Source organism: Mobula birostris, chromosome 13 (assembly GCF_030028105.1).
Source record: "Mobula birostris isolate sMobBir1 chromosome 13, sMobBir1.hap1, whole genome shotgun sequence".
Taxonomy (NCBI): Eukaryota; Metazoa; Chordata; class Chondrichthyes; order Myliobatiformes; family Myliobatidae; genus Mobula; species Mobula birostris.
The window spans coordinates 107,260,515-107,332,121 of record NC_092382.1 but is presented as its reverse complement, the minus strand read 5'-3'; the positions used below and the strand labels follow the sequence as shown (position 1 = coordinate 107,332,121).

At 48.3% G+C, this 71,607-nt stretch overlaps 2 protein-coding genes across 4 annotated transcripts; one reads left to right on the top strand and one right to left on the bottom strand.

Annotated features, from left to right (window-relative positions):
• The first annotated feature begins 12,970 nt into the window (after positions 1-12,970).
• LOC140207289 (uncharacterized) lies at positions 12,971-50,183 on the top strand. Of its 3 annotated transcripts, XM_072275769.1 has the most exons (11): positions 12,971-13,014; positions 17,203-17,291; positions 17,823-17,894; positions 19,075-19,194; positions 30,616-30,732; positions 38,636-38,788; positions 44,818-44,934; positions 46,033-46,404; positions 47,183-47,325; positions 48,890-48,954; positions 49,304-50,183. In XM_072275769.1, the coding sequence occupies exons 2-11, from the start codon at positions 17,225-17,227 to the stop codon at positions 49,500-49,502; spliced, it is 1,425 nt and encodes a 474-aa protein (XP_072131870.1). In that variant the 5' UTR covers positions 12,971-13,014; positions 17,203-17,224; the 3' UTR covers positions 49,503-50,183. The 3 variants fall into 3 exon arrangements, with proteins under 3 accessions (XP_072131870.1, XP_072131872.1, XP_072131871.1); XM_072275771.1 differs by lacking the exons at positions 12,971-13,014; positions 48,890-48,954 and having other exon boundaries at positions 17,050-17,291; positions 49,304-49,447; XM_072275770.1 differs by lacking the exons at positions 12,971-13,014; positions 19,075-19,194 and having other exon boundaries at positions 17,057-17,291.
• Positions 50,184-59,635: 9,452 nt separating this feature from the next.
• LOC140207794 (C-type lectin domain family 12 member B-like) lies at positions 59,636-63,116 on the bottom strand. Its single transcript, XM_072276357.1, has 3 exons — positions 62,980-63,116; positions 62,228-62,292; positions 59,636-61,193 (listed from the first exon to the last, which is right to left on the bottom strand). Exons 1-3 carry the CDS (start codon positions 63,064-63,066, stop codon positions 61,004-61,006), a joined length of 342 nt encoding a protein of 113 aa, XP_072132458.1. The 5' UTR covers positions 63,067-63,116; the 3' UTR covers positions 59,636-61,003.
• Positions 63,117-71,607: the final 8,491 nt, after the last annotated feature.

The following is a 71,607-nucleotide window of genomic DNA, read 5'->3' as shown; positions in this document are numbered from 1 at the left end:
AGCCTTTAGGCTTGCTTTTACAACACTCTTAGCCCTTATACAATTATGTTGAAAAGTGGCCCTTTTTGATTTTTGCCCTGGATTTGCCGGCCTGCCACTTTTACTTTTAACCTTACTACTTTTTGCTTCTGTCCTCATTTTGCACCCCTCTGTCTCTCTGTACTTGTTCCCATCCCCCTGCCACATTAGTTTAAATCCTCCTGAACAACAGTAGCAAACGCTCCCCCTCGGACATTGGTTCCAGTCCAGCCCAGGTATAGACCGTCCTGTTTGTTCCGGACCCACCTACTGAAGAACTGGTTCCAATCTCCAGAAATTTGAATCCCTCCCCTTTGAAACATTTTTGAAACCACGTATTCATCTGATATGTCCTCCTATTTCTACTCTGACTATCACGTGGCACTGCTGGTAATCCAGAGATTATTACCTTTGTGATCTTACTTTTTAGTTTATCTCCTAACTCCCTAAATTCACCTTGTAGGACCTCATCGCGTTTTTTTTTTTCTATATTGCTGGTACAGCACGACCAATGGCTGTTCACCTTCCCACTCCAGAATGTCGTACAGCCGCACAGAGACATCCTGTCCCTTTCACCAGGGAGGCAGCATACCCTTCTGGAGTCTCGTTTGCGGCCGCAGAAACGCCTGTCTATTCCCCTTACAATAGAATCCCCTATCACTACAGCCCTCCCACTCCTTTTCCTTCCCTGATCTGGATGATGGGCTGGTAAATTGGATGAGTAAATATGCAGATGATAATAAGATAGGTGGAGATTTGGATAATGAAGTAGGTTTTCAAAGCTTGCAGTGACATTTAGACCACTTAGAAGAGTGGGGTGAACGATGGTAGATGGACTTTAATGCTGAGAAATGCGAGGCCCTACATTTTGGTAGGACTATTCTAAATAGGACATACATGGTAAATGGTAGCGCATTGCAGAATGCAGTAGAACAGAGGAACTAGTAGTAATGGTGCATGTTCCCTGAAGGTAGAATCTCATGTGGATAGGGTGGTGAAGAATGCTGTTGGCATGCTGGCCTTTATAAATCACAGCATTGTGTATAGCAGTTGGGATGTAATGGCGAAATTGTATAAGGTTTTGGTGAGCCCAAATTTGGGGTATTGTGCACAGTTCTGTTCACCGAATTACAGGAACAAAATCAATAAAACTGAGAGAGTACAGAGGAGATTTACAAAAATGTTGCCTGGGTTTCATCTCCTGATTTATATAGAAAGGTTGAAGAAGTTAGGTCTTTGTTCATTGGAGCGTAGAAGGTTGAGTGGGGACTTGATAGAGGTATTTAAAGTTATGAGGGGGGTAAATAGAGTTGACGTGGGTAGGCTTCTTCCATTGAGAGTGGGGGAGATTCAAACAGGAGGACGTGAGATCAGAGTTAAAGGGCAAAAGTTTAGCGATTACATGAGGGGGAACTTCTTTACTCAGAGAGTCGTAACTGTGTAGAACGAGCTTCCAGGAGAAATGGTTGAGGCAGGTTCGATGTGGTCATTTAAAGTTAAATTTGATAGATATATGGACAGGAAAGGAATGGAGGGTTATGGGCTGTGTGCAGGTAGGCGGGACGAGGTGAGAGTAAGAGTTCGGCACGGACTGGAAGTGCCGAGATGGTTTGTTTCTGTGCTGTAATTGTTAAATGGGTATATAGTGATATGACCGTCCCAGTTTCTGCTAAGACGTCGCATCGGCGGAACACCAGGACGCCGGCATCGGCCACCCTAGGGTGACGGAATAATTTTCCACACTTGGAAGGACCCCTCTTTCCGCTCGGGTTCTTTTTTTTTTTTGTTTTCGGGAAACCCTGCTGAAATAGTGTCCGTCTAGTAATGCGTTCCTGACTGGGAAGGGGTTCGGATACTAAAGAGGATTCCCATCCTCGTCGTCAAATGTCGCCGAGACAGAATACTCGGACACGGAAAGAGAGAGCCGTAGAATTTTTTTTATTTGTCACATGATATCATGGGGAGCCCAGCACCTAAAAGTGGGAACCTGGAGCTCCCTCAAACATGAAAACTCAGTCAATGTATACATGAATCGTACGTGACAAGTGAAATTTAGGTGGATTTTTTTTTTTTACTGCAGTAAAGGTCACGTGCCTCAGGACATTGGATGACCAGATAATTCCTTATTTGAACCTTTGTCTGGCATTTTCAGAGAACGCTACCGAATAGCGAAGTAGCAATAATATGTGCCTGAGCAGCAACACATTTTGTTTAAGTGTTACTTCTCAGAAAATGTATCAGGCCAGCTGGTTCAACCACAGATACTTACAAGTTCTCTGAACAAAGAAGTCCAGATGCAGTTATTTTTATATATCGGTTGCGAGGCACAGTTCAGTCACACAGACCACGGTAGTTACAGATAAATTACTGCAGACTTCTAATTCACATTTTAAAACAAATAATTTGCTCCCTCAATGTCCATTACAATGTGAGGCCTTGATATTTTCTACTACAAGAATATAGGGCTGTGCATTTTGGAAGAAGAAATAATCGGGCAGATTTTTATTTAGATGGCGAGAACATTCAAAATTCGGAACTGCAAAGGGACCTGGGTGTCCTCGTGCAGGATACCCTGACGGTTAACCACCAGGTTGGATCGGCAGTGAGGAAAGCTTATGCTATGTTAGCATTTATTTCAATAAGAATAGTGTGTAAGAGTAAGGAGGTGTTGATGAGGCTGTATTGCGCACTGGTAAGACCTCAATTTGAATACTGTGTGCAGTTTTAGACCCCTTATCTTAGAAGGGATGTTATGATGTAGGAGAGAGTTCAGAGAAGATTTACGAGGATGATTCCTGAAATGCAGGGGCTAACACATGAGGAGCTTTTGTCGGCTCTTGAACTGTATTCATTAGAATATAGAAGTATGAGAGGGGATCTCATAGAAACATTTCGAAAGTTGGCAGAGTTGGACAGAGGAGATGTGGAAAAGTTGTTTCGCTTGGTGGGAGAGTCCAGGACAAAAGGTCACAGTCTTAGAATTAGAGGGTACCCATTTAAAACAGAGATGAGGAGAAAGGTTTTCAGTAAGAGGGTTGTGGACCTATGCAATTCGGTGCCACAAACAGCTGTGGAGGCCCGATCACGGAGGGTGTTTAAAGAGGAGATTAAACGGTATCTAATTAGTCGGGGTATCAAGGGATATGGGAGGAATACCTGAAATTGGAACAAGATGGGAGAAAAATTTGGCTCATGTTAGAGTGACGGAGCAGATTTAATGGTCCGAATGGCCTACTTCAGCTCCCTTGTCCTGTGTTTTCTGTCCTAACCCCCTGTAGTCTTTTTTTTTTCAGGAACTCCTCCGTTTTACTACCTATTTCGTTGGTACCAGTATGTACCACGACCTCTGGCTGTTCTCTCTCCCACTTCAAGTTATCATGAACGCAATCAGAAACATCCCGGACCCTGGACGATCAGGTAGAAACCATAAAAGCCATAGAAACTACAGCACAGAAACAGACCTTTTGGCCCTTCTTGGCAGTGCCGAAACATTTTCTGCCTCGTCCCACTGACCTGCACACTCACCATCGCCCTCCATACACCAAGCATCCATGTATCTGTCCAATTTATTCTTAAATGTTAAAAAATTAACCCGCATTTACCAATTCGTCTGGCAGCTCATTCCACACTGCCAACGCTCTCTGTGTGAAGAAGATCCCACTAATATTCCCTTTAAACTTTCCCCCACTCTCCCAAAACCCATGTCCTCTTTTTTTTTTTCCTCCCCTTGCCTCGCTGGAAACTGCCTGCTTGCATTCACTCAATCTATACGCATCATAATTTTACATATCTCTATCAAATCTTCCCACATTCTTCTACGCTCCAGGGAATAAAGTCCTAACCTATTCAAACTTTCTTTGTAAATGAGTTTCTCAAGTCCCTGCAACATCCTTGCAAACCTTCTCTGCCCTCATTCAACCTTACAAATATCCTTGCTGTAATTTGGTGACCAAAACTGAACACAATACTCCAGATTCGGCCTCACCAATGCCTTACACAACCTCATCATAACATTCCAGCTCTTATACTCATTATTTTGATTAATAAAGGCCAATGTACCAATAGCTCTTTTTATGACCCTATGTACCTGTGACACCACTTTCAGGGAATTTTGTATCTGTATTCCCAGATCCCTCTATTCTACTGCACTCCTCAGTGCCTTACCATTTACCCTGTATGTTCTACCTTGGTCTGTCCTTCCAAAGTGCAATACCTCACACTCGTCTGCATTAAACTCCATTTGCCATTTTTCAGCCCATTTTTCCAGCTGGTCCAAGTCCCTCTGCAGGCTCTGAAAACCTTCCTCACTGTCTACTACACCTCCAATCTTTGTATCATCAGCAAATTTGCTGATCCAATCTACCACATTATCATCCAGATCATTGATACAGATGACAAATAACAATGGACCCAGCACTGATCCCTGTGGCACACCACTAGTCACAGGCCTCCACTCAGAGAAGCAATTCTCTACCACCACTCTCTGGCTTCTTCCATTGAGTCAATGTCTAATCCAATTTACCACCTCTCCAAGTATACATAGTGACTGAATCTTCCTAACTAACCTCCCATGCGGAACCTTGTCAAAGGCCTTATTGAAATCCATGTAGACAATATCCACTGCCTTCCCTTCATCCACTTTCCTGGTAACCTCCTCGAAAAACTCAAGTAGATTGCTCAAACATGACCTACCACGCACAAAGCAATGTTAACTCTCCCTCATAAATCCCTTGTCTATCCAAATGTTTGTAGATTCTGTCTCTTATTACTCCCTCCAACAACTTACACACTACCGCCGTCAAACTTACCGGCCTATAATTTCCCGGAATACATTTCGATCCTTTTTTAAACAACGGAACAGCATGAGCCACTCTCCAATCCTCCGGCACCTCACCTGTAGACAGCGACATTTTAAATATTTCTGCCAGGGCCCCTGCAATTTCAACACTAGTCTCCTTCAAGGTCCGAGGGAACACCTTGTCAGGTCCTGGGGATTTATCTACTTTAATTTGCCTCATGATAGCAAGCACCTCCTCCTTTTCAATCTGTACAGTTTCCATGGTCTCACTACTTGATTCCCTCAATTCCATAGACTTCATGCCAATTTCCCTGGTAAATACAGACGCAAAAAAAAAAAAAAAAAAGAGGGACCCAGAACCGCTCACAGTACTCCAAGTGAAGCCTCATCAGTGCTTTATAAAGTGTCAACGCTATATCCTTGCTTTCATATTCTAATCCTCCTGACAAGAATGCTGACATTGTATTTGCCTTCCTCGCCCCCGACGCCACCTGTAAATTAAACTTCAGGTTATCCTGCATGAGGTTTCCCAATTCCCTTTGCGCCTCAGATGTTTGAATTTCCTCTCCATTTATATATTAGTCTATGTCTTTATTTCCTGTACCAAAGTACACGACCATACACATCCCGGCACTGTGAAAGACCCGCCGCTTCTTTGCCCATTCGCTCAATCTCCCTGAACCCTTCTGTAGCCTCGCTGTTTCCCCAACCCGACCTGTAGATCGGTGACGTCACTGCCGATCTGCAGTGACTGAGGTTTCCGATGAGGATGTCCATCATCCAGTGACAGAGGGAGGTACACAGGCCCAACACCTGGAGCTTGAGGAGTAGAAATGAGGGGATGATTCTGCTGAACGCCGAGCTTTTGTCAGTCAGCAGCATCCTGACGTTGGTGTTGTGATGTCCAGGTGGTCCAGTGTCCAGGGGAGAGCAAATGAGATTGCATTCGCTGTAGACCTTTTGTGCAGATGGCCAAATTACAGCGGGTCCACGTCCTTGCTGCAGGAGGAGTTGTCTCTGGGTTGACCAGCCTATCTACACACTTAATCACAGTAGCTGTGAGTGTCACTGGGCGATTGTTGTTGAGGCAGCTCACTTCACTCTTCTCGGGCACTGGTGAGATTGTCGCCCTTTTGAAGCAGGCTGGGAGGTCCGACTGCAGCCGAGAGAGACTGAAGATGTCCGCGGACACTCCACCCGCCGCTGCAGCTGTCCCCATTTACGTCACTGTATCCCTCACCTGCAGCACTCTCCGTCTCCCTCAACCCCTTCAAAATATACCACCCTGCCCTTCCCGCATCAACTCCCTCGCTGATAGTTGATATGCATTTTCTCGTCTATGTCTCTCAGTGGACGGACAAGCACAAAAAATTCACCCTGCATCAGTTTCAATCGCCATTGTTTGAAGTTTGAGTTCTTCCTGATGAGTTTTAACACGAATAAACTCAACACAGTGGCATTGAAACCCCTGCGCCAACTAGAGTTTTGCCGGTGAATTGCAGAGCGAAGCAAAGCCACCAGCGCACAAGTATAAATGCCCACAGAAGCGTAGGCCACTTGCGTAGGCTTCGGTGTAAGCTAGTACGCACAAGGATAAATGGGTCTCTGCGGAGAGAGCTGCACTCGGTGTCTCACCACGAGAGTGTGTAATGACACGGTGCAGAGGGAGCAATACTGTGTGTCTGAACCCGGGAGTGTGTGATGGGACGGTGTGGAAGGAGCTTCACTCAGTGTCTGACCCCGAGAATGTGTGGTGGGACTGTGTGGAGGGAACTTCACGCTGTGTCTAACCCAGGGAGTGTATGACTGGACGGTGCAGAGGGAGAATCACTCTGCGCTTGACTCCGGAAGTGTGTGATGGGCCAATGGTTATGGAAATTAACTCTGTTCCTGGCCACAGGAGTCTGCAATTGGATGGTCTCGAAAGAACTTCATGTTGTGTCTGATCACGGGAGTGAGCGATGGGACGCTGTGCAGGGAGATGCCCTCTGTTTCTGTCCCCGGATGTGTGTGCTGGGACGGTGTGGAGAGAGCTTCGATCTGTGACTGACCGCGGGAGTGTGTGATTGGACAGTGTGGAGAGAGCGTCACTCTGTTGCTGACCACAGGTGTGTGAGATGGGACGGAATGGAGGGAGATTCACTCTGTGCCAGACCCCGAATGCGTGTCATGTGACAGTGTGCAGAGAATTCACTCTGTATCTGACTCAGGAGTGTGTGATGGGATTATGTGTTGGGAGCTTCACTGTGTATCTGACCCCGGGAGTTCCTGACGGGACAGTGTGCGGGGGGCATCACCCTGGGTCTCACTGCGGGAAAGTGTGACGGGATGGTGAGAGGGAGGTCTCTCTTTGTCTGACACCGGGAAGAATTAATGCGAAGGTGCAGAGCGAGATTCACTTAGTGTCTGATCTCGGAAGTGTGTGATGAAAGGGTTTGGAGGGATTCCCACACTGTGTCTGACCCCAGGAGTGTATGATGGGACGGTGTGGAGGGAGATCACTATGTGTCTGACCCCGGCAGTGTGTGATGGGACGGTGTGGAGGGAGATTCACTCTGTTTCTGACCCTGGGAGTGTGTGATGGGACTGTGTGGAGGGAGCTAAACTGGTTGTCATACCCTGGGAGAGTGTGGAGAGAGCTTCACTCTGTGCCTGACGCTGGGAGTGTGTGATGGGACGGTTGGAGGGAGCTAAATTGTGTGTCTGACCCCGGGAGTGTGTGAAGGGTCAGTGTGGAAGGAGCTTCACTGTGTTTCGGAGCCGGGGATTGTATGACGTGACGGTGTGCAGGGAGCATCACGCTGTGTATCATCTTAGGAGTGTGTTATGAGACGGAGTGGACTGAGCTTTACTCTGTGTTCTACCCCGCGAGTGTGTGATAGGATAGAGTTTCTCTCTGTGTCTGACCACGGGTGTGTGTGATGGGACATTGTAGGAGGAGCTTCACCATCTGTCTAACCCCGAGAGTGTGTCCTGAGACAGTATGGAGGGAGATCACTCTTTTCATGACCAAGGAGTGTCTGATGGGACAGTGTGGAGGGACCTTCATTCTGTGTCTAACCCCTTTTTTTCCGAAACAAAATATCTTCGTTACACATTCAGTGTCTATATATACAAACAGAGACTAGCACAATTACATCTCTACAAAAAGACAATACACATTAAACCAAAATGTTTCCATCTCTACCAATGATGGCAATTACACTCCAAGGAGCCCAACAGTCCCGGAACGCCTCCAATACCGTCGTGGACAGCGCGTGTTCCTTCTCAATATTTAGCCGAGAGCGAGCATAACCCCTAAACATTGCCAGTCAGTCTAACCGGGCTGATCCTCCAGCCAACCGTTTCCAGTCACAGGAGCAAGTTGACAAGGACATCCTCATCCCTCCATCCCCCCCGCACTTCTTACTGGATGACCATATATAAATAGGGTGGGGCTAAAATTCAACCGGAATGCGAGAAGCAGCCCACACAGATACGGAAAAAGGGGCTGCAGCCTCAGACACTCCATGTACATGTGGTGCACCGTCTCCTCAAGATCGCAGAAATGACATGCGGCCGGGAGATCCGTGTAGAAACTGAAGAATTTATTACAAAGCAACGATGTATACAGCAGCCTCCACCCCAGATCCCCAAGGTGCATGGGATGAACTCCCTTGTGAAGGGATTTTCACTGGGGACACCCCTCACCTCCAGGTGGAAAGACCGATCGCCAAGGCGTGTTAGGACTGTGGACAAGGGCTAGGAAGTGGAAGGTGTGGATTAGTAGCCTATCGAGATACTTCCAACTTGCATCCCAGAAAGGGATTGTGGGTGCCGAGGAGAGACGGCTCATGTTCTGTCTACTCGGCTCACGGATAAGAATGCGGGGACTGTGTCTGACCCCAGGTGTGTCAACTCGGACGGTGTGGAGCGCGATTCGCACTGTGTCAGACCATGTGTTTTTGTGAATGGATGGTGTGGAGGGGGCTTCACTCTATGTCTTAACCGAGGAGTCTGTGCTGGGACGGTGTAGAGGGAGTTTCACTCTGTGTCTGACCCCGGGAGTGTGTGATGGGAGGCTGTGGATGGACCTTCACAGTGACTGTGACCCCGAGAGAGTCTGATGGGACTGTATGATGGGATATTGACTCTATATCTGACCAAGGATGTGTAATGTGACTGTGCTGGGGTTCCGAGATCTCATATATCCAGATAATCATATAACAATTGCAGCACGGAAACAGGCCATCTCGGCCCTTCCAGTCCGTGCCGAACGCTTACATCACCTAGTCCCACCGACCTGCACGTGCCCCATAAGCCTACATTCCTCTCCTGTCCAGATAGTTGTAAAATTTAACTTTAAATTACAACATCGAAACTTTCTCAACCACTTCAGCTGCAAGCTCGTTCCACACAGCTGCAACTCTCTGAGTAAAGAAGTTCCCCCTCAAGTTACCACTAAACATTTGCCCTTTAACTCTCAACTCATGTCCTCTTGTTTGAATCCAGCTCCCCCCCCCACTCCCAACGGAAAAAGTCTATCCACGTCACTCTATCTATCCCTCTCATAATTTTAAATACCTCTATCAAGTCCCCCCTCAAACTTCTACGTTCCAAAGAATAAAGATATAACTTGTGCAACCTATCTCTATAACTTAGGTGCTGAAACCCAGGTAACATTCTAGTAAATCTTCTCTGTGCTCTCTCTATTTGATTGACATCTTTCCTATAATTCGGTGACTAAACCTGTACATAACACATAGAACGTAGAATAGTACACCACAGTGCAGGCCCTTCGGCCCATAATGTTGTGCAGACCCTCAAACCCTGCCTCCCATATCAGCCCCCACCTTAAATTCCTCCATATACAATACTCCAACTTTGGCCTCACCATTGCCTTGTAAAATTTCTACATTACATCTCAACTCGTATACTCAATGCTCTGATTTATAAAGGCCAGCATACCAAAAGCTTTCTTCACCACCTTATCCACATGAGATTCCACCTTTAGGGAACTATGCACCATTATTCCTAGATCCCTCTGTTCCACTGCATTCTTCAACGCCCTACCATTTACCATGTATGTCCTTCTTTGTTTAGTCCTACCAAAATGTAGCACCTCACATTTATCAGCATTAAACTCCATCTGCTATCTTTCAGCCCACTCTTCTGAATGGCCAAAAAATCTCTCTGAAAGCTTTGAAAACCTACTTCATTATCGACAACTCCACCTATCTTAGTATCATCTGCATACTTATCCAATTTAACACCCCGTCATCCAGATCATTAATTTATATGACAAATAACATTGGACCCAGTACAGATCCCTCAAGCGCACAACTATTCACCGGCCTCCAAATTGACAAACAGCTATCCACCACCACTCTCTGGCGTCCAGCCACTGCTGAATCGATTTTACTACTTCAATATTAATAGCTAATGATTGAACCTTCCGTGTGGAACCTTGTCAAAGGCCTTAGTGAAGTCCATATAGACAACATCCACCGCTTTACATTCGTCAACATTCCTAGTAACCTCTTCAAAAAAAATCAATACGATTTGTCAAACATGAATTTCCACTCACAAATCCAGGTTGACTGTTCCTAATCAGACCCTGTCTATACAGATAATTATATCTACCATCACTAAGAATACTTTCCGTCAATTTACCCACCACTGACGTCAAACTCACAGGGCGATAAAATCTAGCCTTATTCTTAGACTCCTTTTTAAACAATGGAACAACATGGGCAATACGCCAATCCTCCGGAACCATCCCCGTCTCGACTGACATTTCACTTATAACGAATTTCTCTCTCTCTCTCTCTCTCTCTCTCTCTCTCTCTCTCTCTCTCTCTCTCTCTCTCTCTTTCTCTATCTCTGTCTCTGTCTCTCTCTCTCTCTCACACACACACACACACACACACACACACACACACTGACACTTTCTCATTCACTCACACACAGCCGCTCCAGCACATTGTCACCCATACCACCCTCCTCTTCGCCAACAACCCCCTAATACCAAAGCCCCTCCTTCTACTTTCGCCTCCGCCCTTAGTGACTGTGGAGAATGCAACCTATCCCGGTAGTGCAGCGGCGTCGCCTTTACTGGAACCGTCCCGGTCATATTTCAGTGTGAACAGGAGAGTGAGGGAAGAGAAAGCGGGTCGGGGAACAGGACGAGAAGGTCCAGTGAGATAGACAGACTTAGGGAGAGAGGGGTTAGAGCGTGGGAGAGAGTTGCGAAATTGAAGCTGGTTACATACATTCATGAGAGATAGATAGTCATAGTCATAGTCATACTTTATTGATCCCAGGGGGAAATTGGTTTTCGTTGCAGTTTCACCATAAATAATGAATAGTAATATAACTTTAAATAGTTAAATAGCAATATTTAAATTATGCCAATACACTATGAAATATATCCAGGACCAGCCTATCGGCACAGGATGTCTGGCCCTCCAAGGGAGGAGTTGTAAGGTTTGATGGCCACAGGCAGGAATGACTTCCTATGACGCTCTGTGTTGCATCTCAGTGGAATGAGTCTCTGGCTGAATGTACTCCCGTTCCCACCCAGTACATTATGTAGTGGATGGGAGTCACTGACCAAGATGGCATGCAACTTAGACAGCATCCTCTTTTCGGACACCACCGTGAGAGAGTCCAGTTCCATCCCCACAACATCACTGGCCTTACGAATAAGTTTGTTGATTCTGTTGGTGTCTGCTACCCTCAGCCTGCTGCCCCAGCACACAACAGCAAACATGATAGCACTGGCCACCACAGACTCGTAGAACATCCTCAGCATCGTTCGACAGATGTTAAAGGACCTCAGTCTCCTCAGGAAATACAGACGGCTCTGACCCTTCTTGTAGACAGCCTCAGTGTTCTTTGACCAGTCCAGTTTATTGTCAATTCGTATCCCCAGGTATTTGTGTTCCTCCAAAATGTCCACACTGACCCCCTGGATGGAAACAGGGGTCACCGGTACCTTAGCTCTCCTCAGGTCTACCACCAGCTCCTTAGTCTTTTTCACATTAAGCTGCAGATAATTCTGCACACACCATATGACAAAGTTTCCTATAGTAGTCCTGTACTCGATCTCATCTCCCTTGCTGATGCATCCAACTACGGCAGAGTCATCCGAAAATTCCTGAAATGACAAGACTCTGCGCAGTAGTTGAAGTCCGAGGTGTAAATGGTGAAGAGAAAGGGAGACAAGACAGTTCCCTGTGGAGCCCCAGTGCTGCTGATCAATCTGTCGGACACACAGTGTTGCAAGCACACTTACTGTGGTCTGCCAGTCAGGTAATCAAGAATCCATGACACCAGGGAAGCATCCACATGCATCGCTGTCAACTTCTCCCCCAGCAGAGCTGGACGGATGGTGTTGAACGCACTGGAGAAGTGAAAAAAAAAACATGACCCTCACAGTGCTCTCTGGCTTGTCCAGGTGGGCGTAGACATGGTTCAGCAGGTAGACAATGGCATCCTCAACTCCTAGTCGGGGCTGGTAGGTGAACTGGAGGGGATCTAAGTGTGGCTGACCATAGGCCGGAGCAGCTCCAGAACAAGTCTCTCCAGGGTCTTCATGATGTGGGAGGTCAATGCCACCGGTCTGTAGTCATTGAAGCCGCTGGGGCGCGGCGTCTTTGGCACAGGGACGAGGCAGGACGTCTTCCACAGTACACGAACCCTCCGGAGCCTCAGGCTCAGGTTGAATACATGGTGAAGTACTCCACATAGCTGAGGGGCACAGGCTTTGAGCACCCTGGTACTGACACCATCCGGTCCTGCAGCCTTGCTTGGGTTGAGACGTTTCAGCTGTCTTCTCACCTGTTCAGCCGTGAAGCCCAGCGTGGTGGTTTTGTGTCGGGGAGGGGTATAGTCATAAGAGCAGGGTTGGGGACTGTGAGGAGGGGTAGGAGGGGAGAGTGGTTTGATGTAGGCCCAGTCAGTGTAGCCACACGCTTGCAAGACTTCTCTGAACTACTGACCGCCCCTGACTTATTTTCTAATTGGAGATGAGAGTCAAGCCGTTGATTACGATCAGCGTGCGTTGGTTTCCCGTAAACTTCAATAACCGCATGTAAATTTTCTTTGTTCAACACTGCATGGTCTATAAAAGGGCAATCTGTTTTTAGCGACTCCTTCCAGTGTAAAGTTGGTGCAGATTTGATAGAGCAAGAGCGAGAGAGAGAGAGAGAGAGACTGTGAGCAGTTATTAATTTTACTCGCGGGGGGTGTCTCGCTTGCTTCGGTGGGTGTTGGGTATTTATCCTGGGGCCGTGGTTTCTCGCGCACAGAGGGTCTGAATCTCCAGCCATGAGCAGAGCAATGGGAATGGCAGGGGACGATGTTCAAAGCTGGAACCAACTGCTGGTGGGGCGCTGTCGAACCGGAGAGTAGGGGTCTGCATAAGTGACACATATCGCTCCGTCTTTCACTCCTTCTTCACTCATTGCATACTTCAATAATCCTCTTCTTCCACTCGGTTCTCCCTCCCTTCTCTTTCTATCTCCTTCTCACGTCCCTTTCCTACATCCCTCCGTCCTGTCACCCGTTTCTCCCTCTCCGACCTCCCAAACTTCGCTCATTCTCTCCTCCCCCTCTTTGTCGCTACTCTCATAACTGCTGCCCCCGGCATTCTCATTTCTTGAGAACACCAGCTCTCAGACCCTCAATCTCCCTCCTGCCCGGCACTTCCTCCCCCTGCTCTCGGCTTCTCTCTTTATCATCTCTTCTTCTGGTGTTTGCTGGTGCAGGTCTTAACCCCTGTCAACAGCAAGACTTACATGAATGTGAATTTAACACAAACGGACGCATGGTCTCCTTCCCGAGTTGAGTGGGGCAGCAAGACGGAGGGAGGGGGCTTTATTCTGTGTCCGACCCCGGGAGTCCTTCATGGGACGATGTGGAGAGAGCTTCACTCTTTGTTTGATCCCAGGAATGTGTGATGGGCCGGTGTAGAGGGAGCTTCACTCTGTGTCTGTCAATAGACAATAGGTGCAGGAGTAGGCCGTTCCTCCCTTCGAACCAGCACCGCCATTCACTGTGATCATGGCTGATCATCCACAACCATTATCTAGTTCCTGCCTTCTCCCCATATCCCTTGACTCCGCTACCTTTAAGAGTTCTATTAAAGTCCACAACTCTCTGGGTGAAAAATTGTTTCTTCAACTCCGTTCTAAGTAGCCAATCCGTTGTTCTTAAAGTGTGGCCTCTGTTTCTGGAAAAATGTTTCCTGCCCTTAGCGTGTCAAATCCCTTAATGATCTTATGTTTAAATCAGATCCCCTAACATCTGTTTGAATTCGAGTGCATACAAGCCCAGTCGCTCCAATCTTTCAATATATGACACTCCCGCCATCCCGCGAATTAATCTCGTGGACATCCGCTGCACTCCTGTAATAGCAAGAATGTCCTTCCTCAAAATTGTAGAGCAAAACTGCACACAATACTCCAGGTGTGGTCTCACCAGGGCCATGTACAAATGCAGAAGGACCTCTTTGCTCTTATACACAATTCTCTTTGTTATGAAAGCCAACATTGCATAAGCTTTCTTCACTGCCTGCTGTACCTGCATGCTTACTTTCAGTAACTGATGAGCAAGGATACCTAAAACTCGTTGTACTTCCCCTCTTCCTAACTTCACACCATTCAGATAGCAATCTGCTTTCCTGTTCTTGACACCAAAGTGGATAACCTCGCATTTATCCACGTAAACTGCATCTGCTATGCATTTGCCCAACCACCCAACTCGTCTAAGTCACCCTGCAATCTCATAACATCCTCCTCACATTTCCAACTGCCACCCAGCTTTGTGTCATCTGCAAATATGCTGAATGTTACTTTTAATCCCTTCATCTAAATCATTAATGCATAATGTAAATAGGTGCGCTTCCAGCACAGAGCCTTGCGATACCACACACGTCACTACCTTTTATTCGGAAAGGGAACACAAAATAATCTGCAGATACTGGGGTCAAAACAACAGTCACAACAGTCACAACAGTCACTCGTCACTGCCTGCTATTCGGAAAGGGACGGATAATTCCTACTCGTTGTTTCCTGTCTGCCAACCAATTTTCTATCAATGTCAATACCCTACCCCCAATAACATGTGCTCCAATTGTGCCCACTAATCTCCTATGTGGGACCTTATCAAAGGCTTTCTGAATGTTCAGGTACACTGCATCCATTGGCTCTCCCTTGTCTATTTTCATAGATACATCCTCGAAAGATTCCAGAAGATTAGGCAAACATGATTTGCCCTTCGTAAATCCATGCTGACCCAGACCGATACTGTTCCTGCTATCCAAATGTGCAGCTATTTCATCTTTTATAATTGACTCCAGCATCTTCCCTACTACTGATGTCAGGCTAAATGGTCTATAATTCCCTGTTTCTTCTCTCCCTCCTTTCTTAAATAGTTGGATAACATTAGCTACCCTCCCGACGTCAGGAACTGATCTTGAATCGAGAGAATGTTGGAAAATGATTACCAATGTATCCACGATTTCTAGAGCCATTCCTTAAGTACCCTGGGATACAGACCATCAGGCACTGGTGATTTTTCAGCCTTCAGTCCCAGCAGTCTATCCAACAGCTTTTTCTGCCAAATGTGAATTTCCTTCAGTTCCTCCGTTACTCTAGGTCCTCTGGCCACTATTACGTCTGGGGGATTGTTTTTGTCTTCCCAAGGGAAGACAGGTCTAAAGTACCTGTTAAGCTCGTCTGCCATTTCTTTGTTTCCCATAGTAACTTAAACTGTCCCTGTCTTCAAGGGCCCAACTTTGGTCTGAACCATTTTTTTTCCTCTCCACACACCTAAAGAAGTTTTAATTCCTCCTTTATATTATTTGCTCGCTTACCTTCGTACATAATCTTTTCTCCCTGTATTGACTTTTTAGTTATTTTCTGTTGCTCTTTAAAAGTTTCCCAATTCTTAGCCTTCCCGCTCATCTTCGCTGTGTTACACTTCTTCTCTTTTATTTTTATACTGACACCCGGTGTGTGTGATGGGACTGTGTGGAGGGAGCTTCAGTCTGTGTGTGACCCCGGGTCACACGTGTGTTGGAGCCGTGCGGGAAGTGGTATTCTCCGTGCCTGACTCCGAGAATGTTTGTTCTACCGATGCCGAGGCTCTCTCTCTCTCTCTCTCTCTGTCTCTCTCTCTCTCTCTCTCTGTCTCTCTCTCTCTGTCTCTCTCTGTCTCTCTCTCTCTCTCTCTCTCTCTCTCTCTCTCTCTGTCTCTCTCTCTCTCTCTCTCTCTCTCTCTCTCTCTCTCTCTCTCTCTCACACACACACACATACACACACACACACACACAGTCGGTCCAGCACATCCCCACGCACACCAGCACTCTCTTCGCCAGCTCCCTCCACCCCGCCTCATTTGCAAACCCCACTTCTCCTGTCGTCTCCGCCCTTACTTACCGTGGAGAATGTCACCGATCCCAGCTGGTCAGCAGCCGGCACCTTTCCTGGAGTCGACCTTGTCACATTTACATGAGGTTGAAGCTCAGTTTGAGCTGGACGGAGTGGGAGAAAGAAAGTGGGAACACATTGGGGTAAGGAGGGTGGGGGTCAGAAAGAGAAGTCTCAGTGAGGGTAGCAGTGCGATAGAAAGGCTTAGGGAGGGAGGGTGGCGAGAGAGCGAGGGAGCGGTAGAGTGCTGCGAAATTGAAGCGTGTTTCATACATTCATGCGAGATAGATAGGGAGATAGTAGTTTGATGTAGGCCGAGTCAGTGTGGGCATACGCTTTCAAGACTTCTCTGAAAAAACTGATAATCGCCGACTTATTTTCTAATTGGAGTAGAGCGACAAATCGTAGATTCCGCGGGTGTGGGGAGGAATGGTCCAGCCAGACAATAGGACTCTGCATGACTGACACATATCCCTGCGTTTTTCACTCCTACTTCACTCATTGCATCTCTCACTAATCCCCATCTTCCTCTCTTCTCCTTTCCTTTCCCATCAGCTCGAACTCTGCTTTCTCTCTCTCCTAACTACTTTTCAAATATCCCCGCGTCCCCCCCCCCTCTTAATACCCACTCTCTGCTACATTTGACCGGCCCCCTCCTTCTCTCCTCTCCCTCTTTCTGCCCCCTTCACGGAATTCTCTCTCTCCGACCTTCCCCAACCTCTCCTCATTCTCCACTCCTCCTCTTTCTCCCCAGTGTCATGACTCCTCCCCACCTGCCCCCGCCCACACCACTCTCACCACTCGAGAATACACGCTCTCACACTCTAAACCTTCGTACTGCCCGGCACTTCCTCCCCCTGCTCTCGCCCTCTCTCATTATCAGTCCTTCATATGGTACACGCTGGTGTCGGTCTGACCCCCTGTCAACACGGGTTTCCTCTGACAACAGTTGCTTCCCCTTTCTCAGCTCAGAACGCAGAGAATCCTCGACTTGATGGACGACAGCGAGACCTACATGAATGTGAAGTTTCCAAAAACAGACTCAGGGTCTCCCTCCCGAGGTGAGTGGGGCAGACGGACGGAGGGAGAAAGTTTCACTCTGTGTCTGGGCCCGTGGGTGTGTAATGCGACGGTGAGGATGGAGATTCGCTCTGTGTCTGTCCCGGGAGTGCGTGATGGCACGGTGTGGAGGAATTTTCACTCTGTGTCTTACCCCTGGAGTTTGTGATGGGATGGTGTGGAAGGAGCTCCACTCTGTGTCTGACCCCGGGTGTGTGTGATGGTACGGTGTGGAGGGAGATTCACTCTGTGTCTGTCCCGGGAGTGTGTGATGGCATGGTATGGAGGAAACTTCAATCTGTGTCTTACCCCCGGAGTTTGTGATTGGATGGTCTGGAAGCAGCGCCACTCTGTCTCAACCCGGGAATGTGTGATGGGACGGTGTGGAGGGAGATTCACTCTGTGTCTGACCCGGGAGTCTGTGATCGGACGGTTGGAGGGAGCTTCACTGCGTGTCTCACCCCGGGAGTGTGTGATGGGACGGTGTGGATGGAGATTCACTCTGTGTCTGACCCTCACTGTTCTGTCCCCAGCTGAACCTGATGTATTGTACGCTAAAGTTAACTTCAAGACTGTCTCTGAGCCCCGCGCCCGGACACATCCAGGTCAGTTTCAACGTTGTTGGTGGAACCGTGTTTAGATGATAATACCTGTCGAGAGATCTCAGGGCAAGCGTACAGTTGACCCTTGTGATTCTGTGTTTGAGAACAACACGGATGGAACGCGTGAGAGATGCGATGAGGAGGGAACTCTCTTTGATGGTCAGTTCGGAGTGTTGAGCCCATGGAGGTGCGGAATTGAGAGATCGTCTTGGGATGGGATGAGGAGGGAGTCCTGTGGGAAGAATCGACGACTGCAGATGGCATGGTATGGGCCGTCTGGAGTAAGGGCGAATATGGACTGAGCGCTGTGTGGCGGGGGTTGTGGAGATGAGTCAGCGCCGTGTCGGGCTGGTGAGGACGGAGGCCAGTGGGAGAGATGGTGTGGACGGAACGCGTTACAAAACCTTAACCACTCTCTCCCTTTTCTAACCCACTCTCTTTCCCTCTTTCCCCTTTTCTCATCTCCCTCTCCACTCTCCCTCTCTCCTCTGTCTCTTACTCACACTGTTTCCGCTACTGTCTCCCACTGTCCCGTTCTCTTCGCTCTGTTCACTCTCATCCCCCCCTTATCTTCGTCCTCTCCGCTCACTGTTATCCTTTCCCGAACACCATCCGTTCTTCCCACCTCTCTCTGTCGTTTGCCGCACATCTCCCCTCCACATCTTCTCCACCTCTCTATCCACCCCTCTCTCCTTTTCCCAGACGCTCACCCCCTCGCTCTTGCCCCCTTTCTGAATTTTTCTTGTTATCTCTTCCCCATCCCTCTCCTGCTCCTCTACCCTCCTTTCCTCTCCCTTCTCATTCTCCTCTCATTCATCTCTCACACCTCTCACTCCACTCTCACCCGACGCCATCGGCCTCTCCCTTCCCACTCTCTCCCGTTTCTACCCCCGTTCTCTTTCCCCATTTTTTCTCTCGCATCTCCTTGCTTCATGCCCACATCGCGCTCTCTCCTCTCTGACCATCGTTTTCGACTTCTCTCTATCTCCACGTCTCTGCCCTCCCTCTCCTCCTTCTCCCTCACCCTCTCTCTCGCTGTCTCACCCCTTCTCTCTGCCTCACTTATCTCTCTCTCTATTCCCTCTGTTCTGTCTGTCCCCGATTCCTCCCCGCCCCCCCCCCGTCGCTATTCTCTACCGCTCTCACTCTCTCGCTTATCTGCCTGTCCGACTCTCTCTCCCAGCCGGTCTAAACTCCACTGACTCAGAGCTGAACCTTCGGAAAGAGGAACCCCGCATTAATGAGAACGAAGATCCTCCCATTGCCTCGGGATCCGACAGGCTGCCAACCACTGCACAAACAGGTCAGAGTTCGCAGAAAAGACGTCATTTTCGAGGGGTCACGTGTTTTCACCCAATTGAACAAGTTTCTAATGCATCTGCCTTGACCACTTCCTCTGTCAGCTCGTTCCACAGACTGAGCACCCTCTGGGTAACAAAAGGCTGTCACTCGGCTCCTCTATTAAACCCCTTTCCCCTCTCACCTTAGACCTGTGCGCTCTGGTCCTCGATTCTCCGAACTAGGGAAAGTAACTGTACGCATTCACCGCTCGTGGTTTTATACGGCTTTGTATGGTCACCCGTACGCTCCAAGAATTAAAGACCTAACCTGCCCGACCTCGCTCCATAATCAACCCCTCAAGTCCGGCAACATCCTCGTTCTCCTCCTTCTCTCTCCTCCACTCTCACATTACTCACCCCATCCTCTCTTCCCCTCCCCAACCCCTTTCACCTCTTTGCTCGCATCCCGATTCTCCCCGACTACTCTCCTACAAACCTTTCCCCATCTATGTCCTTCTTTCTCCCCATCTCTTTCACGCTTCTCCGTCTGTGCACTGTCCTGCACTCCCTCCCTCCACTGTCGCCTCCCCTATTTTCTCCCCTTCCTTTCTCTCGCCTCTCTCTCTCGGGTTATTCGTTCTCCTGCACAACCACTCCCACCCGTTTCCTCATTTCCCTCCCTCCTCGCCATCGACTCTCACCTCAATCCTTTGCCCTCTGGTTCCGGATAGCCAGGACCTGAGGAACGTCTGTGCTCATTCAACCTGCCTGCGGCGCTCGTGGTTTCATACAACTCTCTAAGGTCACTCCTGCGCTCCAAGGCATAAAGTCCCGAGCTGCCCGACCTCCCTCCGTACCTCACTCCACTGAGTCCAACATCCTGGTATACCTTAAACACAACATATTCTGCAGATGCTGTTGTCAAAGGAGCACTCACAATGTGCTGGAGGAACTCAGCAGGTCAGTCAGCATCAGTTGAAATGATTAGCCGACGTTTCGGGCCGCAACCCTACGTCAGGACCGAAGGAAGAAGTTTGGGGAGGGTTTGAAGAATGCTGTTATCTGAAAAAAAAAACAGTAATTTGAAAGACAAAGGGGTGGGAGAGAGGAAGCAGGGAGGTGATTGGTAGGAGAACAATGCTCAGTAGTAGAAGGAGGCGGAACTATGAGGGCGGTGATGTGAAATAGGGATAGAGGAAGGGAGGGGGAGGGAATTACCGGAAGTTGGAGAATTCTGTGTTCATACCAAGGGGCTGGAGACTACTTAGACGGTATATGAGGTGTTGCTCCTCCAACCTGAGCTTAGCCTCATAATGGCTGTAGAGGAGGCCATGTATGGACATATCTGAATGGGAGTGGGAAGCAGAGTTGAAGTGGATGGCGACTGGGAGATCTTGTCTGTTGTGGCGGACAGAGTGGAAGAGCTCGGTGAGGCAACACTTTACTTGCGAATCTGTTCCGGTCATCTATGTAATCCGGTGCTCCCGGTGAGGCCTCCTCTACATCGGTGAAACCCGACGCAGATTGGGGGACCGCCTCGTCGAGCACCTCCACTCGTCCGTCACAACGAATTGATCTCTGCGTAAAGATGTAACTACTCCCTCTCCGGTTTCTGATGTGTGTAGAAACATAGAAAACATTCATCACAATATAGTCCCTGCAGCCCACAAAACTCTGCCGAACATGTCGCTAGCTGAGAACTACATCGGCTTTACTCATAGCCCTCCACTTTTCAAAGCTCCATGCAGCCATCTAGGAGTCTCTTAAATGACCCTCCGCCTCCTCCACCGCCGCCGGATGCCCATTCAATACACTCACCACTCGTACGTAAAAAACTTACTACTGACATCTCCTCTGTACCTACTTCCAAGCACCTTGAAACCATGTTCTCTCCTGATAGCCATTTCAGCCCTGGGGAAAAGCCTCTGACTATCCACACGATCAATGTCTCTCATTACTTGTACACCTCTATCAGGTCACCTCTCACCCTCCGTCGCTCCAAGGAGAAAAGGCCGTGTTCACTCAACGAGTACTCATAAAGCATGCTCCCCAATCCAGGCAGCATCCCAGTAAATCTCCTCCTCATCTTTTCTATGGTTGCCACGTCTCTCCTACAGTGAGTGGAACAGAACTGAGCACAGTACTTCAAGATTAATCTGACCAGGTTCCCATATTGCTCCAATATTACCACTCGACTCTTAAATGTATATAAATGATCTGTATGAAATTGAAGATGCGTGGGTTGGTAGGTTTGCAGTTGATACGGCGAGAGGTGGTGCTGTGGAGAGCGGAGAAGACTGGCAAAGAATTCAGTGGGACGTTGATTAGTTACAGATATGGTTTGGAGACCGGACAAATCTAAAATGCTGCGCCTTGGTTGGTCAAATAAAAGAAATGGCATACTGTCAAAGCCAAAATACTAACCAGTGTGGTAACATATAAACATACAAGCATAGACTTCTTCGTTTTAACTTTCACCGGAGTTCAGAGAGGCGGAATTGCGCAGGCGTGAGACGTCGGGCAGTGAAGCGCCGAAGATTTAAAAGGAACACTGCCTTATACAGTGAACAGCATAGTTTGCGGAATCCGGAGTGAGCAGGGAGCAGAGCGAAGGCTTAAGTGCTTTGGCTCAGCCGGCTTAGGCGGAAGCGGGAGAGGCGAGGAAGAGTTAGAATATAGAACATAGAACATAGAATAATACAGCACAGTACAGGCCATTCGGCCCACAATGTTGTGACGAACCTCAAACCCTGCCTCCATAGATCTCCCACCTTAAATTCCTCTATATACCTGTCTATAGGCTCTTAAACTTCACTAGTGTATCTGCCTCCACCACTGACTCAGGCAGTGCATTCCACGTACCAACCACTCTCTGAGTAAAAAAACCTTCCTCTAATATCCCCCTTGACCTTCCCACCACTTACGTAAAAGACATCTCCTCATGTATTGAGCAGTGGTGACCTGGGGAAGAGGTGCTGGCTATCCACTCTATCTATTCCTCTTATTATCTTGTACACCTCTATCATGTCTCCTCTCATTCTCCTTCTCTCCAAAGAGTAAAGCCCTAGCTCCATTAATCTCTGACCATAATGCATACTCTCTAAACCAGGCAGCATCCTGGTAAATCTCCTCTGTACCCTTTCCAATGCTTACACATCCTTCCTATAGTGAGGTGACCTGAACTGGACACAGTACTCCAAGTGTGGCCAAACCAGAGTTTTATACAGCTGCATCATTACATCGCGACTCTTAAACTCTCTCCCTCGACTTAGGAAAGCTAACACCCCATAAGTTTTCTTAACTACCCTATCGACCTGTGAGGCAACTTTCAGGGATCTGTGGACATGTACCCCCAGATCCCGCTGCTCCTCCACACTACCAAGTATCCTGCCATTTACTTTGTACTCTGCCTTGGAGGTTGTCCTTCCAAATTGTATCACCTCACACTTCTCAGCGCTGAACTCCATTTGCTACTTCTTAGCCCACTTCTGCATCCTATCGATGTCTCTCTGCAGTCTTCGACAATCTTCTACACTATCCACTACACCACCAACCTTTGTGTCGTCTGCAAACTTGCCAACCCACCCTTCTACCCCCACATCCAGGTCGTTAATAAAAATCACGAAAAGTAGATGTCCTAGAACAAATCCCTATGGGACACCACTGGTCATAATCCTCCAGTTTGAATGTACTTCCTTCACCATGACCCTCTAACTTCTGACGGCAAGCCAAATCAAAATCCATCTGGCCGAACGTCCCTGGATCCCATGCTTTCTGACTTTCTGAATAAGCCTACCGTGTGGACCCTTGTCAAATGCCTTACTAAAATCCATATAGATCACATGCACTGCAGTACCCTCATCTCTATGGCTGGCCACCTTTTCAAAGAACTCAATCAGGCTTGTTAGACACGATCTGCCCTTCACAAAGCCATACTGACTGTTCCTGATCAGACCATTATTCAGTAAATGCCCATAGATCCTTCCTTTGAGAATCTTTTCCAACAGTTTCCCACCACAGACATAAGGCTCGCTGTTCTACAATTACCCGGGCTATCTCTACACATAAAAATCCTAGCCAGAGGCTCAGCAATCTCGTCCGTCGCCTCATGGACCAGCCTGGGGAATATTCCGTCAGGACCCGGGACTTCTGCGTCCTATTATATTTCAACGACTCCAACACCTCCTCTCCCTTAATATCAACATGCTCCAGAACATCAACCTCACTCATATTGTCCTCACCATCATCAAGTTCCCTCTCATTGGTGAATACCGAAGAGAAGGATTCATTGAGGACCTCGCTCACTTCCACAGCCTCCCGGTACATCTTCCCACCTTTATCTCTAATCGGTCCTACCTTCACTCCTGTCATCCTTTTGTTCCTCACATAATCGAAGAATGTCTTGGAGTTTTCCTTTACCCTACTCGCCAAGAGCTTTTCGTGCCCCCTTCTTGCTCTTCTCAGCCCCTTCTTAAACTCCGTTCTTGCTTCCCTATATTCCTAAATAGACCCATCTGATCCTTGCTGCCTAAACCGCATGTATGCTGCCTTCTTCCACCTGACTAGGTTTTCCACCTCACTCGTCACCTATGGTTGCTGCACCCGACCATTTTCTATCTTCCTCACCGGGACAAATGTATCCTTAACATCCTGGAAGAGATCTCTAAACATCGACCACATGTCCGCAGTATATTTCCCTGCAAAAAAAGATCATCTCAATTCACATCCGGACGTTCTTGCCTTATACCCTCATAATTTGCCCTTCTCGGATTAAAAAAAAAATGTTCCTATCTTTTCTGATTCTATCCTTTTCCATGATAATGCTAAAGGCCAGGGAGCGGTGGTCACTGTCCCTCAGATGATCACCCACAGGGAGACCTAGTTACTGGTACTAGTAACTAGTATCATTACCTAGTACTAGATCTATTATGGCATTCCACCTCGTCGGCCTGTCCACATACTGTGACAGGAATCCGTCCTGGACACACTTAACAAACTCTGCCCCATCTAAACCCTTGTAACCAATCAGGTGCCAATCAATATTAGTGAAGTTAAAGTCACCCATGATGATTACCCTGTTATTTTTGCACCTTTCCAAATCTGCCTCCGAATCTGCTCCTCGGTATCTCTGCTGCTACCAGGGAGCTTATAGAACACTCCCAGCAGAACAACTGCACCTTTCCTGTTCCTGATTTCCACGTATACTGATTCAAAAGAGGATCCTGCTACACTAGCCACCCTTTCTGTAGCTGTAATAGTATCCCTGACCAGTAATGCCACCCTCCTCTCCTTTTACCCCCTCTCTATCCCTTTTAAAACACTGAAATCCAGGAATATTGAGAATCCATCCCTGCCCTGGTGCCAGCCAAGTATCTGTAATGGCCACTACATCACAATGCAATGTCTGTATCCAAGCTCTCCGTTCATCACCTTTGTTGCTGATGCTTCTTGCATTGAGGTACACACACTTCAGCCCTTCAGCCTTACTACCTTTACACCATTTATTCTGCTTCTCTTTTTCTCAAAGCCTCTCTATATGTTAGATCTGGCTTTACTCTATGCACTTCTTTCACTGCTGTATCGCTCTGGGTCCCATCCCCCTTGCAAATTAGTTTAAACCCTCCCAAACCATGATAACAAACCCACCTGCAAGGATATTTCTCCCCCTCGGGTTCAATATTCATTTGTTTTACCTGTTATTTCAGGAGAGTGGGAAGTATGAGTGTCAGGGAAGCTTGTTGCTGTCAGTGTCGGATGTGGGAGGTCGTGTAGTCTCCCAGCCTCCCAGATGTCCATATCTGCGCCAGATGTGCCGAGATGCAGCACCTAACATGACCGCGTTTCGGAGCTGGAGCTGCAGCTCGATGACTTTCGTCTGGTCAGGGAGAGTGAGGAGTTGATAGAGAGGAGTTACACACAGTGGTCACACCGTTGCCACGGGAGGCAGACAAGTGGGCCACGGTTAGGAGGGGGAAGGGGAAGAGTCAGGTACTAGACAGTTCCCCAGTGGCTCTGCTCCTTGACAATAAGTACTCCTGTTTTAGTACTATTGATGGCGGACAACTTATCTGGGGGAAGCAACATTGGCCGTGCCTCCGGCACGGAGTCCGGCCCTGTAGCTCAGAAGGGTAGAGAAAGGAAGAGGCGGGCAGTTGTAATAGGGGAATCGATAGTTCGGGGGTTAGATAGGCGATTCTGTGGACGCAGTCCGAAGACCTGGATGGTAGCCTGCCTCCTTAGTGCCAGTGTCCGGGATGTTTCTGATGGCGTCTAAGATATCCTGAAGGGAGGGAGAGGAACCAGAGGTCGTGGTACACAGAGGTAAACAATGACATAGGTAGGAAAAGGGGAGCGGTCCTGAAAGGAGAATATAGGGAGTTACGAAGGGTGTTGAGAAAAAGGACCGAAATGTAGTAATTTCGGGATTACTGCCTGTGCCACGCGACAGTGAGAGTAGGAATGCAGTGAGGGGGAAGATATGTGCGTGGCTGAGGGACTGGAATAGGGGACATGGATTCAAGTTTATGGATCATTGGGACCTCTTTTGGCGCACGTGTGACCTCTACAAAAAGGACAGGTTGCACTTGAATCCTAGAGGGGATCAATATCATGGCGGGGAGATTTACGAAGGCTACTGAAGTGAATTTGATCTAGAATGGTTGGGGGGTGGGAAACAAATTGAAGAGACTGGGAGAGAGGAGGTTAATTCACAAATATAGAAAGCTCGTAGACAGTGTGTGAGGGAGAATAGGCAGGGGACAGAGATCTGGAGCACTCCGAACAAAGATGCAGGAGAGAAGGAAGAAAAAGATAACAACGTTGTTTGCTCCATGAAGGATAAGCAGAGAGTAGGATGTGGAGAGTTTCTTAAATTCATCTATTTTAACGCTGGGAGCATTGTAAGAAAGGTGGATGAACTTAGTGCATGGGTTGATACCTGGAAATATGATGTTGTAGCTATTAGTGAAAGTTTGTTGCAGGAGGGATGTGATTGACAACTAAATATTCCAGGATTTCGTTGCTTCAGATGTGATAGAATAAGAGGCGCAAGAGGCGGAGGTGTTGCATTGCTTGTCAGAGAATATATAACGGCGGTGCCCTGGCAGGATAGATTAGTGGACTCGTCTAGGGAGGCTATTTGGTTGCAATCGAGGAATGCGAAAGGTGTATTGAAACTTATAGGGGTGTATTATAGACCGCCTAATGGAGACCGAGAACTGGAGGAGCAAATTTGTAAGGAGATAGCAGATATTTGTAGCAAGCACAAGGTTGTGGTTGTAGGAGATTTTAATTTTCCACACATAGACTGGGAAGTTCGATTCTGTAAAAGGGCTGGATGGTTTGGAGTTTTTCAAATGTGTGCAAGGTAGTTACTTTTGGCAGCAATACATAGAAGTACCAACTAGAGAAGGGGCAGTGTTGGATCTGCTGTCAGGGAATGAGATAGAGCAGGTGACGGAGGTATGTGTTGGGAACACTTCGGGTCTAGTGATCACAACAACATTATTTACAATATAATATGGAGAAGGATAGGACTGGACCCAGTGTTGAGATTTTTGATTGGAGAAAGGCCAACTTTCAGGATATGCGAAAGGATTTAGAAGGAGTGGATTGGGATAATTTGTTTTATGGGAAGGATGTACGACCGAAATGGAGGTCATTTAAAGGTGAAATTTTAAGGGTACTGTCATAGTCCGGTCCGTGAAGTCCGCATTCCGGTTCACGGTCCGGTCCATCGACCATGCTCCAGGTTTTCCTGTTTCTGTTCGTGTTGAGCACTAATGGAGGCAGCTGATTCTCGTTGGAGCTGGCTGCTTAAATACCTCCAGGGGCGAGGGCGTGGCGGCTGGATTGTTCCTGTCCTTACTCCTTGTATCCATTCCCCTGCCTTCTGTTTCCTCGCCTGGAGCCTTGCCTTGTCTTGCTGGTAACTCTCGCCTCGCCTGAATTTCTTGCCTCGCCTTGCATTGCCTGAAACCTTGTCTTATCTTACTGGTAACTCTCGCCTCGTCTCGCCTGAAGTCTTGTCCTGGAACCACCCTGAACCTTGTTCCTTCCATGTCCCTGCCCCTGTGGGGTAAGCCAGTCCAGATTGCCGTGACACTGCGGTGGGTTCTGTCTCTTCCTGTCCCTTGTCTGCGTAGGGTAAGTCAGGCCAGATTGCTGTTACCCTGCGGTTGGTTCTACCCCTTCCTGTCCCTCGCCTCCGTTGGGTGGAGATCAGCGCCCTGCCCAGGTGATCCGCGCCCTGTTCAGGAGTACGGCGCCCTGCCTAGGAGTACCGCGCCCCGCCCAGACTAAGTTTCAAGACCCCAAGTCTCAAGCCTTGCCTCAAGTCTCTGGTCTCAAGCCTCGCCTCAAATCTATGGCCTCAAGCCCGTCCTCAAGTCTCTGGTTTCAAGCCTCGCCTCAAGTCTCTGGCCTCAAGCCTCGCCTCAAATCTATGGTCTCAAGCCCGTCCTCAAGACTCTGGTTTCAAGCCTCGCCTCAAGTCTCTGGCCTCAAGCCTCGCCACGAGCCTGAAGACTCCATCCTCGTCTTTCCTGCCAGCCTAGTCACGTCATTCCCTAGTTCTGGGGTCCGAGCCAGAGGCAAGGCACAGGTTCTGGGTCCTTGCCCAGTCTCTGGCTCGGAGTCCAATCCCTGGGCTCCTAGCTCTCTTGTCCTGTCCTGTTCCGGGTTCCCGGTTTTCGTTTCCATGCCCTTGCCTTCGCCCTGTATCCTAGTATGTCCCTGGTGCTTCCGTGTCTGTGTCTTTCACTTGGATCCGTACCCAGCCACCCCCTTATGACAGTACAGGATCTTTATGTTCCTGTTAGGTTGAAAGGAAAGTTTAAAAGTTTGAGAGAGCCATGGCTTTCAAGGGATATTGAAACTTTGTTCCGAAAAAAGAGAAGGATCTACAATAAATATTGGCAGCTTGTATTTAATGAGGTGCTCGATGAATATAAATAATGTAAAAAGAATCTTAAGAAAGAACTTAGAAAAGCTAAAATGGGATACGAGACTGTTTGCGCACTATGGTGAAAATAAATCCAAAGGCTTTCAACAGGAATATTAAAAGCAAAAGGATCGTGAAGGATAAAATTGGTCCCTTAGAGAATCAGAGTGGACGGTTATGTGCGGAGCCAAAAGAGAAATCACTAAGGAGAAGGATATTGAATTGTGTAAGGTAAAGGAAACAAGAAGGGTAGTTATGGAAAGTATGACGATTAAAGAAGAGGAGGTACTGGCTCTTTTTAAGGAATATATTTGTGGATAAGTCTCCGTGTCCACAAAAGATATTCCCCAGGAACTTTAGAGAAGTTAGTGTGGAAGTAGCTTGGGCTCTGACAGAAATATTTCAAATGTCATTAGAAACGGGGATGGTGCCGGAGGATTGGCGTATTGCTCATATTGTTCCATTGTTTAAAAAGGGTTCTAAGAGTAAACCTAGCAATTATCGGCCTGCAAGTTTGACGTCAGCGGTGGGTAAATTGATGGAATATATTCTTAGAGATGGTATATGTAACTACCTGGAATGACAGGTTCTCATTAGGAACAGTCAACATGGATTTGTGCGTGGAAGGTCATGCTTGACAAATCTTATTGCTTTTCTTTTTTGATGACGTTACTAAGAAAGTTGACGAGGGTAAAGCGGTGGATGTTGTCTATATGGACTTCAGTAAGGCCTTTGGCAAGATTCCACATGGAAGGTTAGTTAGAAAGGTTCAGTAGTTAGAAAGGTTCAATCGTTAGGCATTAATATCGAAGTAGTAAAATGGATTCAGCAGTGACTGGATGGGAGACGCCAGAGAGTAATGGTGGATAACCATAACTCGGGGATCTGTACTGGTATTTATATTAATCTAATATTGTTTGTCATATGTATTAATGATCTGCATGATGGTGTGGTAAATTGGATTAGTAAGTATGCAGATGAAACCAAGATAGTTGGCGTTGTGGATAATGAAGTAGGTTCTCAAAGCTTGTAGAGAGATTTAGGCCAGTTAGAAGAGGGGCTGAAAGATGGCAGATGGAGTTTAATGCTGAAAAATGTGAGCTGCTACATTTTGGTAGGACTAATCAAAACATGACATACATGGTAAACGGCAGGGCATTGAGGGCTGCAGTAGAACAGCGGAACTAGCAATGATTGTGTATAGTTCTCTGAAGGTGGAATCTGATGTGGATAGTGTGGTGAAGAAAGTTTTTGGTGTGCTGACCTTTCTAAATCAGACCATTGAGTATAGGAGTTGAGATGTAATGTTAACATTGTTTAAGGCATTGGTAAGGCCAAATTTGGAGTGCTGTGTACAGTTCTGGTCACCGAAATATAGGAAAGATGTCAATAAAATTGAGAGAGTACAGAGGAGATTTACTAAAATGTTACCTGGATTCATCTCCATATTACAGAGAAAGTTTGAACGAGTTAGGTCTTTATTCTTTGGAGCATAGAAGGTTGATGGGTGACTTGATAGAGGTATTTAATGTTATGATGGGGATATGTAGAGTTGACGAGGATAGGCTTTTTTTTTCCATTGAGAGTGGGTGAGATTCAAACAAGAGGACGTGAGTTGAGAGTTAAAGGTCAAAAGTTCAGGGGTAACACGAGGGGGAACTTCTTTACACAGAGAGCGGTAGATGTGTGGAACGAGAGGTGGTTGAGGCAGGTTCGATGTTGTCATTTAAAGTTAAATTGGATAGATATATGGACAGGAAAGGAATGGAAGGTTATGGGCTGAGTGCAGGTCGGTGAGACCAGTTGAGAGTAAGAGTTCGGCACGTACTAGATGGGCCGAGATTGCCTGGTTCCGTGGTGTAACTGTTATATGTTTATATGGTTATAGAAAACTCACAGCACAATACAGGCCGTTCGGACCACAATGATGTGCGGAACATGTCCTGACTTTAGATGGGCAGAGGATCTTGGGGTCTATGTTCATAGCTCCCTGAACATGGCTTCACAGTTTGATGGGATGGTGAAGAAGAACTATGGCATCCTTACCTTAATTATTCGGGGCATTGAGTACAAATGTCAGGGAGCTATGTTGCAACTTTATGAAAATCACTAGTTTGGCTGAATCAGGCGTATTGTATACAGTTCTGGTCACCACATTATCAGTAGATTTCAAGGCGTTGGGCAGCCTCCGGAGAGGTTTAACAGGAAGCTGCCAGGATTCGATGGCATGTGTTACAACGAGAGGTCAGACACCCGGGTTATTTCTTCTGGAACGGAGGAGGCCCAGGGGAGATCTGACTGATCTCTGGAATCCGTCAGACACCTGTCAGCCAAACCCAAGCCAAGGAAGTTGGACACTCGGCGATGACGGCAGAAAGTAGATGAGATTGAGAGAGGGAGGGGGTAATCGTGGTGGAAGGACGGAACACGGATGGGAGGAGGAAGGGAATGCTAGTGGGGAAGACGGCTGAGTTCACATACACATTGAATGGGCTCTCTGCAGGTGCGCCTGAACAGGAGTCGAAAAAGAGCATTGGAAGCAGATCATGCCGGAAGGTCTACCTGCTCTGCCTAATTATGTCCATCCTCATCGCGATAGTGGCCGGGCTCTCGATCTATGGTGAGTCGGACGGGCTCCGGGTGGAATCAGACTGTAAACAAACAGTGTCGAATGAAACCTGGGCGTAAAGCCTCACAGTGACACCGACGCGCCGCTCAGCGTGACACTGACACATTACTCACCGTGACACTGAATTTCACCTCATGGTGACACCGAGACGTCCAGCACCTTGACAACAGCACGCCCAACATCCTGAAACCGTCACGCCCCAAATCGTGACTCCGACAGCCGCCTGACCGAGACACTGATGCTCACAAAAACGTGGCACTAACACGACCCAACCCGTGACACTGACACACACTTCACCGTGAAACCTATGCCGTCTTCATCGTGACACCAACACGCTCCATGCCGTCACAATGATATTCCATTCACCGTGACACCGACACTCGCCTCAGCGTGACACTGACGCACACTTCACCGTGACCCCGCCGGTCCTCTACTCGGGACACCGGCACACCCTGGGGTCAGACACAGAGTGAATCTCCCTGTACACCGCCCCAAAACACACTGCTGAGTCAGAAACGGAGTGAATCTCCCTCCGCCCGGCCCATCACACACTCCGGAGTCAGACACAGAGTGAATCTCCCTCCGCACCGTCCCATCACACACTCCCAGGGGCAGGCACAGAGTGAAGCTCCTTCCACACCGTCCTATCACACTCTCCCGGGATCAGACACAGAGTGAATCTCCCTGCAGTCTGTCCCATCACCAACTCCCAGGTTAAGACACCGACTGAATCTCTGTCAACATGCTCCCATCACACTGTCCAGGCGTCAGACACAGAGTGATGCTCCCTTCACACCGTCCCGTAACACACTCCCGCGCTCAGACGCAGAGTGGAAATCCCTCCAGACCGTCCCATCAGACTGCTGGCGTCAGACAGAGAATGAACGTCCCTCCACAACGCCCCATCACACACTGCTGGGGTCAGACACAATGTTGTGCCGACCCTCAAACCCTGCCCCCCATATAAACCCCCATCTTAGAATCCTCCATATACCTGTCTAGTAGTCTCTTAAACTTCACTAGTGTATCTGCCTCCACCACTGACTCAGACAGTGCATTCCACGCACCAACCACTCTCTGAGTAAAAAACCTTCCTCTAATATCCCCCTTGAACTTCCCAACACTTACCTTAAAGCCATGTCCTCTTGTATTGAGCAGCGGTGCCCTGGAGAAGAGGTGCTGGCTATCCACTCTATCTATTCCTCCTATTATCTTGTACACCTCTATCATGTCTCCTCTCATCCTCCTTCTCTCAAAAGAGTAAAGCCCTAGCTCCCTTAATCTCTGATCATGATGCATACTTTCTAAACCAGGCAGCATCCTGGTAAATCTCCTCTGTACCCTTTCCAATGCTTCCACATCCTTCCTATAGTGAGGTGACCAGAACTGGACACAGTACTCCAAGTGTGGTCTAACCAGAGTTTTATAGAGCTTCACCAAGTGTGGCCTGACCAGAGTTTTATGAAAGTAAACTAGCACACAATTAAAATTGGATAGAAAAAAAGTTTTTTTTGTAATTATCTAAAGCAGGAAAGAATGGTCAAAGTGAATGTAGATCTCTTGGAGGAAGAGAGAGGGGAATTTGTTTAGGGTAATGAGGAAACGGCAGAGGCGTTCAATGACTGTCTTGTGTCGTATTCACGGTGGAGTCCGTGCCTATCATATTAAAGAGAGACGTTATGGATGCGATGGGATTTGAGGACCTCAATACAATAGCTGAGCAAACCTGTGAGCCGGAACATAGACAAGCCTCAGCTCCGGATTGAAAGCATCGCAGGGTGCTGAATGAAAAGGCAGAAGTTACAGTTGAGGCTTTGGTGATGGTTTACCAAAACTCTCGGGACTCTGGGCAGGTCGCAGCGGACTGGAAGACGCCGAACCGAACGTCACGTCGGTATTCAAAAATGGATGTAAGCAATAGGCAGTTAACTATAGGCTGGTTAGTTTAACATCTGTATTTGGGAAAATGCTTAAGGCTATCACTAAAGAAGACATAGCGAGGCATCTGGAATGAAATGGACCCATCAGGTAAGCGCAGCATTGATTCTTCAAAAGCAGATCCTGTTCAACAAACAGTTTGAGCACGTAACGAGCGCAGTGAATAGAGGGGAAGATATGACGCTATTTACTTGGATATCCAAAAAAACATTCGATAAGGTCGGCATAAGATACGGAGTTAGGGGTGTTGTATTTACATGCGTAGAGCATCGGTTAACTGATAGAAAACAAGAGCTGGGGTACATGGATATTATTGGGTTGGCAATCACTGCTGAGTGGTGTGTGGCAGCAGATGGTGTTGGGCCCGCAAAGTTTTACAATATGAATTAATAATCAGGAAGAGGGGACCGAGTGTGGTGTATCTAAGTTTGCAGATCATACTAAGTTGAGAGGAAAAAGATCCGGAGAGATGCAGGAAGGGCGAGACTGCGGAGGCGCGTGACGTCAGCAGGACCGCGCGGAAAGTTTAAATAGGCAGGTTTGCTACCAACGGTTGTCCTTTGATCGGGACTACAGAGCGTCGCGGGAGCTGAACTCTGAAGGAAGGCAGTTTTTTTTTAAACTTCTTCGAGTGCTAAAAGGGCGAGACTGCGCAGGCGCGTGACGTCATCAGGACCACTCGACGAGTTTAAAAAGGAGACCACCCTATACAGCGGGCAGCTGTCGGAGCGGGCAGCGGAGTGTAGGGCTTTGGCTTCAACGGGAAGAGGCGAGAGTGAAGCGCCAACTCTTTTTTTTTCTCCCCACCCCACCCCTTTCGTGAATCGGCCCGAACAGACAGGAACAGCAGGGCTCTCACAGCTAACGGTACGAGCTAACGATTTTAAAAAGTTCGTCTGTTTGGCGAGGTAAGTGGGTGAGTAGACTTACTTTTCCTGTTTCATTCCTGTAGAATTAGATAACATGCCTGCAGGGTTAGTGCTTTGTTCAGGGTGTCAGATGTGGGAATCCTGGGAGACCTCCAGCCTCCCTGATGGCCGCATCTGCGCCAGGTGCACCGAGTTGCAGCTTCTCAGAGACTGTGTTAGGGATCTGCAGCTGCAGCTTGATGACCTACTGCTTGTCAGGGAAAGTGAAGAGGTGATAGACAGGAGCTACAGGGAGGTAGTCACCCCTAGGCTACAGGGGTCAGAAAACTGGGTCACTGTCAAGATAGGGAAGGGAAATGCCCGGATAATGGAGAGCACACCTGTGGCTGTCCCCCTCAGCAACAAATGTCTTGTTCTGGATGCTGTTGAGGGGGATGACCTGAAAGGGGACGCCCACAGTGACCGGGTCTCTGGCAATGAGCCTGGCGCTGTTGTGCAGGAGAGAAGGAGGGAGAAGTGACATGCGGTAGTCGTGGGGGATTCCATAGTCAGGGAAACAGACAGGAGATTCTGTGAGCCTGACAGAGATACCCGCATGGTGTGTTGCCTCCCAGCTGCCAGGGTACGGGGTGTCTCGGATCAGGTCCTGAATATTCTAAAGAGGGAGTGTGAGCAGCCAGTTGTCTTGGTACATGTCGGTACCAATTACATAGATAGGACAAAGGAGGAGGTTCTGAAGAGAGATTTCCAGAAGTTAGGAAAGAAGCTGAGAAGCAGGACCTCCAGGGTATTAATCTCGGGATTGCTACCAATACCACGTGCTAGCGAGGGCAATAATGATAGGATCTGGCAGATGAATGCGTGGCTGAGAGACTGGTGTAGGGGGCAGGGCTTCAGATTCTTGGATAATTGGGATCTCTTCTGGGGGAAGTATGACTTGTTCAAAAAGGACAGCTTACACCTGAACCCGAAGGGGACCAATATCCTGGCGGGAAAGTTTAATAGAGCTGTTAGGGAGGGTTTAAACTAATTTTGCAGGGGGATGGGAACCAGAATGATAGAACGGAGGAAAGGGAAAACAGAAATAAATCTAAGATAGTGAGCAGTAAAGAAGACAGGAAAGACAAGCAGGTGATGGGGCAAATTTGTACCCATTGGGATGAGTCGCAGTGCAATAAAGTTGCAGTAAAATCAAATCAAAATGTATCAAATACTGGTCTTAAGGTGTTGTACTAATATGCACGCAGCATAAGGAATAAGGTGGATGATCTTGTTGTACAGCTACAGATTGGCAGGTATGATATTGTGGCCATCACTGAGACCTGGCTAAAGGATGCATGTCTCTGGGAGCTGAATGTCCAAAGATACACAGTGTATCGGAAGGATAGGAAGGTAGGCAGAGGGGGAGGCGTGACTTTATTGGTAAGAAATGATATTAAATCATTAGAAAGAGGTGATATAGGATCGGAAGGTGCAGAATCTTTATGGGTTGAACTAAGAAATCGCAGGGGTAACAGGACCCTGATGGCAGTTATTTATAGGCCTCCAAACAGCTGTAGTGATGTGGACCACAAATTACAACTGGAAATAGAAAAGGCTTGTCAGAACGGCAGTGTTATGATAATTGTGGGGGATTTTAACATGCTGGTGGATTGGGAAAATCAGGTCGGCACTGGATCTCAAGAGAGAGAATTTGTAGAATGTCTGCGCGATGGCTTTTTGAACAGATTGTTGTTGAGGCCACTCGGGGATCGGCTGTACTGGATTGGGTATTGTGTAATGAACAGGAGGTGATTAGAGAGATTGAGGTGAGGGAACCCTTAGGAGGCAGTGATCATAACATGATTGAGTTCACTGTGAGATTTGAGAAAGAGAAGCCGAAATCCGATGTGTCAGTATTTCAGTGGAGTAAAGGAAATGACAGCGGTATGAGAGAGGAACGAGCCAAAGTTGACTGGAAAGAGACACTGGCGGAAAAGACGGCAGAGCAACAGTGGCTGGAGTTTATGCGAGAAGTGAGGAAGGGGCAAGACAGGTATATTCCAAAAAAGAAGAAATTTTCGAATGGAAAAAGAATGCAACCGTGGTTGACAAGAGAAGTCAAAGCCAAAGTTAAAACAAAGGAGAGGGCATACAAGGAAGCAAAAAATAGTGGGAAGATAGAGGGTTGGGAAATGTTTAAAAGCTTCCAAAAGGAAACTAAGTAGGTCATAAAGAGGGAAACGATTAACTATGAAAGGAAACTAGGAAATAATATCAAAGAGTATACTAAAAGCTTTTTCAAGTATATAAAGAGCAAAATACGGGTGAGAGTAGACATAGGACCGATAGAAAATGATGCTGGTGAAATTGTAATGGGAGATAAGGGGATGGCGGAGGAGCTGAGCGAGTATTTTGCATCAGTGGTCACTGAGGAATACATCAGCAGTATAACGGACACTCAAGGCTGGCAGGGAAGAGAAGTGTGCGCAGTCACAATTACGACAGAGAACATACTCAGGAAGCTGAATAGTCTAAAGGTAGATAAATCTCCCGGAGCAGATGGAATGCACCCTTGTGTTCTGAAGGAAGCAGCTGTGGAGATTGCGGAGGCACTAGCGATGATCTTTCAAAACTCGATAGATTCTGGCATGGTTCCGGAGGACTGGAAGATAGCAAATGTCACCCCGCTATTCAAGAAGGGGGCAAAGGAAGCAAAAAGGAAATTATAGACCTGTTAGCTTGACATCGGTGTTTGGGAAGTTGTTGGAGTCGATTGTCAAGGATGAGGTTACAGAGTGCCTGGAGGCATATGACAAGATAGGCAGAACTCAGCATGGATTCCTTAAAGGAAAATCCTGCCTGACAAACCTAATTCAAATATTTTGAGGAAATTACATGTAGTGTAGACAAGGGAGATGCAGAGAAAGTTGTATATTTGGATTTTCAGAAGGCTTTTGACAAGGTGCCACACATGAGGCTACTTAACAAGATGAGCGCCCATGGAATTAGGGGAAAGTTATATACGTGGATAGAGCGTTGGCTGATTGGCAGGAAACAGAGAGTGGGAGTAAAGGGATCCTATTCTGGTTGGCTGCCGGTTACGAGTGGTGTTCACAGGGGTCCGTGATGGGGCCGCTTCTTTTTACATTGTACATCGACGATTTGGATTATGGAATATATGGCTTTGTGGCTAAGTTTGCTGTCGAAACTAAAATAGGTGGAGGGGCCAGTAGTGCTGAGGAAATGGAGAGTCTGCAGAGAGACTTGGATAGATTGGAAAAATGGGCAAAGAAGTGGCGAATGAAATACAATGTTGGAAAGTGTATGGTTATGGACTTTGGCAGAAGAAATAAGCAAGCAGACTATTATTTAAATGGGGAAAGAATTCAAAGTTCTGCGATGCAACGGGACTTGGGAGCCCTCGTACAGGATACCCTTAAGGTTAACCTCCAGGTTGAGTCGGTGGTTTAAAAGGCGAATGCGATGTTGGCATTGATTTCTGGAGGAACAGAGTATAGGAGCAGGGATGTGATGTCGAGGCTCTATAAAGCGCTGGTGAGACCTTAATTTGAGTACAGTAGGCAGTTGTGGGCTCCTTATTTGAGAAAGGATGTGCTGGCGTTGGAGAAGGTGCAGAGAAGATTCACTAGAATAACTCTGGGAATGAGAGGGTTAACATATGAGGAACGCTTGTCCGCTCTTGGACTGTATTCCTTGGAGTTTAGAAGAATGAGGGGGGACCTCATAGAAACATTTTGAATGTTGAAAGGCATGGACAAAGCGGATGTGGCAAAGTTGTGTCCCATGTTGGGGAAGTCTAGTACGAGAGCGCATGACTGAAGGATTGAAGGGCGACCATTCAGAACAGAGATGCGATTTTTTTTTTTTTAGCCACAGGGTTTGTTGCCACGGGCGGCAGTGGAGGCCAAGTCACTGGGTGTATTTAAGGCAGAGATTGATAGGTATCTGAGTAGCCAGGGCATCAAAGGTTATGGTGAGAAGGCGGGGGAGAGGGACTAAGTGGGGGAATGGATAAGCTCATCATAACATGGCGGAGCAGACTCGACGGGTCGAATGTCCGACTTCTGCTCCTTTGTCTTCTGGTCATATGGCTTATAACCATGATAAAGACACGGCATTCACCGTAACACAATCAAGACTCATCCGGACACCGGCACGCCATTCACCAGAACATGAACAATTCAGTCACCGTATCACGGTCACGACCTTCAACGAGACACAGATACACTCCTAACCGCAACACGGACACGGACCATGGACGTTACACACCCGTGGCAGTCACACTGACCGCAACGTACCCCTCACTGTAACATCGACATTCCCACTGACTGTATTACTGATAAACTCCTCAAGGCAGCAGCGAAACACACCTCAAAATGACACCGACACGCTTTTTCACTGTGACTCTGAGGCACCGTACACTGTGACACCTTCACGCTCCTCGTCGTGATCCTCACCGCCTCGTGACAAAGACTCAGAAGTCACTGTAACACCCCTTACCGAGACAGTATCACCGCTCTACATAACGCCGATGCACCGCTCACAGAGGCAATTACCCACGCCTCATTCTGACACGGGCAAACCTCTTAGCGTGATACCAAAACACCTCAGCCTGACACTGTTACAACCACCGTGGCAATGACATGTCTCTCACCGTGACACAAAAACATTCCTCTCTATGATACAAACACACCCCACACCATGACAGAGATACTCCACTCACCTTGACAGCACCAGGCTCCTTACTCTGACATTTCCCACGCCGTGACATCGAGGTACACTTCAATGCGACCCGGCACAACTCTCACCGGGGCACAGAATCACCTATCACGGTGACACCGCCACGTCCTTCAAAACAACTCGATCGTGACCCGCATGATATTGACGCAGACCCCATTGTGACAACAACATAACCTTCACCGACACATTAATATACCCCTCAGCGTGACACGACAGGCCGACACCTCTCACTGTGACGACCTTCACCGTGACACTGACACAACACTCTCTGTGGCCCGCTCGGTAGCGTGTTGCTGAATCACGTGTCACTGTAAACGTTAATCATCCTTCACCATCTCTCTCAGTGTCACAGATTCGTCAGTCCAAGTTCACCGTGGACCGAAATTACGATGAGTTAAACTCAACCCTTCAATCCAAGATCAACGAGATGGAAGCGAAGTACAAAGCTGTGAACGAAACCAAGGCTCAAATCTGTGAATTGTTGACCAGCAGAAGAGGTGAGGCATCATTCTCATCTTTAACCCGCTCCTCATCACAGGGCAGACACAGAGAGAGGAAGCGTCACTCTGTGTTTGACATCGGGAGTAGTGAAGAGACGGTATGGCGGGAGAGTCCCTCTCTGTGTTTGACCTGTGAGTGTGTGATGGTGCTGCGTGCAGGAAGCTGCACTTTATCACTGAACCAACGAGAGTGTGACGGGACGTTGTGGAGGTGGATTCACTCTGCGCCTGCCCAGAGGATTGTGAGACGTATTTTTACAGCTTCACTCTATTTCTGAATCCGGAAATCTCTGATGGGACGGTATGGATCCACCTTCACTCTGTGTCTGACAGGCGGTTTGTGTGATCGGACAGGGCCCAGAGAGCTTCACCCAAGGTCTAACCCCTGAATGGTGTTATGACATGGCGGAGAGAGAGTTTCACTCTGAATCCGGGAGTGTGTGACGGGAAGGTGCAGAGGGGGCTTCATCCTGTGTCTGAATCCAGGAGTGAGTGATGGGACGTTGCAGAGGGGGCTTCACTCTGTGACTGAATCCGCGACTGTGTGATGGGACGGTGTGGAGGGAGCATCACACTGTATCTGATTCCCGGAGTGTGTAATGGGATCGTAGGGAGAGAGAGCGTCTGTGTCTGACTCCGGGAGTGTGTAATGGGACAGTGCAGAGGGCGTTCACTCTATGTGACACCGGATTGTGTTACTGGATGTTGTGAAGGTAGTCTGACCCCGTGAGTGTGCCATGGGAGGGTAAGGGCGGAACTTCGCTTTGTGTGTGAACACAGTGGGGTGTGATGGGACGGTTCAGAGAGAGCTTCACTCTGTGCGTCGCCAGGGAGTGTGTGATCAAACGTAAGGAGGGAGATTTACACTTTGTTAGACTCGGTGGTGTGCCATGTGGCCGTGTGGAGGGAGATTCATTCTGTGTCTGACCACGGGAGTGTGTGATGGGACGTGAGGAGAGAGATTCGCACTGTGTTATTCTCGGGAGTGTGTGATGGGACGGTGAGGAGGCAGGTTCCCTCTGTGTCACACAGTTTGCTCTGTGGTGTGTTGAGAAGACGAAGAGGAGAATCGGTCTCCCTCTGATATTTGTCGTGTGAGCGAAAGGAGTTTCTTTCCGTGTCTAACCGCTGGAGTGTGTGATGGGTTTGTGGAGAGAGAGATTCACAGTGTGTCTCACCAAGGCTCTGTGAGATTGGACTTTGGGGAAGGATCTAAATTCTGATCTTTTTCTCAGGGAGTGTATGAGGGGCGGTGTGGAGGTAGATTCACTCTGTGTCTGACCCCTAGAGTGTGTAATGAAACGGTGTGGAAGGAGTAACATTCAGAATCTAACATGGGAAGAGTGTAATTGGACGGTGCACAGGAAACATCACTCCACGTCTGATCATTGGAATGTGTAATGAGCCCATGGAGAGAGAGGTTCACTCTGTTTCTGACACAGGCAGTATGTGACGTGGCTTTGTAGAGGGAGCTAAACTCGGTGTCTGTCTCCGGGAGTGTATGATGGGACAATGTGGAAGGGAGCCTCACTACACGTCTGACGCCTGTAGTGTGTGATGAGACCGCGGAGAGAGAGATTCCATCTGCTTGTGACCATTTTATTGTGTGATCTGACCTTGTGCAGGAAGCTTAAATCTGCGTCTCATCCCGTGTGTGTATGATTGGACTCTGTTTGTGACACAGTGATGAGGGAAGAAATAGCCGAGGTGGGGAGTGGGTGAGTGTGTTTGGGAGGGTGGGCATGTGTCTGTCTGACATCGGGAACAGTGAAGCGTGCCTGGATGGTGTTCCGCTCTGTGTCTGTTACCAGGGGTGAGTGATAGAACGGTGCGGAGGGAGCATCTCCAGTTTCCCGACCCTGTGTTGTGTGATGTGACGGGGTAGAAGGAGCATCATACTGTGTCTGACCACAGGAGTATGCGGTGGGATGGTGCCGACAGCGTTTCATTGCCTGTCTAATCACGGGCGGGAGTAATGGGGCAGTGTGGCCGGAGGTTGACTCTGTGTGTGCCCGCAGGACTGTGTGATGTGACAGTGTGCAGGGAGCTTCTCTCCATGTCTGACCCAAGGAGTGTGTGATAGTGTGGTGGACAGAAAGCTTCAGTCTGAGGCAGAACCCAGGACAGTGTGGAAGGAGCATAACTCTGTGCCTGACACCGGGGGGAGTATGATGGGCCCGTGAGACAAGAGCGTCATTCTTCGTCTGTTCCCGAGAGTGTGTGACGGGTCATTGCGGATGGAACGCAATGTGTGTCCGACCCATCAGGAAGTCTGTGACTGAATGGCGTGCGGAGACCAACGCTGTATAACTGACTCCGGGTGTCTGTGATGGGTCTGTTTCTGATCCTTCTCGTGTGTCACGGGAGAGTGGAAGAGAGCTTCACTCCATGTCTTTCAAAAGGTGTCAGTAATCAGACGGTGCTGAAGCAGCGACACTGTGCCTGATCCCTGGAATGTGCAAATGGACACTGTGAGAGTCGCTTAACTCTATGCCTGACCGCTGGATTTTATGGTGGGAGGGTATGGAGCAGACGTGTCTCTGTTTTTCACCCGGGAGTGTGTGATAGGATGGTGTGGACGGAGCTTCTTGCGTATCTGACCTCTGTGTTGTGTGATCTGACGAGGAAGAAGAGCAGCAGACTGTGTCTGACCACGGTGAGATAGGGCTGAAAGTGTTTCGTTTTCTGTCTTATCACGGGAGAGTGGAATGGGGAAGAGTAGACGGAAATGTACCATGGACATGTGGTCGATGTTTAGAGATCTCTTGCAGGATGTTAGGGATAAATTTGTCCCGGTGAGGAAGATAAAGAATGGTAGGGTGAAGGAACCATGGGTGACAAGTGAGGTGGAAAATCTAGTCAGGTGGACGAAGGCAGTATACATGTGGTTGAGGAAGCAAGGATCAGATGGGTCAATTGAGGAATACAGGGAAACAAGAAAGGAGCTTAAGAAGGGGCTGAGAAGAGCAAGAAGGGTGCATGAGAAGGCCTTGGCGAGTAGGGTAAAGGAAAACCCCAATGCATTCTTCAATTATGTGAATAAAAAAAGGATGACAGAAGTGAAACATAGAAACATAGAAAATAGGTGCAGGAGTAGGCCATTCGGCCCTTCGAGCCTGTACCGCCATTCAGTATGATCATGGCTGATCATCCAACTCAGAACCCTGTACCAGCCTTCTCTCCATACCCCCTGATCACTTTAGCCACAAGGGCCATATCTAACTCCCTCTTAAATAGAGCCAATGAACTGACCTCAACTGTTTCCTGCGGCAGAGAATTCACAGATTCACCACTCTCTTTGTGAAGAAGTTTTTCCTAATCTCGGTCCTAAAAGGCTTCCCCTTTATCCTCAAACTGTGACCCCTCGTTCTGGCCTTCCCCAACATCGGGAACAATCTTCCTGCACCTAGCCTGTCCAATCCCTTTAGAATTTTATACGTTTCGATAAGATCTCCCCCTCAATCTTCTAAATTCCGGCGAGTATAAGCCTAGTCGATCCAGTCGTTCATCATATGAAAGTCCTGCCATACCAGGAATCAATCTGGTGAACCTTCTTTGTGCACCCACTCCGGCAAGAATGTCTTTCCTCAGATTAAGGCAGTGGTCCCCAATCACCGGGCCGCAAAGCATGCGCTACAGGGCCAGGAGAAAACGATATAATTTAGCGACAGGAGTCATCCGAGCCTGTCCTCATTTACTGTCTCGGTCACTGAGGAGCTTGAAAGCACACGACGTCATTACCCGCGCGTCATGCATGTCAGCGCGGGAAGGAGATCAACTCCTCAAGCTTACAAATGACGGCGGGCTGAAAAGTATGTTTGATATAACATCTCTGCCGGCATTCTGGATCAAAGTCACGGCTAAATATCCTGAGATATCATTAGGGTACCAAAACTGCACACAATACTCCAGGTGTGGTCTCCCAAGGACTTGTACAGCTGCAGTAGTACCTCCCTGCTCCTGTACTCGAATCCTTTTGCTATGAATGCCAGCATACCATTCGCCTTTTTCACCGCCTGCTGTACCTGCATGCCCAGTTTCAATGACTGCTGTATAATGACACCCAGGTCTCGTTGCACCTTCCCTTTTCCTAATCGGCCGCCATTCAGATAATAATTTGTTTTCCTGTTTTTGGCACCAAAGTGGATAACCTCACATTTATCTACATTAAGTTGCATCTGCCATGAATTTGCCCACTCACCCAACCTATCCAAGTCACCCTGCATCCTCTTAGCATCCTCCTCACAGCTAATACTGCCACCCAGCTTCGTGTCATCCGCAAACATGGAGATGCTGCATTGAATTCCCTCATCTAAATCATCAATATATATTGTAAACAACTGGGGTCCCGGCACTGAGCCTTCAGGCACCCCACTAGTCTCTGCCTGCCATTCTGAAAAGATACCGTTTATTCACACATTTTGCTTCCTATCTGCCAACCAATTCTCTATCCATAGCAATACCATACCCCCAATACCGTGTGCTTTAAGGTTGCACACTACTCTCCTGTGTGGGACTTTGTCAAAAGCCTTTTGAAAATCCAAATATACCACATCCACTGGTTCTCCCCTATCCACTCTACTAGTTACATCCTCAAAAAATTCTATGAGATTCGTCAGACATGATTTTCCTTTCACAAATCCATGCTGACTTTGTCCGATGATTTCACCGCTTTCCAAATGAGCTGTTATCACATCTTTGACTCTAGCATTTTCCCTACCACCGAAGTCAGGCGAACCGGTCTATAATTCCCCCGTTCTCTCTCTCTTTCTCTCTCTCACTCTCTCTCTCTCTCTCTCTCTCTCTCTCTCTCTCTCTCTCTCTCTCTCGTTTAAAGCGAGGTTGCATTACCCTCCCTCCAATCCTCAGGAACTAGTCCAGAATCTAAAGAATTTTGAAAAATTATCACTAATGCATTCACTATTTCTTGGGCTACTTCCTTAAGCACTCTGGGATGCAGACCATCTGGCCCTGGGGATTTATCTGCCTTTAATCTCTTCAATTTACCTAACACCACTTCCCTACTAACATGTATTTCCCTCAGTTCTTCCATCTCACTAGTCCCTCCGTCTCCTACTATTTAGGGAAGATTATTTATGTCCTCCTTAGTGAAGACAGAACCAAAGTAGGTATTCAATTGGTCTGCCATTTCCTTGCTCCACGTAATCAATTTATCTGTGTTTCGTCTGCAAGCTTGCCAACCCAGCCTTCCACCCCCACATCCAGGTCGTTAATAAAAATCACGAAACGTAGAGATCCCAGAACGGATCCTTGTGCGACACCTCGAGTCACAACCCTCCAATCCGAATGTATTCCCTCCACCACGACCTTATGCCTTCTGCATGCAAGCCCTTTCTGAATCCACCTGGCCAAACCTCCCTGGATCTCATGCCTTCTGACCTTCTCAATAAGCCTGCCGTGTGGAACCTTGTCAAATGTCTTACTAAAATCCATAGAGATCACATCCACATCGATACCCTCATCTATATGCCCGGTCACCTTCTCAAAAAACTCTATCAGGCTTGTTAGATACGATCTGCTCTTCAAGAAGGCTTAAGGAATTCTTGTCTTTATTAGTCGAGGCATTGAATACAAATGTCAGGGAGTTATGTTGCAACTTTATAAACATCACCAGTTAGTATGAATCAGGCGTTTCGTATGCAGCTCTGGTCACCAGATTATCGGAAGTATGTCAAGGCGCTGGGTACCCACCAGAGAGGTGTAACAGGATGCTGCCTGGATTCGATGGCATGTGTTACAACGAGAGGTCGGACACATGGGTTGCTTCCTATAGAGCGGAGGAGGCTCCGGGGAGATCCGACTGATCTCTGGAATCCGTCAGACTCCTGTCAGCCAAACACAAGCCAAGGAATTTGGACTCTCAGCGACGACGGCTGACAATAGCTGAGATTGAGAGAGGGAGAGGGTGATCGTGATGGAAGGAGACAGCGTGGATCGTGGGTGGAAGCGAGTCCCAGTGGGAGTCACGGCTGAATTCACGCACAAACTGGAAGTTCTCTCTACAGGTCCGCATAAACAAAAGTCGAAAGAAAACATCGGAAATAGAGCGTACCATAAGATCTGCCTACTCTGCCTCGTTACATCCATCCTCGTCGCGATAGTGGCCGGCCTCTCGATCCATGGTGAGTTGAACGAGCTCCGGCAGGAGTCAGACCATAAACAAACAGAGTGGGATGAAATGTTAGCGCATAACCTCACCGTGACACCGACACGCCCCCCACAGTGACACCGACACACCCCACATCATAAGACTGAGTCTCCCCTCACAAGGATACAGTAACACCCTTCACCGTGACACCGGCCGTCCCCACACCGTGAAATTCTCACGGCCCACACCGTAATACTGACACTCCCCCTCACTGTGACACGGACACTTCCCTCACTGTGACACCGCCTCTCTCTTCACCGTGACACTTATACACTGCACATAGAAACACTGACACGCCCTCCACCGTAACACCGACACTTCACTCACTGTGACACCGACACAACCCTTTCCGTAACACTGATAAACCGCTCATTGTCACACCGACAAACCGTTCACTGTAACAGTCACAGAGCAATCTGCGTGATAGCGACACTCACATCACTGTGACACCGGCAATCCCCTCTCTGTGACACCACCACACCACTCACTGTGACATTGGCACTTCCAACACCGTGATCCCGAAGCTCTCCGCACCGTGACATTGACTGTTCCCTCACTGTGACACCGATACTCCCCACAACTTGACACTGAGACTGCGAGCACAGTGACACCGATACATTACTCACCGTGAAACCGACACATATCCCTCACCGTGACACGACACATACCCCGCACCGTGACACTGTCAAGCTCACACTATTACACCGGCACTTCCCTTACCGTGACACTTACACACCCCACACTGTCACTGACACTGCTCTCAGAGTGACAGCGTCACGCCCCTCACTGTAACACCGACAGTCCCGTCACCGTGACACCGACACTCTCCTCACTGTGACTGTTGCACACTCCAGACCGTAATATTTGCAGTCCCTTCACCGTGACACGGACACTTCACTCACTGTGACACTGACACAACTCTCTCTGTGACACTGATTCCCCCACTGCGTCACGCCGACATTCCTCACACCGTGTCAGAGTGAGCCCCATCACTGTGACTGACACACCCCTCACTCTGACACAGACACACCTCACACCGTGTCACTGACACACCCCTTACTATCACCCTCAGTATCACGGACTCGTCAGTCTCTGATCACCTCCGACCGAAACTACCGGAGACTTTGGGAACAACATCAGGAGATGAACAGGACCCAACGCCAATATCAGCAGCGAGTCCGTGAGTTTAACTCAACCCTTAAATCCAGAACATCTGAGAATTCTCGCCTGGATCTCTCCCAGAGAAACTGTCTGAAGAATATTTCCGTCCTCAACAACAACCTCTCCAAACTCGAAAACAACATTACCGTCCTCAACTCCGATCTCTCAGAGCTGAATCGAACGCAAATCGATCTCCGTCATCAATTCCAGCAGCTCAAAACGAAGTACAGAACCATCTCCGAAAACAAAGCTCAGATTTGCCAATACTTCACCAGCAGAAGAGGTGAGATAACGTCCCCCGCTTCCCCTTGCTCCTCATCCGCGGCGGTGAGAGACGGGGAGGGAGCAGGCGGAGAGCTGTGTGATGGGACGGTGTGCGGGGTGATTCCCTCTGTGTCTGACCCGGAAATCAGTGATGTTACTGTTTCAAAGGATCTACACTGTGTTTTACCTTGGGATTGTGCAATGGGACGGCGTGGAGTAACATGACACTATGTCTGACCCAGGAAGTTTGTGATGGAACGGCGTGGAGGGAGATTCACTCTATGTCTGACCCTGGGAGTGCGGGATCGGACGGTGTGGAGGGAAATTCACACCATGTCCGATGCCCGGAGTGTGTGATGAAACAGTGTAGAGGGAGCTTCACTCTGTGTCTGATACCGGGAGTGTGTGATGGGACCGTATGACAGCAGCGTCACCTGCTGTGCTTACTGCGACATTTGGAGGGAGATTCTCTCCCTGCCTGACCCGGAAATCCTTTGATGTTACGGTTTCTAGGAATCTGCACTTTTTTTTTTTAACCATGGGATTGTACAATGGCACAGTATGGAGTAAGCATGCCGCTGTAATTGACCACGGGAGTGTGTGATGCGACGGTGTGGAGGCAGCTTCACTCTGTTACTGACACCGGGACTGTGTGAAAAGACGTTGCGGAGGGTACTTCACTGTGTGTCTGATTCCGGGATCTGTGATGTGACGGAGTAGAGGGAGGTTGCCTTTCTCCGAGCCCTGCTGGTGAAATGAGCGTTCTGGCAAATTATTCACTATTTCCTGATTTGCAGGGCAAACGTGTCCCCAGTACTGGCAGAGAAATAAAGACCGGTGTTATTTCATATCCACGTTGGGGAAATCTTATGATGAAGCGAGGGAATATTGCTTAGACCTTGATGCAAGACTCCTCGAAATAGATTCAAAGGAGGAAAAGGTATGTGTCACATCGTGAGAAGAGATACCAATAACAATCACATACTCCCGGGTTCTAACATGCAGTAAATCAGTTCACAGCGTACCATCACACACTCCCGTGGAAGACTCGGTGAATGTCCTTCCACACTGTCCCATCACACACACTCGCGGTCAGCCAGAGAGTGAAGCTCTCTCCACATCGTCCCATCACACACTCCCGGGGTCCGACACAGAGTGAAGCTCCCTCCACACCGTCCCATCACACACTCTCGAGGTCAGACACAATGTGAAGCTCCCTCCACATCGTCGCATTACACACAGCCGAAGTCCAACACAGAGTTAAGCTCCCACGACACTGTCCCATTACAGACTCCTGGGATCAGACACAGAGTGATGCTACCTCGACACCGTCAAATCACACATTCCAGGAGTCAGACACAGAGTGAATTTCCCTCCACACCGTCCCATCACACACTCCCGGGATGAGACACTCAGCGAATTTCCCTTCACACCGTCCCATCACACAGTCCCAGGGTCAGTCACAAAGTGAAGCTCTCTCCAAACCGTCCCACAACACACTCCCGAGGTCAGACGTAGAGTGCAATGCCCTCGACACCGTCGCTACACACACTCCCGGGGGCAGACACAGAGTGAGGCTCCGACCACAATTTCCCATCACACACTCCTGGGGTCAGACAGAGAGTGAAGCTCCTTCCACACTGTCCCATCACATACTCCGGAGATCAGACGTAGAGTGAAATTCCCTGCACACCGTCCCATCATTCATTCCCGGGGTTAGACATAGAATGGAACTTCCTCGACACCGTCCCTTCACACACTCCCGGGGTCAGACACAGAGGGAAGCTCCCTCCACAACGGTCCCATCGCACACTCAAGGGGTCCGAGACTGGGCAATTCCCTCTTTGTACCAACGCTTCACATGCTCTCCTGTTCAGGCATGGAGAGAGGCCAAATGTAACCCTCAGGTTCGACCATCATGCGTTTGTCTGGGCGGGGTCGAGGCGAGACTGTCCACGGCCCGTCCATGCTGTGAAATATCATTTGTATGGATGCTGCGTGATGAGTTCCCCGGTTATAAATTGCTCGCACAAAGTAACGAGAAGTACACCATATGCAATTTAACCATTGAGCTTTATATTTCTTCATTTGACTGTAGGGTTAGTGTAGAAAACAAGGAGAAAAAAGGCCCATTTTAACTAATCTGTCTAAAACGCTTGTTGTATCTTATTGCCTTCCCGTCCGTTCGTTCTCTATCGATTTCCCCCGGGGTGTCGTCGACTCCCGACACCATTCCAAGTCCGCTCAGGCCTGCAGTCTACGACTTCCCCGTTGTGGCATTTCCTATCTGTATCTTTTCTTGAAATAAAGCCCGAGGAACCCTCGCTGTCGGACACACAAGAAAGAAACCTCCTCCCATCATGGGACGCCGCACATTCCCAAGGCCCCCGTTATCTCTGGTCATAACCCAAACACACTACTGCTGCAGAGAAACCATTACATTCGTAGTGGAACATTTCCCAGCGCGTTACATGCACATTAATCGAAGGAATTTAATTTCACAGGATTTTGTTTCCAGCTCTATCGGCTATGCAGACAGATTTTACTGGATTGGAAAATGCAGAGACGGGTGAGGTTTGGACTCTTGCAGGTCGGTGGTGTGCGAGTGACACGAGGATGTGGGGAGAGCGTTTGAAATTGAGATTAGTTTGTTGACTGATACTGGCTTGTCGGGAGAGGCTGGTGCAGTGGGATTAATTTAGGAACTGACTCAGGATTGCATGGGACAGCACTGTAGTGGGATTCGTACGGCGTTGGACCTGGCTCTGTACGGAGAGCGCGGTATCATGGGATTAGTTCAGAGTCTGACAAGGGGCTGTGGGGAGAGCGCAGGTTAGAGGGATGAGCTTGGCCACGTTCTCCGGTTGTCTGCTGGGTCTGCTGGGTCTCTGTTGAAATTGTCTAATCCTCTTTGATAGGAATGTGGCCTCTTATCTTCTCTACGAGATGTCCCAGGGATCGCCCACCTGCAGTAAGTGCGACTCGTACGGATGGATTTACAATTGCAAAAGTAAATATGAATTCATCTGCGAGAAGTCTGCATATTTATACCCGGATATTCCTGAAGAGATCCAGGATCTTTGTCAACAGCCTGACGGGACGACTTCAATCAAGTGACTACACCCAACTTCTCCCCATTCAATCTACCCCACTCTCACTCTCCCATCCCTTCAATCCCCTCCCACCCTCTCTTCCCCTCCCTTCTACCCCATTCTCCTCTTCTTCTCGCATCCACATTCTCCCCAAATACTCTCCCTCTCCCCATCTGGAGCACTCGTCTCACTTCCCGGCCCCGCTCCCCCCATTTATTCCCCCTTTCCACCCTCTTCTCTCTCCGCTCTTCTTATCCCCAACTCATTCCGCTTCTCCTCCTTTCTCTCCCCCTCGGACCCCATTCTCTGCCTCTCCTCTCTCTTTTCCCTCCACCCACTCTGGCCTCAATTCTGTGCGCACTGGCCCTCAGTTCACAACGGCGGTGGGGCGGGGTGGGGGGGGGGGGGAAGAATATTCACGTTCACCCAAACTGTGCCTCTCCTGGCTTCATACCAACGCTCCAAGTAACAAAGTTCCATCCTTCTTGCCTTCTCTCCATAACTCAGACCCTCGAGTCCCGGTAACATCTTCGTGAATCTCCCTCTGTACTCTTTCCAGCTCAGTGGCATCTTTCCTACAGCAGCGCGACCAGAACTGAACACCGTACTCCTCGCCGACGTTTTGTACAACTACAACGTGACCTCAGTGCGGTGCAAAGATGTAAAATTAACGTAAATAAGGAAAATTAATAAATACTGAAAAATAGGTGAGCACCATGGGAACGTTCGCAAACTGATACTGACAACACCCTGGAGAAATGCAGCAGGTCGGGCAGCATCCGTGGAAAAGATCGGTCGACGTTTCGGGCCCGAAAGTGAAGGGGCAGATGCCCTATAGAGAAGGTGGGGGAGGGTGGGAAGGAGAAGGCTGGTAGGGTCCAGATGAAAAACCAGTAAGGGGAAAGATAAAGAGTTGAGGGAAGGGAGGCAGGGAGGTGATAGGCCGAAAAGGTGAAGAAGGAATAGGGGAAAACACAATGGGTAGTAGAAGGAGGCGGAACCATGGGGGAGGTGATAGGCAGCTGAGGGAGGGGGCAGAGTGACATAGGCCTAGGGGAAGGGAGGGGGAGGGAATTACCGGAAGTTGGAGAATTGTATGTTCATACCAAGGGGCTGGAAACTACCTAAACTGTATATGAGGTGTTGCACCTCCAACCTGAGTTTAGCCTCATCATGGCAGTAGAGGAGGCCATGTATGGACATATCTGAATGGGAGTGTGAAGGAGAATTGAAGTGGGAGGCTACTGGGAGATCCTATCTGTTTTGGCGGACGGTCCGGAGGTGCTCGACGAAGCGGTCCCCCAATCTGCGCCGGGTTTCACCGATGTAGATGATGCCACACTGGAGTACCGGATGCAATAGATGACCCCAACAGACTCACAAGTGAAGTGTTGCCTCACTTGGGAGGACTGTTTAGGGCTCTGAATGGTGGCAAGAGAGGAGGTGTAGGGACGGGTGTAGCACTTGCGCTTACAGAGATAAGTGCCGGGTGGGAGATCCGTGGGGAGGGACATGTGGACCAGGGAGTCGCGGAGGGACCGATCCCTGTGGAAAGCTGAGAGGGTGGAGAGGGTAACATGTGCTTAGTGGTGGGGTCCTGTTGAAGGTGGCGGAAGTTGTGGAGGATAATGTGCTGGATCCGGAGGCTGCTGGGGTCGTAGCTGAGTAGAAGGGCAACTCTGTCCCTTCCGTGCTGGCGGGAGAATGGGATGAGGGCTGAAGTGCGGGAAATGGAGGAGATGTGAGTGAGGGCATCATTGATGACAGCAGAAGGGAAACCACGATCCTTAAACAAAGAGGACATTTGAGATGTCCTGGAAGTGAAAATCTCATCCTCGGAGCAGATGCGGCGAGACGGAGGAACAGGGAACAGGGAATTGCATTTTTCACGTGGCGGGGTGGGAAGAGGTACGATTGAGGTAGTTATGAGAGTCAGTGGGCTTGTAGAAGATATCAGTGGACAGTCTGTCTCCAGAGATGGAGGTCGAGAGATCGAGAAAGGGGAGAGAAGTTTCCGCGATAAACCAAGTGAATTTGCAGGCTGGGTGGAAGTTAGAAGTAAAGTCGATGAAATTGACGAGCTCAGCATGGGCGCAGGAAGCAGCACCAATGTAGTCGTCAATGTCCGGAAGGAAAAGTTGGGGAGCAGTACCAGAATAGGTTTGGAGCACAGGATGTTCAACATAACCAACGAAGAGGCAGGCATAGCTGGGGCCCATGCGAGTTCCCATAGCTACACCGTTAGTCTGAAGAAAGTGGGAAGGGCCAAAACAGAAGTTATTAAGTGTAAGAACCAGTTCTGCCAACCGGAGGAGGGTAGTGGTGTTGGGGAACTGGTGAGGTATATTATCTAGAATGTAGCGGAGGGCTTTGACGCCTTCTTGATGGGGAATGCAGGGGTACAGGGATTGGACATCCATTGGGAAAATGAAGCGGTTGGAACCGGGGAACTGGAAGTTATTGAAGAGGTGGAGGGCGTGGGATGTATCCTGGATGTAGGTGGGGAGGGACTGAACTATGGGTGATAAAATGGAATCCAGGTAGGCAGATACAAGTTCGGTGGGATAGGAGCAGGTAGAAACTATGGGCCTACCGAGACAGCCAGGCTTGTGGATCTTGGGGAGGATGTAAAACCAAGCGGTACGGGGTGTGGGAATTCAAGCAACACACATCAAAGTTGCTGGTGAACGCAGCAGGCCAGGTAGCATCTCCAGGAAGAGATGCAGTCGACGTTTCGGCCGAGACCCTTCGTCAGGACTAACTGAAGGAAGGGCTAGTAAGAGATTTGGAAGTGGAAGTGTTGGGGTAGATCCAATATGATAGCGGAAGACAAGATGGGGAGGGATGGAGCCAAGAACTGGACAGTTAATTGGCAAAAGGGATATGAGAGGATCATTGTACAGGAGGACCAGTGAGACGTAAAAGGAGGAAGGGGCGTAAACCCAGAGGATGAATAAGGGGTATATTCAGAAGGACAGAGGAAGGAAAAGGAGAGAGTGAGAGAAAGAATGTGTGTATATAAATAAGTAACGGATGGGGTAGGAGGGGGCGGGGAGGGTCATTAGCGGAAGTTTGAGAAGTCAGTGTTCATGGCATAAGGTTGGAGGCAACCAAGACTGAATATAAAGTGTTGTTCCTCCAACCTGAGTGTACCTTCATCTTTACAGTAGAGGAGGCCGTGGACAGACATATCAGAATGGGAATGGGATGTTGAATTAAAATGTGTGGTCACTGGGAGATCCTGCTTTCTCTGGCGGACAGAGCGTAGGTGATCAGCAAAGCGGTCTCCCAGTCTGCGTTGGGTCTCGCCAATATATAAAAGGCCACATCGGGAACACCGGACGCAGCATGTCACCCCAGCCGACTCACAGGTGAAGTGTTGCCTCACCTGGAAGGACTGCCTGGGGCCCTGAATAGTGGTGAGGGAGGAAGTGTAAGGGCATGTGTAGTATTTGTTCCGCTTACACGGATAAGTGCCAGGAGGGAGATCAGTGGGGAGGGATGGGGGGGGACGAATGGACAAGGGAGTCGCGTAGGGAACGATCCCTGCGGAAAGCGGAGAGAGGTGGGGAAGGAAAGATGTGCTTAGTGATGGGATCCCGTTGGAGGTGGCGGAAGTTACGGATAATAATATGTTGGACCCGGAGGCTGGTGGGGTGGTAGGTGAGGACAAGGGGGAACCCTATTCCTAGTGGGGTGGCGGGAAGATGGAGTGAGAGCAGATGTGCATAAAATGGGAGAGATGCGTTTGAGAGCAGAGTTGACAGTGGAGGAAGGGAATCTCCTTTATTTAAAAAAGGAGGACATCTCCCTCGTCCTGGAATGAAAATCCTCATCCTGAGAGCAGATGCGGTGGAGACGGAGGAATTGCGGAAGGGAATGGCATTTTTATTATGAGTTTTCTGTTTATTGTTTTATTTTGTGTTTACGGTTCGCAAACTCATGTCGGAGAGGAAGCCACTGCTTGTAAATTGTTGAGTTTTCCGGCTCCGGTATCCTGATGGTACCGATGAGCACAGGACATTTCCCAGCTGGTGAGGGTCCTTTCAAATGTATGATGTCTTCCCGAGGCACTCCGTCTTGAACATGTCATCGATGGATGGAAGGGTTGTACCCGTGATGGAGTTGATTCAGTCTAGAACATTCTGTAGTCCGTGGCGACCCTCTGCGTTGCAGCCTCCACACCAGACGGTCATGCATCAAGTCAAAATGCTGTCCACCGTACAACCCGAGAAAAATACGAAGCTTCAATGAGAGCCCTCATCTCCTCACACTCCTAACGCAGTAATCCCTTTTGTAACGAGAGAGATATGAATGATGGTGAAGGCAATTGCCGAATAAGGTCCAGAATACACTCCGACTCAGACTTGAAATAAACAAGAGGACAGTGAAGAAATCCAAAGACAAAATCACAAACAGTAGTACTCGAACTGGGTCTCCTACGGTTGAGCATTGAGTGCTGGGCTCGAGACCTTCATGCACAGACATTCCATGCAGCAATGTTGACAGGCAAAAATTGGCAGTCTGACCCTTAAAGGGAAGGTGGCAGCTAACAACACTATGGGGAATGCTTTGTTGCCTCCCAGGTGCCAGAGTACGGGATGTCTCGGATCGGGTCCAGAAAATTCTGAAGGGAGAGGGCGAGCAGCCAGCTCTCTTGGTACACGTTGGTACGAGTGACATCGATAGGAAGATGGAGGAGGTCCTGAAGAGAGATTTTCGGGAGTTAAGAAGGAAGCTGAGAAGCAGGACTACCAGGGTAGTAAACTCGGGATTGCTACATGTGCCACGTGCTAGCGAGGACAAGAATAGTAGGATCAGGCAGATGAATGCGTGGCTGAGAGACTGGTGCAGGGGGCAGGGCTTCAGATTCGTGGATCATTGGGATCTCTACTGGGGGAAGTATGACCTGTTCAAAATGGACGGGTTACACCTGAACCCGAAGGGGACCAATATCCTGGTGGGAAACTTTAATAGAGCTGTTAGGGAAGGTTTAAACTAATTTGACAGGGGGATGGGAACCGGAATGATAGAGCAGAGGAGGGGGAAACAGAATTATATCTAAGATAGTGAGCAGGAAGATGTCAGGAAAGACAGACAGGTGTTTGGGCAAATTTGCAGCCATTGGGATAAATTGCGGTGCAATAAAGTTGCGGTGCAATCAAAGCAAAGGTACCGAGTACTGGTCTTAGGTGTTATACTTAAATGCACTCAGCATAAGGAATGAGGTGGATGATCTTTTGGTACAGTTACAGATTGGCAGGTATAATATTGTGGTCATCACTGAGACGTGGCTAAAGGATGCATGTCTCTGGTAGCTGACGTCCAAGGATACACGGTGTATCGGAAGGATAGGCAGGTAGGCAGAGGGGGTGGCGTGGGTTTATTGGTAAGAAATGATATTAAATCACTAGAAAGAGGTCACCTAGGATCGGAGGGTGCAGAATCATATGGGTTGAGCTACGAAATCGCAGGGGTAACAGGACACTGATGGCAGTTATGTACAGGTTTCCAAACAGCTGCAGGGATGTGGATTACAAAATGCAACAGGAAATAGAAAAGGCTTGTCAGAAGGGCAGTGTTATGATAATTGTGGGGAATTTAACATGCGAGTGGATGGGAAAATTAGGTCGGCACTGGATCTCAAGAGAGAGAATTTGTAGAATGACTGCGAGATGGATTTTCAGAACAGCTTCTAGTTGAGCCCACTAGGGGAACGGCTGTACTGGCTGGGTATTGTCCAGAGAGATTGAGGTGAAGGAACCGGTAGGAGGCAGTGATCATAACATGATTGAGTTCATGAGAAGCTGAAATCCGATGTGTCGGTATTTCAGAGAAACATAGAAACATAGAAAATAGGTGCAGGAATAGGCCATTCGGCCCTTCGAGCCTGCACCGCCATTTATTATGATCATGGCTGATCATCCAACTCAGAACCCCGCCCCAGCCTTCCCTCCATACCCCCTGATCCCCGCAGACACAAGGGCCATATCTAACTTCCTCTTAAATATAGCCAATGAACTGGCCTCAACTGTTTCCTGTGGCAGAGAATTCCACAGATTCACCATTCTCTGTGTGAAGAAGTTTTTCCTCATCTCGGTCCTAAAAGGCTTTCCCTTTATCCTCAAACTGTGACCCCTTGTTCTGGACTTCCACAACATCGGGAACAATCTTCCTGCATCTAGCCTGTCAAATCCCTTTAGGATTTTATACGTTTCAAACAGATCCCCCCTCAATCTTCTAAATTCCAACGAGTACAAGCCCAGTTCATCCAGTCTTTCTTCATATTAAAGTCCCGCCATGCCAGGAATCAATCTGGTGAACCTTCTTTGTACTCCCTCTATGGAAAGGATGTCTTTCCTCAGATTAGGGGACCAAAACTGCACACAATATTCCAGGTGTGGTCTCACCAAGGCCTTGTACAACTGCAGTAGTAACTCCCTGCTCCTGTACTCGAATCCTCTCGCTATAAATGCCAGCATACCATTCGCCTTTTTCACCGCCTGCTGTACTTGCATGCCCACTTTCAATGACTGGTGTATAATGACACCCAGGTCTCGTTGCACCTCCCCTTTTCCTAATCGGTCACATTTCAGATAATAATCTGTTTTCCTATTTTTGCCACCAAAGTGGATAACTTCACATTTATCCACATTAAATTGCATCTGCCATGAATTTGCCCACTCACCTAACCTATCCAACTCACCCTGCATCCTCTTAGCATCCTCCTCACAGCTAACACTGCCACCCAGCTTCGTGTCATCCGCAAATTGGAGATGCTGCATTTAATTCCCGCATCCAAGTCATTAATATATGTTGTAGACAACTGGGGTCCCAGCACTGAGCCTTGCGGTACCCCACTAGTCACCGCCTGCCATTCTGAAAAGGTCCCGTTTATTCCCACTCTTTGCTTCCTGTCTGCTAACCAATTCTCCACCCACATCAATACCTTACCCCCAATACCGTGTGCTTTAAGTTTGTACACTAATCTCCTGTGTGGGACCTTGTCAAAAGCCTTTTGAAAATCCAAATATACCACATCCACTGGTTCTCCCCTATCCACTCTACTAGTTACATCATCAAAAAATTCTATGAGATTCGTCAGACATGATTTTTCTTTCACAAATCCATGCTGACTTTGTCCGATGATTTCACCGCTTTCCAAACGTGCTGTTATCACATCTTTGATAACTGACTCCAGCAATTTCCCCACCACCGACGTTAGGCTAACCGGTCTATAATACCCGGTTTCTTTCTCCTTCCTTTTTTAAAAAGTGGAGTTACATTAGCCACCCTCCAATCCTCAGGAATTAGTCCAGAATCTAACGAGTTTTGAAAAATTATCACTAATGCATCCACTATTTATTGGGCTACTTCCTTAAGCACTCTAGGATGCAGACCATCTGGCCCTGGGGATTTATCTGCCTTCAATCCCTTCAATTTACCTAACACCACTTCCCTACTAACATGTATTCCGCTCAGTTCCTCCACCTCACTGGACCCTGTGTCCCCTACTATTTCTGGAAGATTATTTATGTCCTCCTTAGTGAAGACAGAACGAAAGTAATTATTCAATTGGTCTGCCATGTCCTTGCTCCCCATAATCAATTCACCTGTTTCTGTCTGCAGGGGACCTACATTTGTCTTTACCAGTCTTTTCCTTTTTTACATATCTATAAAAGCTTTTACGATCCGTTTTTATGTTCCCTGCCAGTTTTCTCTCATAATCTTTTTTCCCATTCCTAATTAAGCCCTTTGTCCTCCTCTGCTGAACTCTGAATTTCTCCCAGTCCTCAGGTGAGCCACTTTCTCTGGCTAATTTGTATGCTTCTTCTTTGGAATTGATACTATCCCTAATTTCTCTTGTCAGCCACGGGTGCACTACCTTCCTTGATTTATTCTTTTTGCCAAACTGGGATGAACAATTATTGTAGTTCATCCATGCAACCTTTAAATGCTTGCCATTGCATATCCACCGGCAATCCTTTAAGTGTCATTTGCCAGTCAATTTTACCTAATTCACGTCTCATACCTTCAAAGTTACCCCTCTTTAAGTTCAGAATCTTTGTTTCTGAATTAACAATGTCACTCTCCATCTTATTGAAGAATTCCACCATATTATGGTCACTCGTACCCAAGGGGCCTCTCACGACTAGATTGCTAATTAACCCTTCCTCATTGCTCAAAACCCAGTCCAGAATAGCCTGCTCTCTAGTTGGTTCCTCGACATGTTGGTTCAAAAAAACATCCCACATACATTCCAAGAAATCCTCTTCCTCAGCACCTTTACCAATTTGGTTCACCCAATCTACACGTAGATTGAAGTCACCCATTATAACTGCTGTTCCTTTATTGTACACATTTCTAATTTCCTGTTTAATACTATCTCTGTCCTCACTACTACTGTTAGGTGGCCTGTACACAACTCCCACCAGCGTCTTCTGCCCCTTAGTGTTACGCAGCTCTACCCATATCGATTCCACATCTTCCCGGCTTATGTCCTTCCTTTCTCTTGCGTTAATCTCTTCTTTAACCAGCAACGCCACCCCACCTCTCCTTCCTTCATGTCTATCCTTCTTGAATATTGAATATCCCTGAACGTTGATCTCCCATCCTTGGTCACTCTGGAGCCATGTCTCTGTGATCCCAACTATATTATAATCATTAATAACAATCTACACTTTCAATTCATCCACCTTATTACGAATGCTCCTTGCATTGACACACAAAGCCTTCACCGCTCTTTTACAACTCTCTTAGCCCTTATGCAATTATGTTGAAAAGTGGCCCTTTTTAATGCTTGCCCTGGATTTGTCGGCCTGCCACTTTTACTTTTCTCCTTAGTACTTTTTGCTTCTACCCTCACTTTACACCCCTATGTCTCTCTGCACTGGTTCCCATACCCCTGTTGTAAACTAACCTCCTCTCGCCTAGCCTCTTTAATTTGTTTCCCACCCCCCAACCAGTCTAGTTTAAAGTCACCTCAGTAGCCCTCGCTAATCTCCCTGCCAGGATATTGGTCCCCTTAGGATTCAAGTGTAACCCGTCCTTTTTGTAAAGGTCACGCCTGCGCCAAAAGAGGTCCCAATGATCCAAAAACTTGAATCCCTGCCCCCTGCTCCAATCCCTCAGCCACGCATTTATCCTCCACCTCATCGCATTCCTACTCTCACTGTCGCGTGGCACAGGCAGTAATCCCTTGAGGTCCTTTTTCTCAACTCCCTTTCTAGCTCCCTATATTCTCCTTTCAGGACCTCATCCCTTTTCCTACCTATGTCATTGGTACCTATATGTACCACGACCTCTGGCTCCTCACACTCCCACTTCAGGATATCTTGAACACGATCAGAAATACCCCGGACCCTGGCACCAGGGATGCAAACTACGATCCGGGTCTCTGGACTGCGTCCACAGAATCGCCTAATCTGACCCCCTTACTATCGAGTCCCCTATCACAACTGCCCTCCTCTTCCTTGCCTTACCCTTCTGAGCTACAGGGCCAGACTCTGTGCCGGAGGCACGGCCACTGTCGCTTCCCCCGGGTAAGCTGTTTCCCCCAGCAGTACTCAAACAGGAGTACCTATTGTTAAGGGGCACAGCCACAGGAGTACTCTCTATTATCTGACTCTTACCCTTCCCCCTCCTAACCGTGAACCACTTGTCTGCCTCCCGTGGCCCCGGTGTGACCTCTTACCTATAACTCCTCTCTATCAACTCCTCACTCTCCCTGACCAGACGAAGGTCATCGAGTTGCAGCTCCAGTTCCGTAATGCGGTCCCTTAAGAGCTGCATCTCGATGCGCTTGGCGCAGATGTAGACGTCCGGGAGGCTTGGAGACTCCAGGGCCTCCCACATCCGACACCGAGAACAGCAAACTGCCCTCACACTCATACTGCCCCTCTCCTCTAATAACAACAGAAAATGAATCCCAAATCTTCCTCGTCTCGCCCGTTTCCGCCTAAGCCCGTTGAGCCGAAGCCCTTAAGTCTTCACTCTGCTCCCGGCTCACTCCGCCGCCCGCAATCTCCGCTGCCCGCTATATGATGCGTGACGGGTAAAAGAAACAGCAGAAATTGAAAGCACTTTGGAGCCCAGTGTTGCTATTAACTGATGGTATTTATTAGTAACTACGCAATAGAGTAATATAAATGCAGAGAAATCAGACAGGTTATCAATGAATATTTATTGATGGACAGAGAGACGGGGAGAGATTTGAGTCTGCAGGTGAGCTGACGCCGTCGATCTTCCAGTTATCTTTAGATCACCAACTGTGAACAAAACAAAGGGCACCGTTCTTCTGTGGTGGAATTACCAACCCAGGCGATGTTTGGATATATAAACACCTCCCCACCAGTCTCTCCCTTTTCACACTGCAAGAGTCATTGATCTATTCGCCTGATCGATCCCCCAAAACAATAAACCTCACTCAGTTCCCAAAAACATGTCTGGGGTCTACTGCCTGACCTTTTATTTATTACCTCGTGTTGAATCCCAACTGTTACCCAAACAGTTCCTTCCTTCTCTATCTGTAAGAATGCAGAAGCTGAAAGCAGTGCCCTTGTACAGATGTAACCATGCTGTGAGCAGTCCTCGACTCTCTCTCTCTCTTGAAAACAAATGTCGGTGTTAAATAATTCTGTCTTTTTAACAAGGTTTTTGTGCTGGACACCTCTCTCTCTCTGTCTGTCTTTTTTAAAAGCACAGTACATAGGGGTAAATCAGGACCCCTTCATACAGATAATACATGAAATTGCCATTCCGGTAGGAAACATCCGATACGAGTGGGCAGGGCACTTGGCCCGCTGGTCTTCACCACTGAGGGCACCGGCGTACAGGAGTGAGGAGCTCACATTGCAGTCGGTGTGGCCGCACACAGTTTTAGGGGAAAATGCCATTGAACTGGATAGAATGTACAGGGAGTTCTACGGGGATATTAGTAAACTCGGAGGACTGAGTTATGGAGAGAGGAAGGGTGGGTTGGGACATTATTCCCTGGAGCGTAGTTGTAAACTTACACAGTTCCATAAACACCAGAGGGGCACAGAAAAAGGGAATAGGCATAGCGTCTTACCCAGGGTTGGGTTATCGAGCACCGGACGGCACAGGATTGAGCTCAGAGTGGGTGGAAAGGCGAAAGAGAGAGGGATAAGGGAGACAGATTGTTTAGAGAGAACAGGGAGGGGGGAGAGAGAGAGTGCCGTGGGGGGGCGTGAAAGAAGTGAAAGAGGTGTGCAGAGGGAGCAGGGAAAGAGCGGGCGGAGAAAGCTCGAGGAAATGAGGGGAGGTGACGGGGTAGAGAGAAAGGTGGAGGGAGCGGGGAAGAACGGAACTGGGGGAATAGTGAGAAATGTGGGGATAGATGGCGAGAGAGGTTTGACGATGTTTCGCAGGGAGAATATGATGGCGACAAGAGGAGGTGTGAGACTAGGAGGGAAGGGGCAGAGAATGTGAGGAGGGTATTTGAAAGGATCGGGGAGTGAGAGTGAAGGGCAAACAAGGAGGAGAAATTGGGGTAAATGACTTGATTCACGTCTCCTCCAGTGGCTGTCGACAGAGATCCTTAATCTTTTCAGGAATATCCGGGAACAAAGGTGCCGACTTCTCGCAGATGAAACGCCAATCACGATTGCAACGGTCGTTCCCTAGATGCGAGTTGCAATCTCTGCAGACGGACGATCTAGAGAACACACTGTACAGGAGACTCGGGCCCGCATTCCTGTCCAACGGGGATAAACAATTTAAACAGAGACAAAACAGCTCCAGCAGAGAACCCGATCCGAGATCGTCCACAAGCTAACCCATGAAATCGCTCTCTCCTAACAGGCTGAGTCAGTCCGCAAACTCATCCCACTCATCCACTGTCAGGCCAGTACCCAGACAGATACCACGGTCCCAATGTCTCCCCAGAATACTGTGGCTGTCCCTAAATTAATCGTACTGATCCAATGTCACCCCACAGCCCCGTGTCTCTCCAAAATAACTCACCGATCCACTTTTTCACCACAGTCCCCTGTCAGTCCCCATACTAATCGAACAGGCCCACCCTCTCCCCTCAGATCTGTTTAACTCCCCGAACAAACCCCACTGTCCCACCGTCTCCGCACAGACTTATGTCTTTCCCGAGATGAATCCCACTTGTCCACAAACTTCCCTCAGCCCTAGTCGGTCCCAGATTAATCCCGTTGCTCTTCCCTCTACCCAGAGCTTCGCGCCAGTCTGCTAACATATCCCACTGCACCGCACTCTCCTCATAGCTTCGGGTCCGTCTCCAGACTTACACCACTGGCACCCTCCCTCCCACATCCGTGCGTCAGTTCGCAAACTAATCCCATTAACCCACTGTGTGTCCACCGCCCTGTGTCGGTCTCCAAACTAATCCAGTTGTCCTACTCTCGGCCTTCAGATCTCTGACATTCACCAAACTAATCCTGCTGTTGCTCCCCCTCCTCACAGCCCGGCGACTATCTCCAAAATGATCCCACTCCACCGCGCCCTCCTCACCGACAATCGTCAGTACCCAAATGACGTAATCCCTGTGTTCTGAGCTCTCCCCACTGCCCCCTGGAGGTTTCCGAAATATTCACAATGCTCCGTCCTCCCCCGACAGACACATGTCGGCCTCAAAATGTTCCCATTGTCCCAAACTCTCCCGACAACCTCATACTGCCTCATCGTAAACGAATCCCTTTTCCCCCCGTCAGGACTATGTCAATGACCAACTCTCACCCCACAGATCAGTCCAAATCTTACCCGTCTTCGCATTTTGCAATCCAGTATGCACGGTATCGGTACACAAGTTTCTGGGATAGAAAACTCTGGGAAATTAAATTTATCTGATTAATGCCAAGAAACGAAAATTATTTAGAGAGCTTCTCTCGGTTGATTACAACAGGAATCTGTGATGGGATGGTGTGGAGGGAGCTTCGCTTTATGTCTGACCCCGGAGTGTGTGATGGGACGGTGTGGAGGGAGATTCACTCTGTGGCTGACCCGGAGGTGTGTGATGGTACGTTGTGGAGGGAGATTCACTCTGTGTCTGATCCCGGGAGTGTGTGATGGGATGGTGTGGAGGAAGATTCACTTTGTGTGTGACCCCGGAGTGTGTGATGGGACGGTGTGGAGGGAGATTCACTCTGTGTCTGACCCCGGGAGTGTGTGATGGGACGGTGCGGAGGGAGATTCACTCTGTGTCTGATCCCGGGAGTGTGTGATGGGACGGTGTGGAGAAAGATTCACTTTGTGTCTGACCCCGGAGTGTGTGATGGGACGGTGAGGAGGGAGATTCACTCTGTGTCTGAACCCGGAGGCGTGTGATGGTACGTTGTGGAGGGAGCTGCACTCTGTGTCTGACTCCGAGTATGTGTCTTGGGAGTGTAGTATGGGTGTCACTCTGTGTCTCACCCGGGACTGTGTGCTGGGAGTATATTGTGGGTGTCATTCTGTGTCTGACCCCGGGAGTGGGTGATGATTCCTGTGGGATCTTCTTGTGCTGTGGCACATACCGCTTCATCCCTTGATTTGACTTCAAGCAGACTTGCATTGCGGTTTGAACATTCCTGCACCGCTGTGTTGAAAGATGTATCAAACATGGATACGTAATAACATCGATCTTTATTTTGGATCCACTCCTCGGAACACGTATGCTCTGGAAATTAGGAATAAGTAGCAGTGAATATCATTCCCTACAGTCCCATCACGCACATCGGGGTCAGAGACAGAGTGAATCTCCCTCCATTCCATCCCAACCAACACCACACAGGATCAGACCCTTCTACCGTCATCAATGATGCCCTCACACGCATCTCCTCCATTTCCCGCACTTCAGCCCTCACCCCATCCTCCAGTCACCACAACAGGGACAGAGATCCCCTTGTCCTCCCCTACCACTCCACCAGCCTCCGGATCCAGCACATTACCATTCGTAACTTCAGCCACCTTCAACAGGATTCCACCACGAAGCACAACTTTCCCTCTATAACCCTCTCAGCTTTCCGCAGGGATCGTTCCCTCCGCAACTCCCTCATCTACACGTCCCTCCCCTCCCCACGGATCTCCCACGTGGCACTTATCCAAGTAAGCGTAAGTGCTACACCAGTCCCTACACCTCCTCTGTTGCCCCCATTCAGGGCCCCAAACAGTCCTTCCGGGTGAGGAAACACTTCACAATTGAGTTTGTTGGGGCTATTTTTTTGCATCCGGTGCTCCCGATGCGGCTCCTTCTACATCGGTGAAACCCCATGCAGATTGGGTGACCGCTTCGTCAAGCACCTCCGCTTCGTTCGTTACAACAGGCAGGATCTACCGGTTACCACCCACTTCAACTCTGCTTCATATTTCCCATTCCGATATGTCCAGACATGGTCTCCTCTACTGCCATGATGAGACTAAACTCAGGTTGGAGGAGCAACACCTCGTATACCGTCTCGGTAGTCTCCAGCCCCTTGGCCTGAATTCTCTAACTTCCGGTAATTCCCTCCCCCTCCCTTCCCCCATCCCATTTTCCTTCTGCCCCCTCCTCCAGCTGTCTGTCACCTCCCTCATGATTCTGCCTCCTTCTACTACCCTTTGTGCTTTTACCTATTCTTTCTACACCTTTCCTGCCTATCCCGTCCCTTCTTCTCCTCCCCCACCCCTTGATCTTTCCCAGTACTGGTTTTTCACCTGGCTTCTACCCGCCTTCTCCTTTCCACCCTCTCCCCACATCTTCTTCATAGGGCCCCTGTCCCCTCCCTCTTCAGTCCTGACGAAGGGTCTCGGCCCGAAACGTTGACTGTTCCTTTTCACGGATGGTGCCCGACCTACTGAGTTCCTGCAGGGTGCTGCGTGTGTTGCTTTGCTCCCATCACCTGCAGAGTATTTTGTGTTTACAGAGTGAAGCACCCGGCGTACCATCCTATCACGCACTACCGAGCTCAGACACTAGGGGTCGGGCTCGCCGCCCCATCCCACCACACACTTCCGGGATCAGACTCAGAATATAGCTTCCTCTCACTCTGCTCAGCGATGAGTAGCGGGAGAAGGTGTGGTGCGGGCTGATGTGTTAACTCACTTTTTCTGCTAAATAGCAGTTGGCAGATTTGAGCCTTGACTTCGCTCAGAGTACTGTACTTCATTTCGAGGTCTGAAATCTGTTGATCGAGATTGGTTAGTGTCAGTTTGGAGTTCAGGACGGAGTTTGTATTTTCGTGGACGAAAAATTCGCTTTCGAGGATGGAGAGGTTTTAGCTGAGGACGGAAATATTCCTGAAACAGGTGCTTCGGGAGACAACCAGACGGGAATTCTCAGTTATATTGTATTCAAGGGTTGAGTTCAATTCATTTACCTGCAGTCCACACTGGCGCTGGGTACTGTTCATCTCCTGGTATTGTTCACAAAGTTTCTGGTGCTCTCGGTCGGAGGTGATCAGAGAGTGACGAATCTGTGATACTGAGAATGATGGTTAGGCTGTGTCGGTGTCACGCTAAGGGACGTGTAGTTGTCACACTGTGGGGCTTAACGGAAACACGGTGAGCGGTATGTCAGTATCACGTTGAGTGTCCTGTTGGAGTCACGCTGAGGGACTTGTCCTTATCATGGAGAGCGATGTTTCGGGGTCACATTAAGGATCCTGTCGGTGCTGCGCTGAGGGGCTTGTTGGGGTCACATTAAGGGTCCTGTCGGGGCTGCGCTGAGGGGCTTCTCGGGTCACAGTGTGGTGCATGTCGCTGTCACGATGCGGAACGGTGAGGGGTAATCGGTGTCTGACGTATCTATCCCTTTAAAAAATTTATATGTATCATAAGATGTCCTCTTAATCCCTGCGAAAACAGTGCCAGACGATTCAATCTTTCCTCCTTGTCTATCCACCCTATTTTATGGAATTAACCTGATGAACCTCTTCTGCAGCGCCTCCAAGGCCGGTATACCGTTCCTCACGTGAGGAGACCAGAACTGCACATCGTACTCACGATTTGCAGTTGCACAGGTGCACAGTACCCTATGAAGTTGCAGCTTAAATCCCTGCTCCTGAATTCAATCCCTCCAGCAACGAAAGTCAATATTTCATTTGCAATTTTTTATTCATATAAATAGTTATATCCTCACAGAGGTAGTCGAAAAGGATCTGCCTTTGCTGAATCGATGCTGCGCCTGCTTGATGGATCCATTTCCTTCCACATGCCTCCCTATTTCTTATTTAATGATAACTCAAGCATTTTCCCAAGACCAGATGTAAAACTAACTGGCCAAGAGTTACGCAAACACGAGGATATCTGCAGATGCTGGAATTTCAAGCAACACATATATAAGTTGCTGGTGAAAGCAGCAGGCCAGGCAGCATCTCTAGGAAGAGGTACAGTCGACGTTTCGGGCCGAAACCCTTCGTCAGGCCTACCTGAAAGAAGAGCTAGTAAGAGATTTGAAAATGGGAGGGGGAGGGGCATAGCCGAAACGTTAGGAGAAGACAGGAGGGGGAGGGATGGAGCCAAGAGCTGGAGAGTTGATTGGCTAAAGGAATATGAGAAGATCTTGGAACAGGAGACTTAGGGAGAAAGGAAAGTGGGATGGGTGTGAAAACCCGGAGGATAGGTAAGGGGTATAGTGAGAGAGACAGAGGGAGAAAAAGGAGAGAGAGAGAAAGACTGCGTGTATATAATGCACACATTCCTCGGACTTCGCCGCATCTGCTCTCAGGATGAGGCTTTACATTCCAGGAAGAAGGAGATGTCCTTAACTTCCGGCACCTCCAACGGTATCCCACCACTAAGCACAACTTTCCCTCCTCCCGTCTCTCTGTTTTCCGCAGGGATCGCTCCCTACGAGACTCCCTTGTCCATTCGTCCACCCTATCCCTCCCCACCGATCTCCCTCCTGGCACTGATCCTTGTAAGCGGAACATGTTACACTTGAATCCTAGGGCGACCAATATCCTGGCAGGGAGATTAGCGAGGGCTACTGAGGTGACTTTAAACTAGAATGGTTACGGGGTGGGAAACAAATTAAAGAGGCTAGGTCTGAGGAGGTTAGTTCACAACAGGGGGATGGGAACCAGTGCAGAGAGACGGCGGGGGGGGGGTGTAAAATGAGGGGAGAAGCAAAAAGTACTAAGGAAAAGAGTAAAAGTGGCAGGCCGACAAATCCAGGGCAATCATTATAAAGGGCCACTTTTCAACATAATTGTATAAGGGTTAAGAGAGTTGTAATAGAGCGCCTGAAGGCTTTGTGTGTCAATGCAACGAGCATTCGTAATAAGGTGGATGAATTGAAAGTGCAGATTGTTATTAATGATTATTATATAGTTGGGATCACAGAGACATGGCTCCAGGGTGACCAAGGATGGGAGCTCAACGTTCAGGGATACTCAATATTCAGGAGGGATAGACATGAAGGAAGGGGTGGTGGGGTGGCGTTGCTGGTTAAAGAAGAGACTAACGCAATAGAAAGGAAGGACATAAGCCGGGAAGATGTGGAATCGATATGGGTAGAGCTGCGTAACACTAAGGGGCAGAAGACGCTGGTGGGAGTTGTGTACAGGCCACCTAACAGTAGTAGTGAGGTCGGAGATGGTATTAAACAGGAAAATAGAAGTGTGTGCAATAAAGGAACAACAGTTATAATGGGTGACTTCAATCTACATGTAGATTGGGTGAACCAAATTGGTAAAGGTGCTGAGGAAGAGAATTTCTTGGAATGTATGCGGGATGGTTTTTTGAACCTACATGTCGAGGAACCAACTAGAGAGCAGGTTATTCTGGACTGGATTTTGAGCAATAAGAAAGGGTTAATTAGCAATCTTGTCGTGAGAGGCCCTTTGGATAAGAGTGACCATAATATGGTGGAATTCTTCATTAAGATGGAGAGTGACATAGTTAATTCAGAAACAAAGATTCTGAACTTAAAGAGGGGTAACTTTGAAGGTATGAAACGTGAATTAGCTGAGATAGACTGGCAAATGACACTTAAAGGGTTGACGGTGGATATGCAATGGCAAGCATTTAAAGGTTGCATGGATGAACTACAACAATTGTTCATCCCAGTTTGGCAAAAGAATAAATCAAGGAAGGTAGTGCACCCGTGGCTGACAAGAGAAATTAGGGATAGTATCAATTCCAAAGAAAAAGCATACAAATTAGCCAGAGAAAGTGGCTCACCTGAGGATTGGGAGAAATTCAGAGTTCAGCAGAGGAGGACAATGGGCTTAATTAGGAAGGGGAAAAAGGATTTTGAGAGAAAACTGGCAGGGAACATAAAAACAGACTGTAAAAGCTTTTATAGGTATGTAAAACGGAGAAGACTGGTAAAGACAAATGTAGGTCCGCTACAGACAGAAACAGGTGAATGATTATGGGGAGCAAGGACATGGCAGACCAGTTGAATAATTACTTTGGTTCTGTCTTCACTAAGGAGGACATAAATAATCTTCCAGAAATAGTAGGGGACAGAGGGTCCAGTGAGATGGAGGAACTGAGTGAAATACATGATAGTAGGGAAGTGGTGTTAGGTAAAATGAAGGGATTGAAGGCAGATAAATCCCCAGGGCCAGATGGTCTGCATCCTAGAGTGCTTAAGGAAGTAGCCCAAGAAATAGTGGATGCATTAGTGATAATTTTTCAAAACTCGTTAGATTCTGGACTAATTCCTGAGGATTGGAGGGTGGCTAATGTAACCCTACTTTTTTTTAAAAAAGAGTGAGAGAGAAACCGGGGAATTATAGACCGGTTAGCCTAACGTCGGTGGTGGGGAAACTGCTGGAGTCAGTTATCAAAGATGTGATAACAGCACACTTGGAAAGCGGTGAAATCATCGGACAAAGTCAACATGGATTTGTGAAAGGAAAATCATGTCTGACGAATCTCATTGAATTTTTTGAGGATGTAACTAGTAGAGTGGATAGGGGAGAACCAGTGGATGTGGTATATTTGGATTTTCAAAAGGCTTTTGACAAGGTCTCACACAGGAGATTAGTGTGCAAACTTAAAGCACATCGTATTGGGGGTAAGGTATTGATGTCGATGGAGAATTGGTTAGCAGACAGGAAGCAAAGAGTGGGAATAAACGGGACCTTTTCAGAATGGCAGGCGGTGACTAGTGGGGTACTGCAAGGCTCAGTGCTGCGACCCCAGTTGTTTACAATATATATTAATGACTTGGATGAGGGAATTAAATGCAGCATCTCGAAGTTTGCGGATGACACGAAGCTGGGTGGCAGTGTTAGCTGTGAGGAGGATGCTAAGAGGATGCAGAGTGACTTGGATAGGTTGGGTGAGTGGGTAAATTCATGGCAGATGCAATTTAATGTGGATAAATGTGAAGTTATCCACTTTGGTAGCAACAATAGGAAAACAGATTATTATCTGAATGGTGGCCGATTAGGAAAAGGGGAGGTGCAACGAGTCCTGGGTGTCATTATACACCAGTCATTGAAAGTGGGCATGCAGGTACAGCAGGCGGTGAAAAAGGCGAATGGTATGCTGGCATTTATAGCGAGAGGATTTGAGTACAGGAGCAGGGAGGTACTACTGCAGTTGTACAAGGCCTTGGTGAGACCACTCCTGGAGTATTGTGTGCAGTTTTGATCCCCTAATCTGAGGAAAGACATCCTTGCCATAGAGGGAGTACAAAAAAGGTTCACGAGATTGATTCCTGGAATGGCAGCACTTTCATATGAAGAAAGACTGGATGAACTGGGCTTGTACTCGTTGGAATTTAGAAGATTGAGGGGGGATCTGATTGAAACGTATAAAATCCTAAAGGGATTGGACAGGCTAGGTGCAGGAAGATTGTTCCCGATGTTGGGGAAGTCCAGAACAAGGAGTCACAGTTTGAGGATAAAGGGGATGCCTTTAATGACTGAGATTCGGAAAAACTTCTTCACTCAGAGAGTGGTGAATCTGTGGAATTCTCTGCCAGAGGAAGTAGTTGAGGCCAGTACATTGGCTCTATTTAAGAGGGAGTTAAATATGGCCCTTGTGGCTACGGGGATCAGGGAGTATGGAGGGAAGGCTTGGGCGGGGTTCTGAATTGGATGATCAGCCATGATCATAATAAATGGCGGTGCAGGCTCGAAGGGCCGAATGGTCTACTCCTGCACCTATTTTCTATGTTTCTATGTTTCTATGTGCTACACATGCCCTTACACTTCCGCCCTCACTACTATTCAGGGCTCCAATCAGCTCTTCCAGGTGAGGGGACACTTCACCTGTGAGTCGGCTGGGGTGATATACTGCGTCCGGTGCTCCCGATGCGGTTTTCTATACATTGGCGAGACCCGACGCAGACTGGGAGATCGGTTCGCTGAAGACCTACACTCTGTCCGCCAGAGAACGCAGGATCTCCCTGCGGCCACATATTTTAGTTCAAGGTCCGATTCCCATTCTGATATATCTATCCACGGTCTCCTTTACTGTAAATATGAAGCTACACTCAGGTTGTAGGAATAACACCTTATATTCCGTTTGGGTAGCCTCCAACTCGATAGCAGGAATACTGATTTTTCAAACTTCCGCTAATGCCCCACCTCCACCTCGTACTCCATCCGTTATTTATTTATATACACCCATTATTTTTCTGTCTCTCCGTTTTCTCCCTCTGTCCCTCTCCCTACACTCCTTGTCCATACTCTGGACTTTTCCCGCACTCCCCCTTTTCTTTCTACGTAGTCCTCCTGTCCTATGAGCCTCTCATTCCCCTTTTGTCAATTAACTGTCCAGCTCTTGGCTCCATCCCTCCCTCTCCTGTCTTCTCCTATCGTATCTCATCTCCCCCTTCCCCTCCCACTTTCAAATCTCTTACTAGCTCTTCTTTCACTTCGGCCTGACGAAGGATCTCGGCCCGAAACGTCGACTCTATCTCTTCCTAGAGATGGAGCCTGGCCTGCGGCGTTCAGCAGCAACTTTTCCCTGTGTGGCCTATAGTTACATGCCTTTTGCCTACATATTTTATTTTTCAACACTGGCCTGACATTTGCCTTCTTCCAATCCGTTGAGATCTGCCCAGCTTCCAGAGAATTTTGGTAAAATTTTGCCAAAGATTCTGCCATAACCTCTGCCATACTTTTCAGTACCCTGGGGTGCATTCGATCAGGACGAGGGGAGTGGTCTATCTCTAGGCCCACAAGTTTCCTCAGCGCTACCTCCTTAGTGATAGCTATTGTATCGAAGTCCTCACCTCCCATCGCATCCATAACATCGCACTTTGGCATATTAGTCGTGGCCTCCATTGTGAAGACCGACACAAAATAGTCATTCAGAGCATCTGGCATTTACTCACTATCAAATATCAATGCCCCTTCTCGTCTTCCACGGGACCTACATCCACTTTTGCCAACCTTTCCTCTTTATAAAATTATCAAACCTTCGACTATTCGCTTTTTTATATTTTATGCTGGTTCATTTTCATAATCTAGATTCACTTTCTTTATTGCTCACTCAATAGCTTCTTTGTTGTTTTTTTATTTTAATATTTCCCCAAACACACTCCTCCTGGCGAATTTGTACGCATGAGTTTTTAATCAGATAGCTATATAACAATTACAGCACAGAAACAGGCCATCTCTGCCCTTCCAGCCCGTCCCCAACTCTTACTCCCACGGACTTGCACTTAGCCCATAACCCTCCATTATTTTCCTGCCCATATATCGATCTAATTTAACTTTAAATGACAACATCAAACATGCTTCAACCACTTCTGCAGGATGCTTGTTACACGCAGCTACCACTCTCTGAGTAAAGAAATTCCCGCTCATGTTACCCCTAAACTTTTGCCCTTTAACTCTCAACTCATGTGCTCTTGTTTGAATCTCCCCCACTCTCAATGGAAAAAGCCTACTCACGTCATCTCTATCTATCCCCCTCATAATTTTAAACACCTCTATCTAGTCCCCCCTCAACCTTCTACGCTCCAAAGAATAAAGACGCAACTTGTTCAACCTGTCTCTGTAACTTAGGAGATGAAACCCAGGCAACATCCGAGTAAATTTCCTCTCTACTCTCTCAATTTTATTGACATCTTTCCTATTTTTCGGTGAAAATAACTTTACACAATACTGAAAATTTGTCCTTACCAATGCCTTATACAATTTCAACATTACAACCCAACTTCTATCCTCAATGTTCTGATTTATAAAGGCCAGCATACCAAAAGCTTTCTTCAC

What these genes read in the sequence shown, in the direction of transcription:
- LOC140207289 (XM_072275769.1), top strand. Translation starts at nt 17,225, where the DNA reads ATGGACGACAGCGAGACCTACATGAATGTGAAGTTTCCAAAAACAGAC. An exon ending in CCGCGCCCGGACACATCCAG is followed by an intron (nt 17,895 to 19,074) that starts GTCAGTTTCAAC and finishes TCTCTCTCCCAG; the next exon opens with CCGGTCTAAACTCCACTGAC. An exon ending in ATTGGAAAATGCAGAGACGG is followed by an intron (nt 48,955 to 49,303) that starts GTGAGGTTTGGA and finishes CCTCTTTGATAG; the next exon opens with GAATGTGGCCTCTTATCTTC.
- LOC140207794 (XM_072276357.1), bottom strand. Translation starts at nt 63,066, where the DNA reads ATGTTTGATACATCTTTCAACACAGCGGTGCAGGAATGTTCAAACCGC. An exon ending in TCAAATCAAGGGATGAAGCG is followed by an intron (nt 62,293 to 62,979) that starts GTATGTGCCACA and finishes TTAATTTCCCAG; the next exon opens with AGTTTTCTATCCCAGAAACT. An exon ending in ATTGCAAAATGCGAAGACGG is followed by an intron (nt 61,194 to 62,227) that starts GTAAGATTTGGA and finishes CCCGTTGGACAG; the next exon opens with GAATGCGGGCCCGAGTCTCC.